This window comes from Centropristis striata, chromosome 22, assembly GCF_030273125.1.
Source record: "Centropristis striata isolate RG_2023a ecotype Rhode Island chromosome 22, C.striata_1.0, whole genome shotgun sequence".
NCBI lineage: Eukaryota > Metazoa > Chordata > Actinopteri > Perciformes > Serranidae > Centropristis > Centropristis striata.
The window spans coordinates 21,169,971-21,242,059 of NC_081538.1; the positions used below are offsets into that span (position 1 = coordinate 21,169,971).

At 39.4% G+C, this 72,089-nt stretch overlaps 4 protein-coding genes and 1 non-coding gene across 7 annotated transcripts in view; 1 reads left to right on the top strand and 4 right to left on the bottom strand.

The window, feature by feature from the left end:
• Window positions 1–16,287: 16,287 nt before the first annotated feature.
• On the bottom strand, window positions 16,288–32,820 carry etnk1 (ethanolamine kinase 1). The gene is made up of 8 exons (XM_059325539.1): window positions 32,532–32,820; window positions 30,477–30,736; window positions 29,440–29,580; window positions 26,618–26,760; window positions 21,340–21,423; window positions 21,097–21,257; window positions 19,191–19,264; window positions 16,288–18,968 (listed from the first exon to the last, which is right to left on the bottom strand). The coding sequence occupies exons 1-8, from the start codon at window positions 32,676–32,678 to the stop codon at window positions 18,896–18,898; spliced, it is 1,083 nt and encodes a 360-aa protein (XP_059181522.1). The 5' UTR covers window positions 32,679–32,820; the 3' UTR covers window positions 16,288–18,895.
• Window positions 32,821–36,232: 3,412 nt separating this feature from the next.
• Window positions 36,233–45,215, bottom strand: pyroxd1 (pyridine nucleotide-disulphide oxidoreductase domain 1). Its single transcript, XM_059325444.1, has 13 exons — window positions 44,894–45,215; window positions 44,686–44,766; window positions 44,312–44,431; window positions 43,702–43,830; window positions 43,316–43,389; window positions 42,457–42,653; window positions 42,272–42,369; window positions 41,168–41,270; window positions 40,960–41,075; window positions 39,985–40,107; window positions 38,519–38,656; window positions 38,228–38,317; window positions 36,233–36,526 (listed from the first exon to the last, which is right to left on the bottom strand). The coding sequence occupies exons 1-13, from the start codon at window positions 44,969–44,971 to the stop codon at window positions 36,368–36,370; spliced, it is 1,506 nt and encodes a 501-aa protein (XP_059181427.1). The 5' UTR covers window positions 44,972–45,215; the 3' UTR covers window positions 36,233–36,367.
• Window positions 45,216–51,495: 6,280 nt separating this feature from the next.
• On the top strand, window positions 51,496–51,567 carry trnad-guc (transfer RNA aspartic acid (anticodon GUC)). Its single transcript has one exon. It is a non-coding gene; the product is annotated as a tRNA-Asp (tRNA).
• A 2,338-nt stretch (window positions 51,568–53,905) lies between these two features.
• Window positions 53,906–55,095, bottom strand: LOC131961039 (calcitonin gene-related peptide 2). Its single transcript, XM_059326315.1, has 3 exons — window positions 55,016–55,095; window positions 54,464–54,604; window positions 53,906–54,360 (listed from the first exon to the last, which is right to left on the bottom strand). The coding sequence occupies exons 1-3, from the start codon at window positions 55,093–55,095 to the stop codon at window positions 54,186–54,188; spliced, it is 396 nt and encodes a 131-aa protein (XP_059182298.1). The 3' UTR covers window positions 53,906–54,185.
• A 7,156-nt stretch (window positions 55,096–62,251) lies between these two features.
• LOC131960825 (solute carrier organic anion transporter family member 1C1-like) overlaps window positions 62,252–72,089 on the bottom strand; it is a 57,191-nt gene continuing 47,353 nt past the window's right edge. For all 3 annotated transcript variants that reach the window (XM_059326089.1, XM_059326090.1, XM_059326091.1), the window contains 6 exons: window positions 65,325–65,520; window positions 65,029–65,194; window positions 64,029–64,213; window positions 63,703–63,767; window positions 63,321–63,438; window positions 62,252–63,180 (listed from right to left, as the gene is read on the bottom strand). In XM_059326089.1, the coding sequence (XP_059182072.1) occupies window positions 62,640–63,180; window positions 63,321–63,438; window positions 63,703–63,767; window positions 64,029–64,213; window positions 65,029–65,194; window positions 65,325–65,520 (1,271 nt within the window). In that variant the 3' untranslated portion in view covers window positions 62,252–62,639. The remainder of the gene's footprint in view (window positions 63,181–63,320; window positions 63,439–63,702; window positions 63,768–64,028; window positions 64,214–65,028; window positions 65,195–65,324; window positions 65,521–72,089) is intronic.

The following is a 72,089-nucleotide window of genomic DNA, read 5'->3' on the forward strand; positions in this document are numbered from 1 at the left end:
GGAAATAATCCTGCAGGGCTTGGTGGAAGTGCATCTGTGGCAGGGGATGTTTTAATATCAGATGCTGCTTATTTGAAATTGTCTTGCTTTGGTGAGATCAGAGCATCCAGATGATAAGGACACGCCCACCTAAACGCCCTCAATCAGATGAACAAACAACTCTGGCTCCAGAGGAAAAAAAACACACACACACAATCTATTTATTTATTTTTTATCATTTATCCTTTAAGTCGTCTGGTTTTTTGTCCGTATAATTCCTTTATTCTTCACACCCAAATCAAGTGCCTCTGTGCGCAGCAGATAAATAGGAATTCCAAACTCCAATGGTTCATTTGTCATGGTGTGAATTCCAAGAGTGGAATCTAGAAATAGCTCGAGTGTTCAAGCGCGGTTGTTGCCTGGGGCTCGGTGGCATGTAGGAGGCTTTGGTGATATTTGCTTTTTGCATATTTTCTACTAGGGGGCTTTTTTGGAAGGGAGATATGCACTTTTCCCATTGCAAACATTGCAAAAAAAAAAAAAAAAAACACACAGAAAAGATTTTTTTGTGTGTGTTCTGAGCTGCACGTTGTAGGAGGCTTTGCCCATTATTTTGGTATGACATTACAGTTTTAATTGAATTGAATGCAATTTATTCTTAAGAAAACTTTTAATTAAGTGCCATATGGACAGATTGTGGAGTAGTGGCCTCCATGATATTCCCTTGGGGACATTTGCTGCATAATTAAGAATATGAACTGTAATGACATAGTGAGATTTAATGGAAACTTGCAGTCTAAATAGGCGACGTTAGAAAGCCATTATTATCCAGCTAGAGAGGGCTTAGCAGGGTTCTCGAGGGACGGCGGGCTCCCCAGAGTGGAACCCTGGGAATAGAAAACCCTAGAGTACAAGAAGGGAAGTAAGGTAAGAATGAAGGAAGCACAGCTCTTTCTCTACAGTGCTCCTGTTGAAGGAACAGTTCTCATTTTTTGACAGTAGTTATCACAGGCAGTGGTATCTAAAAATGGTCATTAGCTCAATGAGGAAGCATGGGCCTTAAAATGCTTTTTGCCAATGAAAAGAAAAGCAAATTTGTGTCTTATTTGTATGAATTTAACTTCTAAATTTGACCATTTGACATTGTTTGCAGAGTTCATATTAATAGACTGCAAACAGCTAATGTGTTCTACCCTACTGATGATTATTGATTGTAGCTAGCCAAGAATGGACACACCAATCGTACTTTGCTTGTTTGATTTCCAATCTCAAACTTTGGTTGTTTTTCTTAAGACCAGTTTTTTTCCTTTTTTTGCAAAGTAGAGTCACTCATACAAATTGCCTTTGGCTGAGTTTGTTCCCACTCAAGCAAATTTGTATCCGTTTGTGTCCATTTGCGACTTTTCTTTGACTTTGTATGCAGCTGCCTGGCATCTAAAATTAGCCTCTTGTTCACTCCAAGCAGCCCGAGAAATTAAGCCAATGCATTAGTAACTTGTATAGAAGCCAATGAGAAAATCACCCAACTTCTAACTTCTTCTTTTTTTAGTAAATTATAGCATATATAAAGCAGGATGTGGATGCACCTATTCAAGCTAGCCAGCTAGTGCTAGCATTAGCTCATAACTTAGCGTCCTCCTCTCCAGCTTCATCCTCCTGCCCAAATATGGTCTCTTCTGAAAACAAAAAACAAGATGGGGACTGCCTAAGAGGCAAACTTGATGCTTGACAAACATATTCAACAAACTAATTGGTTACACTGAGACTATCCAACTCTTTTCGACAGTATGTGGTTCGATTCATGCTTGATGCTGTGGTAGTGGTCGCTACAACAATTTAATTTGTAGATTTTTAGAGTTATTATTTCAGTCTGTGAACTTCAAACAACTTTCACAACTGTGTCAGTAATATAGTAATTAATCTTAATCAATCTCATCTGCACTTGTCTCCATGATCACAACTTTTCCCAGGTGTAGCTATCTAGCTATCTAGTAAGCTATGTAAGAAAATAATTATTCTTTTGGACCATTTCTCAAATTGGGGAAACAGTGGACACAACACTGACTTTTCTGTAATTGGATTTGGGCAACAATTCGTAGGTCTGGAACCAAGCCAATACTATTTGAATCTTACATAATTCTTGGGTCACAATATGTGCGTCAGGACACTTTGCCTCCTACGTTTTGACTCTTAGCAGTGGAATCATGATGATCTAACAGTTATTATGCATCTGCAATCACCGCAACTAGCTCTGAAGAATTGAGTTTAGTGGATCATTTAAACAGTGTGGAGTGTGGAAATGTCAATGTGTTGTTTGGTTTCTCAACATTTTCACATATAAACTTATAGACAATGGAGAAATGTCAAATTAACTGCAATATAAAGCTGATTGATGTACTTTTTTGACTTTATTCTTGTCGCTGCAAGTACACCTTGGGTTCTTTTATCGGCTCAGGAACCCACTTTGTACCTGAATAAGAACATATTACTGCCTATAGGAAGCTAGTTGTTCATAACTCTTGTTGACCATTTTATTCCCACTGGACACACAACTTCCAGAGCTACTTCAGTCTAAAGGGAACTTGAATGTCCACAATAGCTCAAAGCTGAGTTTATCAGCGCTTTGTTGAGATCTTCAATTGTTGCGGAGCACTAGAGGAGTCAGCCTGCAGTTCGAGAAGAATACAGCAGCATGAGGCTGCTGAAGTCAAGGTAAACTATTTGCTGTGAACAACGCACAGCAAAATAGAAATTTTGTCTGTTGTTAGCGCTCAGTGAGCAAACAAATCAAAGAAAGCGAACAATGAGTAAAGCAAAGATGTAAAAAGTACCAAAGAATTTAGAACTGAGAGAAAAGAGAGGGGAAACAAAGATTGAGAAGAGAGAAAGTGAAAGAGAGGGCGTTGAGAGAGACAAGAAGAGGGTAAATATGGAGGCCAGATAACAAGAAAACAAAGGCGAAGAGAGGAAAATCAAAAAAGTGTGTGTGTGTATGTTTGTGTGTGAAAAGGAGAGAGAAATGAAAGGAAGGAAAGACACAGTTAGCCGCCCGCAGAACAGAACAAACTCATTTACAGAGCAGTGCCAGACTTGAAAACAATTATCTGCCATCTCCTTTGCCTCTGTAGAAGAGTAGCCCGTTTTGTGGGGCTCTTTGTTTTTCTCAAGGACATATTCATTATTTCAGATGAGACCCATTTGAGTCTAAATAAAGACTTTCTCTCCTCTCCGTCAGATTCACTGGTGCTGTGATGTTGCATCTGAGGGGATGTGAAAACACGTTTGAAAAGGAGTCTGATGAAAGCACTTCTATGCCACTAATGCATGTTCATTAAGTTCAAATTCTCTTTTATTTCCACCTCCCTTTTCACATTTGAGTCCGGGTGCTAATATTTGTGTTTTTGTGATTTTTCTGTGTTCGCACGGTGCACAAGTTCTCTCGAAAAAATGGAACGTTGGAGCAATCGGTGACATCTTTTTCTTTTTCGCTCGCCGCCCACGACAATGGTCTTCTGTCCAAACGGGGCCCTTTTGAAAGCAGGCCGCATCTTCTCCTGCACATGCATGGAAGAGGAAGAGGCTGGCACTAATCACATCCAGACAAAAGACACCTCTGACAAACAGTAAACAAGGAGCCAGAAGACTTTTATGACTCACTGGGAACACACACACACATTTACACAAAGTGTTATCCCTCTCCGGATGAGAGGATTCTGACATTGCGAGGAATAATTTGTGTTTTTAGCCTCCTTGTTTCGTCGCTCAGGTCACGATGCCAAACGCAGATGAAATCAAACTGACATGGAGGACGCCATGGAGAAATAACCAAGCAGGGTTTTTTTTGGTCCCATCTTACCTGCTCGGGAGGTTGTCTCGTCTTCTCTGAAAGACCTCTGTGTGTGGAAATGAAAGAGGAGGGGTACAGAGACAAACAAACACACACAACACACATGCAAACACACTTCAAATGGCCTTCAAGAGTGCTGCATTCCACATTTAATTGGAAGCGAAAAAATCCAGCATACAGCACCCTCCAAAGTAAACTTCTCACAGTGGCGAGCCAGCCAATCACGAGGGGAGGCCAGGTCTCAGGGGCCCCGCCCTCCAGAAATAGGCACAGATAACCTATTGTTGGAGCTCAAACAGTGGTCACACACACGGATGACCTCACACACAAAAACACATATTCAGAGTCCTGGAACCAGCTGCAAACATGTTTTGGATGTGAGTGAGAAGCAGGTACAGCGAGTGTTTTCAGCTCTTTAATCCCACAAATTGTACACGCAATGAGAAACGAATGGATCGGGGTAAAAAGCAGAGCAGAGAAAGACCTAAAGAAAGGGGGCGCTTGGGCTGGAAGAGGGTAAAAATAAAGGTATAATTGATAACAAGTTTAACAAATGTAACAAGATTCATAAAGATGCATCTTCTCACCTCACAGACACTTTCAGGAGGCAAGGGATATAAAGGGATGATTTTAATTCACACATATCAATGTGACGTTTGCACTATAGCATCAAAATGATGTGGGAAATTTGCCGACTTTGATCTTGTGTGTCGAGATGACGACAGAAAATTAAGAAGAGAGAAAAGTATTTTATTTTCAGCCGGAATTGTATTCAATTTATGTACAGAATTATCCAAATGTTAATAATCAGTTTGACATTTCTTCTGCGCCTAAAACACAAAATCAACTCATGTTGCTGTTTCAGTCATTCTCCCATATTTCCCTTAATTTAGGGCATTTGTTTTTGTTCCGACACTGTTTTTTTTTTTATTTTTTATGCACGATTTAAACTCTCACGCTCTGAAATAAATAAATGTGTCTGAATCCAATCTGGATTAAAACATTATAATTGTGAGCATTTATCCCCGAAAATCCACAGCTGAATTTTTAAGAGGATGTGAGCACTAGTTTTTATTTAACGCAAACACACACAGGGGGGACATCTGTGCTGAACGCTGACCAAATCCGCGGCGACTTTATTCACAATACAATTTTGTTGGAAGTGTTAGAATTTGTTTCAAGTTGATGGCACAGCCTCCATTTTGAGTTGACTTTGATATCATTCTGCAAACAGTGAAATGTCTGGATAAGTGTTGCGTTTAGGCCAGCCATCTGTACCATCTCCAACTCCAGAGCAGTTACATGCAGAGGGGGAGAGACGCGGCGGCATTTTAAATGGTTCACTGCTGGCATCTACTGGAGAAACAGGAAAAAGCCAGGAGCTGGGACAACTCAGCGGACCCTCACTCTCTCCACAGATGAGGCATCACCTCTGATTCCAGCATCGTACATACCATGAATAACAGACATTATGTGGTTTGGCAACCAAAAAGCAAGACAGTATTTAATCATCAGCAATTTTGCCAAAATTGACAGATTTCCCTATGAGGACTGGTTTCAGCTACAAAGTGAAAAAGAAAAAAAAGAAAGAAAGAAAAGTGTAATATGAATTAGTATACATTTTAACTACATATTTCGCCTCCTGCTGAGTCTAATGTTCACTATATTTGGGACATTTTTCTTATTGAATTCCGCACAATCCATATTTTAACACTTCAAATATGTCTTTCTTTACATCTTTATCTATTTGAATCTATATATGATCAAAACAGATTTAAAAAGGTAAAGCAATTAAGCTAAATAGGTTTTGAACTGAACATTGAGTGAAGTAAAAAGTGCTGATTTTTTTTATGGAAAGTGTCATAATATAGTTATAATTAAATGTTAGGATTACATTTTTGGATGTAAGACAAATACTCTGTGCTCTAAAGTTCTGAAATCTTGTATTGGCCACTCATCAATTGTAAGAAGGAAATTAGCATTCTTTAGATATTATGGGATATTTTGCTTATTTTCTGAGCATCTCAATACATCCGTGTTTATTACAATTTGCGAGGGCGCAGATGATGATGGAATTCTAGACAGACATTCAACAAGATGTGAAAAAATGAAAATTGAAAAATAAATTAAAGTTTGGATTGCAAGATAAAAAAAACCCACACATTTGTATCTGCCCATGAAATGGATGGAATGTTTTTACTGGTGCAGAATAGTCCAAATATGTATGTTATGTATGTAATAACTCATAATTCACAAGATTTCTCTTGGGGAAATAATACGAATAACATAAATAACTGCACATATTGTACGTGTCCAGTGTGCTGAATGTATTTGTGTGTCTTCGGTATGGACACACATGGGACTTTATGTTTATTTAGCGCAGCATCAGTGACTGCTATAAATGCTTCCCTTTCTCCAAGTCTATCTTGCGTGACAGCCGGAGTTAAAAGTGCAGTAATAATTGAGTTAAAAAACAAATAGACTGTAAATAATGACATGTTTTAACTGTCATATCAGATCAATAATTATTTACTGTGCAGCTACTGCTGAGGAATTGGTTTATTTAAGTGACACAAAGTTAGGTTAAACAGGATAATTAAAGATAAGTTGGTTGTAATAAAATATGTGTTTCTGTGTATGTATTTAGGCGTGTGTTCATGCTTCATTCCTGACAGTCAAGGCAAAAAGTGATCAGAAGGCTTGTGAGGAGAGCAGCGATGGAAAAAGATCTCCTGTGTGAAGGAATGTGATTACTGTCTTTTTCTTCCTTTTTGCCGAGCACAATTCTCATCTAATTCTTGTAATTGTTGCCTCATAATGTGACGCATTCATATCAGCAAATGCATTCAGCTCCCAGTCTGTTTAGGGCACTGCGGATTGAGTTAGAGAGTTCATCCATTACAATAAAGAACAAAGCGCTCCCCTATCTGTTTCAGACATTTCTCTCTCTTTATGATGCTGAGTATGGCTCTGAGGTTGTCAGAGAATTCAGGCAAACAATGTATCGCTTTGAGATATATCAAGAGCTCCACAATAAGATCCTGTGTTGTTGATAATTTTGAAAGGGAGGGAAAAGGGGGAGGGGGGTAGACTGAGACAGAGACAAACTCCAGACAAAAGGGATTGTCTTGATTATTTGTCCGTCAGCATGTCAGGAGCATATAATGAACAACGATGGCTCGGAGGATAACGGTGATTGAGATTAGGCCCCGCTGAGAAAGAGAAAGGAAAAGAGAAAGAGGGGGCGAAAAGAGAGGAGAGAGAAAGAGCGAGGGAAGGAGAGTGAAGAGTGGAGAATAGGGATGTGACTAGACTAGAAGAGAGCTCTGTGATAACTGCCAGCCAACAGCCTGTTTGATCCAGAGGGATGGCAGAGGGATGTAAGGCGTTTGAAGCTGACAATCCCTTTGTGATGATAACACATGTTTTTCAGTGTGCGCGCTGATCCTCCCTCTCCTATTGTATTATGGGCAGCAGACGGCAGCTACCTTTAGGCCCAGCGTGGTTATGAGCAGCTGTCGGCATTGTGGGAAGTGCTGCTAATCTGCTTCAGTATCTTTAGCCCCTCGTTTAGCTCTTTGATCCTCTCCCATTATGCCTCCCTTCCCATCACAACCAGTGAGTGAGCTTGGCAAAGCTGTGCAGGAATGCTTGGTAGATAGCAGGAAAGACAGCAAGAGAGAGAGAGAGATACACAATGCTCCCATCAGAGGCTCGTCTATGAACAGATGTTTCTTACCGTGCGTCTGTATCCAGTTCTCTTTTACACCTGTCACGGCTAGTCAGACACGAGAGATGGGACAAGATAGAAATCTGCCAAACCCTTCATATGTTCTCTATAACTTTGTTCGGACTGTCACTGCACAGTCAGAGGTTGTGGTTAAATGTATCCCTATGGACGGGTTTGTCTGATCACTTACAAAACAGTCGACCATTCCATTTAATATTGTGAAACAGTCATACGATCGCTGTTTTCAACTCATGAAAGTTGCTGTTTTAAACACGTTGTTAATGCTGTGAAATGGAACTACTTGGTTAGGTTTAGGCATGAAAAGTACTTGTTATAGGTTAGAGGAAAATAACAGGCAACCTTGCCTTTTACTCTCAAACAGGACATGAATGTGGGTCTCTTGAGTCAAAGTCTGGGGTTTGTTCAACACATCCCCCCCAGCCCCCCTTTCTCATAGTAGATCATGGATGTATAAAGAGAACTGGATACAGCATTGTAGGCGGGGCCCTGTTTGCTATGAAGTCAAAAAACTTCTGTGTATAAAATATGCAAATCTTTTATGTCTGTTCTGCACTGTGGGGCCAATAGAGCAGGTGCACTAGAGACTACAGGCCGAGACTGTGGTGATTAAAGAATTTAATCACGTGGCTCTTCTAGATTTCCCAAATGTTATCTGACCAAATGGATCAAATTCTGAAACAAATTATTCCGCGAGTTTTGTTCACTGTTGGCCACTTTTTTGCCTTCATTGATAGTGGCAGAGATACAGAGTAAAAAGGGGAGAGGAAAGGGTTAGAGTTGGATTCGAACCTGGGCCTGCTGCTTTTGCAAGGACTAAGCCTTAGTAGTATGCCATCTACCAGTAAGCCACCGGGACGCTGCTACAAACATCTCTCTCAAAATGCAAGTCTGTGACCAAAGTCTTTTTGGGCCCAATTGCATCTTATGATGGACCCAGAGGTTTTAGTTCCACGGTTTAGCCACTATGTCAAATTGGCTTCAAAGCCCAGCGCTCTTCCTTGGGGCTTGGCGTTCATACTGCGTCTCCTCATTCCTGCTGTCATAATTACTAAAACTACGAGAGGACATCCTCTAATCACAAAGGTCAATATGGGTCATTATAAACTGCCCCTGCTGGCTCACAATCATGTGGGTTATTTACAAATTACAGTGCATTACTTTTTTGCATACGAACAGTGAACAAGAACAGCCTGCACGGTGAGGAGCAGGGTTTAGATTCCCTCAAGGCTCACTGGTTTACCTCACCTCAACTCATGGTTTAAATCCCAGTCAGTGCCTTTCCTGCTTCTTCCCACAGTTCAGAGACATGGCAGGCATGTGGATGACACTGAGCAGCTTATTTGGATGCATCAATTGTGCAAAGCACAGTCATAGTAGGATGCCAAAGGTGTACAAGGCAAGCAACATGATTTCAAGTACTTTTAAAGTCAGAGGGGATTTTCAAGTGATTTTCACTATATGTTGATATATAAAGTCTGGTCTACATGACTTTTCACAACACCTCTTTTCCTTTTCTTTTTTTTTTTACATTTAGCTCTGTATTACAACAGAAATAATCAGTCAAAACCATAGCCTGTATATAAATATGGACAACACATATCCACTTCCTTCCACTGTACAAATAATGAAGGCAAAATACCCAGGAGACAGGCGCTGTCCTCCTGCAATGATGACGTCATTTGGAGCCTGCAGAGTTTGTGCAGTAATGATCAGAAGGGAGGCGTTGTATCGGGGTCCCGCACGTACACCCACCAGACTCAATCAGGAGGCCATCACAGCCGACATAACAAAACCCTTTTATAGCATCAAATAAATCATTAAAACCAAACTTCATAGGGGAGATAGTGGCTTGGAATTGTCCAGCAACTTTCGGGAAAGGGTCCATGGTCCATGATCATGTTCCACAGTATTTCACAAGTACAAAAGTAGTACAGTTCCCTTTCCTACTTTGGATTTTCACAAAAATAGAGCCCTTTTCTCACCATAAATGGAAAAACAATAAACGCACATTAAAGTTTAAAACTAACTTACATAATCAGAGTTGTGGCATTGAAGGAACCTGTAAGTTTCTACATTTTTCTGGGACTTTTAGTTAAAAAGGACCTATTTCCAACTCAAAGATACAGTATATGCTACTGTTTTCTCCAAAATAAAATCAAGCCAAAAAGGCTGTTTTGAAGACGTTTCCAGCATCCTCAAAGACTCCTCTATCCTGCCAGAGCTATGAATATTCAGTCCAGTGCTTTCTTGTTACAAAACTTTTTTTTTTTTTTAAATCTGCATATATCTTATATTTAATTCCCTGATGCCTTTGTGAATAATATAGGTGTTCATATTTTGGGGGTCAAAAACAGTGATGAATGGATAAAGTAAGGCACAAACTGAGGCAAAAAATTGTTAAGCAGAGACACCACAGCACTCCTGCACTGCATGATTATTAAATATTCACATTCTACTGTGCATTGAGAGTCATCAAAATATCTAAAACAAGAAACGAAAGGTAAGAAAAAAAAAAGGTTCCCACCTCCCGCAGTGATGAAATGGTATACAAGGGATCCAAGCTAATAGGCTAATTATGACTAAGAAACGAATCAGGGATGAGACAAACGACAGTCTTTTAACAGCTTTGACTGTTTGAGCAAAACAGTAAGTAGTAGCCTATAATGAGACAAGGTAGGTGTAGCGGAGGTGTGTCTGTGTGTGTGTGTCAGTAGAGGGTACAAACAAGCCGCAGCGAGCGGAGCGGATACAAGCAGCACACAATTAACAGAAACATAAATATCTCACCGTGCTTAAGCAAGCCATTAATCAGATATAAATAGTGCGAAGGAGCCCTTTGTGATTAACGAGGTGAGACTCGCTGCTAATTACTGTTTCCCTCTCCTCTGGTAATTAGGTTGGCGCGTTGAATGGGGATGAATGAGACTACCCTGACCCCCCCACCCCCACCCCCACCCATACACACACACACACACACACACACACACCGCAATTGTTCTGTTTTGCGCTCTACTCCTCTGTTTGATTGTAGTAGGATACATGTGTTGTGTGTATTTTTAATGGGATGGCCAAGGTGACACACAAACATTCTTCTTCTGATCTGCATAAAGTTGGCCAACAAGAAGTAGTACTGGTGGCCATGGGGCACCCCACAGACACGGCTCTGCTTAAATGACTTGAACTTTTTAACAAGTACGTGTAAAATAATTATTTCTGTATCTGCCCTGTGAATCAGATGTGCAAAATTAACAGGGCTCTGCTTGTGCCATGCTAAACCCTTCCACCAAGTTTTGTGAAAATCTTGCTTGTCATTTTTCTATCTAACTGATAGAAAAAAACATTAACATGAGCCCCTTGGCAGAGGTAATAAACACATCTGGACCTTATTGCTCCGGTGTAAATCTGTACAGGTTTGGTTATTCGTGTATAACTTTTCAGCTCAACTGGAAATGAAGTAATAACCAGGAAAATTCAAATCAAATATGCACTGATTAGGAAAACAAAATTCTTAAAAAGCATTTGCATATTTGTAATATTGAAATTAAATTATTGGAGGCAGAGCTGTTTGAATGCCATTTCATTATTAGCTGATGTTTAGTGGATGGAAAAACACAAATTCACATTTTTTAGGCCAGTGTTTATTTCAGAATATAATGGTTAACTACAGTCCATTTATTGAAGCACAGACATTTACATTACACATTTACACAGTTAATACATTATTTTGGCATTTGGCTTAATTTATTTAATTAAAGCTACTATTAGATTTACCAATTAAAGTTTCTCAAATTCTCACACTTGTTATGTTGTAAATGTGATATTTGGATGCATGAATCTGCCTGACTCATAACATTACCGATACAGATTTTTTAAGTCCAATAAGATAGGAGGTGTATGTAGGATTTAGTGCCATATATATATGTATACATATATATATATATATATAAAGGGCCGGGACTCGATTAAAAAAAAAAAAAATCTAATTAATTAGAGGCTTTGTAATTAATTAATCGAAATTAATCGCATTTTAATCGCATATAAATATTTGACCTGAGAACAGTGAGAAGTAATTTTTTTCACATGGATTTTTATACCATTGAATAATGACTGAATATATAAGCTTAAGCAACAAAAAAATTGTTTATTTTTGTTCAACAGACCATTGCCATTAAGTGTAGCAATAGCATATTTAGAAATATAGTACATTTCAGAAATTCAGGTAGCCTATAGGTAGGTAGACCTTCTGTAAACTATAATACTTTGGTTTTTAAGTAAAACACAATACTACCACACTAGCGTCCACGCTAGCTGCTATATGTTTTGCATTGAGGTGATACTTGAGGCTCGATGTGCTGCGGTGATATGCGAATTCCTTGTTGCATAGCTTGCACACAACCATGCTCTTATCGACGCTTCCATCCATTCGCTTTTGTAACAAAATCGTCCACCTGAAACTCATCCAGTGAGAAACGTTCCGCGGTGCAAAAATAAGTGTATTAAAATGCGATTTTGTGTAATTAATTAACGTGTTAAAGTCACGGCCCTAATATATATATATATATATATATATATATATATATATATATATATATATACATAGGACTTCCGCCCTATGTAGATATGAAGGCCTCATTCTAAGCAAACAAAAACAGAACACACAAGTCACCCTTTAGTGTAACTTCAATGTAAACCCATCCCCGGCAATATTCAACACATTCTCATCCAACTCATTACATACCAACATTTTGTCACGGTCCTCTGCTTCTGACACCGACTCACGCATAACCCCTTTGCTTCGGTTTCGGTATTTTCCGCTAGTTACATGCATAGTGGTGATTCAAAATAGGGTTCTGTGTTCACAGGAAGCGGTAAACTTTAAACCCCTTGACTAAGGGCTTCAAAACAACTACTTCCACACTTAATTATCTGATGCAGTTATGTGACTCCAAAGAACAACACTGACTCTTGGTTTTGTACTGGACATGAACACCAGTCTCCTGAGTCAAAGTCTTGGGTTTTGTTTGACCAATCCAACTTGTGCTACTTAAAACGTTGACAAGTTAATTAACGTAAAAGAAACACTTATTTTAACCCAAACCATGATCCTTTTCTAAACTAAGCCAAGTAGTTTTGTTTGAATTCTCAACATTAACCAGGTGTTCCATGTGTTTAGAACTGCAACCATCATAGTCATTTAGTGCGTTGACAGGTGACGGCAATGGGTCCTGATCAAGCGTCCGTATGTGGCAAGTTAGGGATGAGAACAGGTTGAAATCCTACAAAGTGCTCCCTAAAAACATTTTTTTAACAAATGAAACAAAGGAATAGTGCCTTCCCACTGTTTACTGGCTTAGCTGTAATGTTTTTAAACCAAAAGAGAAGTTGGGGAAAGAAATCAGACTTTCTCCATTGAGGTTTAACTCAGCCAAAGAGATTGTTCAGCCTGCAGAGAAATTAGATTGTTCTGCCTGCCTGTAATGTTTGTTGCTCAAATCCCACTCCACAGGGACTTTGCCTTATGAGTTTGGTGAAATGACAGCTGTGATGGATGTACATCACAGCTGTGTCAGCACTTCTCCCAGGCCTCAGCCTCTGACTACCAACAGGCTTACTTCCCCGCTTCCCGTCACACACACACACACACACACACTGAGCTCTGGTGATATACAAGTGTAATCCATTACTACACACTTACACCAATTGTCTTCAGTTGGAAGTGGCTGCTATGACCTTTTTATGGGAAATGAAAATAAGTGGAGGCGCAGAACAGCCGATATTGGATTCTGTTGTTAATTAATGTGTGTATTATCCGGGTGGATGAAGCCGGGGGGAGGAAGTTAATTGAATTACAGTCAGCGAGTTGGATAATGCACTGTTGTAATTGTTGGACTGTATAAGACAGTGCTCACATTAGGGAGACGAAAGGCAGGCCTGATTTGCTTCTAGAGAATGGTAAGAAATTACTTGTTTGGTTTTGGGGGGTGAGGCATGAACGAGTTTCTAATTTAACCCTTGGGATGGCAAACTGTAAACATGTGCACTACTAAAGCCTGTCTATGCACTCCTTATTTACTTACAGCACTTTTGCAACAATTAGAAAAACTAATGTATCACATTTTATAGTAGTTTTCACTGACTAATAGGCCCAACAGATAATGTTGTGACATCAGGCTCAAGCACCCTAGAGCTCACCTAGTCTCTTTTTGAAATCATTCTCCATATTGCATTTATTTAGACTTATTTCTTACATTCAGGCTTATAACCAAATTTGGTCCTCCACAAAGGACAACTGGCCCAGGGCTCAGTGTGGCAAAGAAATCTAAGGCTATTTCAATGTGACGTTTCAATACAGTAAATTCAATATTTTCCTATTTGCTTTAACATAGCAATAGAAGGTGTATTAATGAGCCGCCTTTATTTTAAATATAGAAATCTGTTAATGAGCATTAATATCACAAATAAGAAATGTCGAAAAGGATTATGTCGGTACCCTTTTGGCGAGCTTTCTGCCAGGTTGTACATGTACTAATTTCTTTCTATGGGATGTGCTGCCATCTTGTGGTCAGCTTTGATACAAACTTTTACAAACAAAATTTTACACTTCTCAATCCCAGACCAGCTGATCTTAATGGAAAGATTGTGGACTCTGGTGCCATAAATATTGCAAACTGCCATTCTGTTGTTTGCACAGCACCTATATTAAAACACAGTGAAACAGTGAAAAGATAAGTCTTGATTTGTATTTACTTGAACAAATGTGTATGACATTCATTTGATTTCTTCAATATTTATTTTATCCCTAAACAATGTGTTAACAAATTTTGTTCATTGAAGTTGGTCAGGGTAGTTTTTTGTGTGAATATATCACATAAAGCTTATTTTGGCAGTTAATTGAAATGTCCTTTCAGTCTGTGTGACATGTAGGCCTATTCCTGGATTACACTACAATGTAGCCTACTCTTAGTAAATCACAGAGGCAGTTGTTGTATTTGATACTAGGGCTACTTAATTAATCACTATGAACATATTATTTAAGTAGGCCAAGTTACTGAAACCATGCAAGTGATCTTAAGTTAAAAATCTAAGGACGTCCTAGGTGAGAAAACTAACAAGTTCCTAAGACATACGACAATTCTTAAGAAAAAAAAATGGTGAATAGCATTTAAGAACATTCTTAGGAACATCCTTAAACAGCTAATTATTTAACACCCAAACACCAAACACTTGGGAAGAAAACAGCCAGCAAAGAGAGAGTCACAGACTGACGTAAGGTGTATTTAACTCACGTTTCGCTGTTTATGCCTTTCCTTCTTTCTTTCCTGAAATACACATGTATTATAATATCCCACTGATGGTCATTGTGTTGGTTTGCTGACAGAAGTCCTTGTCTTCTTTCTGAGTTGAGAGTAGCTAACTAACAAACATTAACCTTTTCCAGGGCATTTGCGTTTTTTACTCCTTTCCCGTGTTAGTCAGTAAAGATGGGTCATAAAGGGTGCAATACCATCTTTGACCGCGCCTTTGACGCTTTACTGTCCGTTAACCCAGAGGGGCGCTGTTTCACTCAATTAAGGCTGACTAGGCCAGACAGGACACATGATGCTTCCCTCAGTGTCCCATCTTAATTCTCCAACGTGAAAGACACAATCATTTATTAAAGACAGAAGTGAAGTTATAGGCATGACCTTAAAAATGTTTAGTATAAAATAAGAGCTTTCAGACACAACAGTGTGAACATGAGACATGGACACTCCAGTCTGGTCAGTAATGGTCTCTTCACAGAGCTTTGCAAACTTGTTACAGCAGAGAGCACCTGGGCAAACATGCGACCTACAGACTGCTTTGGGGGTAACAAGAAAATCTTGTCTCTCCACATTTGTCATGTTAAATGTATGTTTTCATTATCCAGAAAGCAAAAAGCAAAAAAAGAAATGCTGCTCTTCTATTGGTCTTCTGGCAAAAATTGTTACTCTACTATTTAAAAATGCTATATTTGCCCAAGAGTCATGTGCTGATGCATCAGCAGACATCCATACAGGCTTAAAAAAGAGATTTGTTTTAGTTTGATAAACATGAAGGTCAAAAGTGAATATCAAGAACAGTTACTGTCAGCAGCCATTATTTTTTTCTCCAATAGATGTTGCTCTTGCTCCTCAGTTCCCACGGACAGCTGACTTTCACAACATTTCTGCAATAAAAAATATGGCTATTTTGTACCGATATGAATACAGGTGTGCTTTGAGATTTTGGCTTGCACTTTTCAAACAAAAAGTTTGAAAACCACTGGTTTAACCACATGCTTGCTACACAGGGCACATTTTCACTCCAGTGAGGTTGAATAAAAAGTGGAGAACACAATCACAACACAAGTGTCTTGATAAAGAAAATTATTAAATATTTTGTATAAAATTAAAGTGTGATAATTTGGTATGTATTAATGAAACTTTTTACAGGTTCTATTATTTTGTTGTAATAAAATTCCACAAAAATAACTATTTTAATTGAAAAGAGAGAATTTCCATTTCAACACCCAGAGACACAAGATGAAAAAGAAACACGCAGATAAGGGTAAATAGACTTTATTTTCAAAGCGTAATTGTTTACAGTATTGAAAATGTCATTTCTTATTTGACCTCTTACCCCAGGTAACTTTTCACTTTAATGAAACTTTTAGAAAACAAAAAAATAAAAGAACTCCCTCTATGTACATTCGTTCACATTTGAGAAAAAGCAAAGATATTATTACATGTGTTCACTGTACATATAAACATGTGCTAAAGTGGCCAGAGAAATTTAAGCGCAGACTTATGTACAATTTAAATAGTAGTAGAGGTTCATATAATTAGTAGTAATAAGATTACCTGTATGATGTAAGGTGAAAATGCACGTTTCAGGTACATGGGGAAATATTTCCCTGGTATAGTTGTTAACATTTTGAAAATCCTGAACAATTTGATTGGACAAACTGCATAAATGTATGCGTATTATGTGTAAATGTGGTCTGACAGGTTACTAACTGGACACCCAACAGAAAACAATCTTTCACAGAACCAACGCAAGTCAAACCAGTAACTTATCTCAACCCTTTACCACCAAGTACCCTTTTATGGAAGATTTTCACATTCAGTATGTAAAAAGCCAACATACATACACTTCAAATTTAAATTCCATCTTATTTCACCAGCTTGAAAGACACACAAGTCTAAATTAAAGACAGACGTGAAGTAAAAGGCCCATCCTTGAAACTTCAGAAACTGCTTGGTACAAAATAAGAGCTTTCACAGGCACAACAGTGTGAACATGAGACATGGACACTCCAGTCTTGTCAGTAATGGTCTCTTCACAGAACTTTGCAAACTTGTTACAGCAGAGAGCACCTGGGCAAACATGCGACCTACAGACTGCTTTGGAGGAAACAACATGTCCCACCACATTTGACATAATTTGTTTAAACTACTCTGAAAGCTATGAACCAGTTGCTGTTCTGACAAATAATGTTTCATTTTATTTAAAAATGCTATCATTTGCCCAGGAGTCATGTGCTGGAGCAAACATCCACATCCTCTCAAAGACCTCAGCCTCAACAAGTATAAAAAGTCTTTAGAATTATTCTCTTTGTGCTACATGGAAAATGATACAGTGTGCATTATGTACAAGCAAAAAACAGATGTCAGCACTTTGGTGTAGGCTTGTTAAAGTAACAAAGAGATAAACCTGTTTTTAAAGGGCTTCCTAAAGCTCATTAAAAAAACCATTAACATGAAGGTCAAAGGTGAATATTAAGAAGTTAGTGACAGCAGCCATTATTTTTTCCTCAAATAGATGGTGCTCTTGCTCCTGGGTCCCACTTACAGCTGACTTTCATAGCATTACTTTTTACTACTTTCAGATGTGTGTAACCAATACACTCCACTTTCGTTTCCACCAAAATCCACTTTTCTTTTAAGCAAACCTTTAACACTGAGCACTTTCAAATGATGGATGCCAACAGTGGCTCCCAATCTCAAGGCTGTATCCGACTTATCTTAATACACACATGAATGAAAACTGGTCTACAAGTGCATTAAATGTCCACACTTCATTAGGACTGAACAGCAGTGTTTTTGAAATATTAGAGATGATTCACAAATGTTCCCTGACATGGAGCAGACAACATAATGGTTTGGTCTCGTTTAGTACAGCATGTCTTACAGTCGATGTCACAGTGAATAAAGTGCCCAACGCTGCTAACTTACCAAGTGAACCACAACCAGATTTCCTAATCTAGCATTATGAACATGGAATGTTCAAATTACAGTGAGATGCAAACTTGTCCCCAGTTAGGATTTAAACAAAAGCCAGGAAAACGAAACATACATTACAGTGAAAACCTCCCTAAAGTCATGTGACTGCTCACTGATTCACAACTATGTAACTTAAGGGAGAGGTTAGATGTAAACACAAGACGCCCTGCTACAACTCACTGTCTCTACCTTCAGTCCAGAGAGTCAAAACATGTGAGCCCTCACCAAACTACACAGCAACAATGACTACACAGCTATTCTGGCGCACCACCCATGCATGGTATGCTGAGGAAAATAAGGGTGAAAACAAGAGAGTCACAAGGCAGGCCACAAGTTTTTTTTTTTTTGTTGTTGAGTGATTTAGCTCATCTCACATGGGGTTGAGGGACAGCACTGGCCTTTCCATGTTGGAATTTCTTCTTTTTTCCATTTTTCTTTGATCTTTAGCATACAAAGCAGGCTTTGTGTTGTTTTCATGTTGTTAATTTGGTCTTTGGCTGTGCTGGCCCTTTTGGGCTTTCCCTATGAATTCATATATGAACGTCTCCAGCCAATCAGATCAGTGTTTGGGCCACCTTTCTGTCACATAGGTGACTGTCAGTAATTCCACTTTTTCCTTTTTTAGAGTGATTTGAGCTACAAAGGCTGCTTACAACTACAAAACGCTGATATCATGTTATTATCGTAATTGATATTAGATTAATTATTAAAATTAAATCTATCTGGACAAATCCATGTGGGCTTCACATTATAGCAGGTCTTACGCTTGTACTTCACACACGCCCACATTACAAATGATTTGGGCTACCGGTTAACAAAGGTGTGACAGCAGAGGATGGACGAGCTTGTGGTCCATTCAATCTATAGAGATAAGGACATGTAGAGGGGACCTGTAGGCACTGAGCAGGACAGACTCAGTCTGGCTCTTCCCTACTTGGCCCCCTTTCAGGGCGCTCTGCAGTCGTCATGTGAGGCTGAGAGCAGATAGGAAGGGAGGAAGAGCGGGATGAAGAGAAGATGAGGGGGCGGGGGCTTTTATTCGGGTAAGTTCAGCGCAGCTACTTCCAGTTTCATCTTGAAGTACTGGTTGAAGCGCAGCACTGCATATCTAAGACACACAGAGAAAAGAGCAGGGTCAGCGATAAGATAAATACTTAAGTGACATTGTTCCATGGCTATCAGTGCAAAAATATCAGAAACACCCCCCACATACACTCATGAAACTCATGATATTTATCTGGATGCTTCACATTGTGTTCTTAAATATCTGATAAATGAAAATAGCTGTTGATAAAGTGTGATTCGGGGTTTATTTCATATGGAAACTTACCCTAAGAAGTCAAAGTCAATAGTGGAGACCTTGGCCTGAATCAGAGCCCAGAGGCCCCAGAAGAAATGAGATGCCTAGACACAGAGGAGAAAGAACAACACAGAGACACAAAAGATTAGCACGTTCTCTCCGTCGAAAAAAGTAAATGTCGTTTCTAATTACCCAACACAGCACACTCAAGCATGTACAAAGCCAGCAGAAGCCCTATGGCAACAACAACAAATAGCTGACACAGAAACACAATTGCTTTGCTTGCCCATCCTCCACACTGCCCTCTTTTCCTCTTGACAGTAAACAAGGCAGAGTGTGGCTCTGGGGAGAGCGCTGAGCCTCGGAGGGGTTACAAGTTGTCATTAAGAGTGCCTCCCATATGCTTGTCACATTAGTAAGCACATGATAAACATCTATCTCTCATTCAAAGCAGGTAGCGCAGGTTATAGCCCGCATCCCGTTGACTCTGTTTAACCCACATCTTACGATAATCCATGTTTGATGGCCCAACACCTGGCGGCAGGTCTGGAAAATCCACCCAGAACAAGGCCCCAGGACACTTATAGTGCTCTACAGGTGTTCAGTTTTTATTATTTGACAATTTCCTCGGCATACAGTCCAGCCTTACATATAACTAAATTATTAACCAACTATTTAACTACTTGTAAATATATAAAATGTTTATCTAATACTTTGAGGTTATATTTTTTGACCAGATCTAGGGCCAACTTTGTTTTACTGTGTTACTGTTTCCACTGCCCTCATGGCACATCAAAGAGTGTTTAAGCAAACAGAAATCATATGGGTGGGTATTAACTAATCGTGCCAAAATGATTTTCGTTATTGTCAGAAACAGGCGCTTCTGTTTGATGGTGAGAAACTGTATTGAGGCGATTATTGTAGTGCACAGCATGCACCACCGGGGGTCAGTCTCCACTAGAGGAACAAGTGGAATATATAATTTATTTGATCTAATTTCTGATTTTCTGAATTTTCTTCTGAGGGGTGCCTTGAAGCAGCGTTCACAGCTGAACTGCAGAATTTAATGTTTACTGACTAGTTGGTTAGCTTATTTTTTACTCATCTGGTGATAGCAACGCCCTGTCCTACACTGTGACAAAAATGTGCAGATCAAGGTAAATTTTAGCAGCTGGATAGTAAGCTAGGTTCTCACCAGGTACTCTGGCTTCCTTCCACAGTCCAAAAACATTCACTAAGGTTTAATTGGTGACTATAAATTGCCCGTAGAAGTGAATGACAGCCTGATTGTCTCTCTCTATGTGTCTGTGATAGTCTGGTGACCTGTCCAGGGTGTTCCCCGCCTCTCACCCAATGTCAGCTGGGATAAGCTCCAGCCCCCCATGACCAGACTGTGGATAAGCGGTTAGGATAATGAATGATTGGATAGTAAGCTAGCTAGCTTGCTAATTCCACCATGCTTTTTATGCTACACTGGTTGAAGTGGAGCTACGGGCTCTGTTCATTTGCATGTATTCTCCACGTTGCACACAGCCGGTTGAACATCTGCAAAGTTTCACGACAAGTATTTAATAAAAGCAAGACTTGTTTATTTAAGCTTACTGCATATTAGACACACATGATTGTGGGATAGCTAGACAATGTCTTACATAATAACTACTGTCAACAGCAGCTCAGCATTTTTTGTTTGTTTTTCGACAAAAACACTGCCATATATTGTATAACCTGGTGAGGGTGAACAATTGATATGGAAATTGCAATATGGTATAGTGCAATAACAATACTGCAGGAGGTACAGTATTTGTAAAAGCCAAACTATTGAGAATAACATAATAAAATGATCATTCTGTCCAATATTGTAAATTATAAAAGGTCTAAATGCCAGTCAGAAACTAGTCGCTCACTTTCATTGTGCATGTGCAACAAAAATGCTTACCAGGGAAAATCGGTTGACTTGGACATAAAGAACCTCCACCTCTCTGTCAGTCACTTCACTGCCCTGGCCCTTGTGCTCCTTATAGGCCTCCAGGTAGGAGCGGAGCCACTCCAGCTGAAAGGCCCGCTGTGGGTAGTGACTATAATCCACTTCATTCAGGCCTGCAACACATAAAACACATAAGTAAAAACACTTTATACACGCATCAGTTTATACACAACAGGCAGTCTAAGTTCTACTCACCAGCAAACTCATTGAAATGGTTCCCAATGTCGTAGGCTTGGTAATTGTACCCAGCATACTCGTAGTCAATGAACTTTACATTGCCTGGAGAGAGAAGCAGCATTGTTTAGACAAGAGACACAGGAAGCAGGCATCAAATGATTATGTGTTTTCCCTTTGATAACTCAGAATGTCAAGGCTTTTCTTCTCATTCTCTAACTTTTTTCCTGTCTGACTGGTTTGGCTGGCTTTTAGCCAATTTTGGGGCAAGAAGTAAGAGCTTGCATTTTGAGGAAAAGTACACTGTAAAGTGAGACTTCAGCACAGAAAATGAAATAAATGGAATTAAGAAAGACTTGTTTAAACTTTAGAGGTGTTCTTCTGAAAAAAGCAATAACAAGCACTTCTACACATGCACTAGAATGCCGTTTCGGGCAGATACATGCTTTAAACATTTAGGGATGTCAGAGTCAACATATATATTCACAATGAAATCTCTTGTTAAGGAAATGTGGGAAATATTAGGACTACAAGGGAAGCAGATAAGAACATATATCTAACTTGTGCATCTTCATGGAGTTTGAGCAGCCAATCTCCAATGATTTCTCAGTAAACAGATTTGATGAACTAGTAATAGCATTTTTTTCCCCCACAAGACAAACAAAATAAGCAGCCGGGATGCATTAGCAGAGATGAAAATGTGCAAAACCTGATGCAACACATGGAACACTTACAAAAACCTAGGGAATACATCTGGCGTTTCAGAGAGTGTTTGTTTTAGATACATGCACAGAATAAAAGGAAAATGGCCAAGTCACAATTATGTTTTAAAGAGATGGAGGAAAAAGGGGGGCGGAGGGACAAAGGGAGGAAGATAGTGAAATACAAAGAGAAAGTGGTGTGTAGAAAAGTACAGTGAGCTGCCAAAGCAAATGTACAGCAACACACTGTTTGATATAAGCCCTCTTAGAACTTTGTTGACTTACAGCAGACAATAAACTTGTCAGTAACTAAGCGCCAGATAGAGTTATAGCTTTTAAATACACACTAAACCTCCTAGACAAGCCAATTTAAACCTTTTTTTTTTAAGTCTTGTGATGTCCCCTACACCTTCAAGCCAAGCTATAGAGTTCTTGAGAAACAGCTTGAATGTTTAAAGTACATTCTTGACATCTACGTCTGAAAAAGTCTCTTTTAAAGTCATAAATCCGTGCACGGAGAGGAAGGGTCAAAGAATGTGTTGATTGCAAAGGCCAGCGAAAATATGTCGTGCCAGCATTAACAATGCACAAAGAGGAAAACACTCAAAATACAAACCCTTACTTTTACAAGCCCAGTTGTTACAGAGATCCAAGAACTCTTAAATGTTTCTGGTTTGTTTTGGTCTTGGTTAATTTAACTTGCTGAACATATGGAACATTAGTTTTTGAGGTGGTGCTGGACTACAGAGAAAGACACTTTGAGGTGGGTTACCAGCCGGCGTGTAGGTCCTAGCGGGACACAACTGAACACCTCCAGGCAGTGGCTATAGCCCCCCCTGTGCAGCAGATGAAAAGGTTGGGGCAAACACATCTTTCACACATGCTCACGCTCACACTGTCATACTTGTCTTTTTATCCTTTTCTTTTTGCTCCCACGCAGTGTCGAAACATCAGACCCTGCTGCCAGACATCCCATTCCTTCTCTTCCCCACCCCGCCCCCCACACATGCAACCTCACTTCCCCTTCTCGCAACACTCCCCTCCAATGCTCCCTTCCCATTGGTCCGCTGCAAACCCAATAGCGTGACACCTCTGTGGCTTCTGCAAGTGACAGAGTCTTTGAGAGGCTTCCTGTTTGGCTGCTGAGTTGCAGATTTTGTGGCCCTCGGGATCCAGTAAAATGTGTTATTTTTCTTTGCAAACAGCTGAGTAAAATGAGAGGGGCAGGGCAACGAAGGCAGCCTGTGTTGTAGGCTGAGAGACACAGTAAAGAGAGACAAAAAGCGGGAAGTTATAAAGCACTTCAAGTAGATTTCAACCTTTGGAAAACTGAGATAAATAATAGAGCTTTCACCACTTCTGTTTATGGTTTTAACGATACAGGAAGTGGTGGCTGCTCGGCTGTCGTGCCTGGCAGACTAAGTTTCAATTCAGCTATCACAGCAGCGAAGTGACAGGAAGCAGCATGGTAGCTGTTTATCTTTTCATGCCTAAACTGTTTTTCATGTCAACAAAAGGCTGTAAATGAGTGTAAGATGAGGACTGAGTCTGCAACGACATTTTAGAAAGCTTGAGCTGGGCGCGGTCAGAAATGTAGAAACCATCGCTTGGAACTGAATTCCCTGGACTCTATTGTGGTGGACATTCCATTGTGGCTGTCATCTGTAGGAGTGGTTTAGCTGTATTTGCAGTGTCAAGACATAATGTGATAAAAATTAAAAGATAATGGGATAAGGGGAAACTCCTTATTCTGGCTTTTAAAAAGACAATGCTTCCAAACAGAAGTGCAGATAATCTCTGTTTTTCTTATTGAAGCCTGAAACATGATTCTGCAAGTCTGCACAGTCTATAATATGTCTCTGCAAGATACTATTCATTAGCTTAGTATTTGCTTGTTGTATTTTTCACAACTAAATGTAGAAGAATCCAAGGAAGTTCCATGCTAGTTGTTCAAACTGGCTTGCTTACCTTGCTAAGCAGGTTGGCATAAATATTTGAAATGCAGAACCACATATTCAAATGAGATTCTGCAGGTGTGCACATCTACTTATCTGTGACCTTTGGTTACCAAGAAACGTTTTTCCTGTGTGTTTAGGCAAAGGTAATTCATTGCATTTTTACAGAAGCATGTTTCGGCTTCAAGGGATAAAGCTGATGATATTCTATATTCTTATTAATGTCAACAAATCCCTCGAAAAGACCAAAATCAGCAATTCATTTGTACATCTTTCAAGACTTTACAACTACCACACTCATCCCTTCTCTAAAAATGAGGTCACACAATGTACATTTTAATTTAAAAAAAAAAAAGGTTTTGTAGTTTCCTGAAACAGCTGGGCACAGCAATTTTTTAGCAAATGTTACTCAAACATGAATAAACAGTGAATTTATTGACTATTTCCACAACATTTGGTGTTTTGATGAGAATGTATAGCAGCAGGGTGATTTGTGTGGCATTAATTCTAAATAAACTTCATTGTGTTCATCATGTGACCCAGAGAAACAGTGTGACTCATTGTGTTCTTAATAGTTGCTGGACAACAATGGAGCTCTATGTCACAGAGGAATGAGCTATATTTAGGGTTTTGGCTGCACAAAGTTCCATCAACATAATGTTGGTTTTGACTTTTTCACGAGATTTGCTGACGATATTAAAAATACAGAACATCACCAGACTTGTTCTTCAACTTGTAGGGTCTGCCCAGTGAGGAGAGAGGAGCAGTGACGGAAAGGAGCTTTACACTTTAGGCAGTTGGCTGGTGCTCAGAGTGGTTTAAAGCAAGTGCAAACCATAAAAAAAACAGTTGTGTATTACTACTGTCAGAGGGACAACTGGTGAGCGAGTAGCATTGGAGGGTAAGAGGTAGGTATGTGGCTCCTACTGCTGCCATGAACTCATCCCGTTTAGCCTGAGCAGTGGGCAGACTACGCGAGGGCCCTCAAAGCCGACTGTGCGTGAGGTTTGTCTCTCTCCATTGCCTCCCCAGGGCAGGGCGGCGCAGGGCAGCCATAGCCTCGGCTGTCATTCCTGGGGGAGAGAGGCTAGACACAAGGAGCTGTGAGAAGGGCCCCGCCCCTCGCCGCGAACCGACGAGGGGGCTGACAGCTCTTAAACACCCCCACCCCAACTCCCACATACATTAAAAAAATCTCTTCTTTCCCCCCCTTTTCTTATTCGTCATACTCGTTTTTCATTCCTCTGTTAAGAAGACAAAGACTAGAACAGTTTCACTGGCTGGTACAGTCTCATTGACCAGTATAATCAAAGTCACTCAGAGCAAACGCAAGCTAAAAAGTTTGCTTGAGGACTGGCTGCTTCACCAAAAAAAAGAAAGAAAAAAAAGACATTGCTAAAGCACCAAAAACATGTGCTGTCAATAAACCTAAGACTTGGTATGTGGTATGATGTAATGGTATCGTTTGTTCAGGCTGATAACAGTGGTTTACATTCTGAGTCTTCAGCACAGAATTAGAACGACACATCAGACAAATTAGAAAAATAATGAAATCCATATTAGAAAGGCTTTACTTGGCAACTCTGAGGGAGGCATTATTACAGGGGCCTTCCATGATATAAATATATGGTATGGAAATCAAAATCCAGATGTAGGGATGCACCAACCTCGTAGTGATATCCTTTACTGGGCTGATACCAACTCTAATAGCTGGATTGGGTATTGGTGACAATGGGCTGATTTACTTAATACAATTTCATTTATGTACTATATACATTATATAATATTTAAAACGACTGGTTGCTGAATAAAAGGGTTTATAGTTGGTTCTCACTCATTTTGGAGATTTTTTACCATGTGGCAGCTGCATGATTCATTATTTAAATATGAAATAACAATTAAGTAAATTTATATATTATTTTCTTTTCTTTTCTTTTCATTGAAATTTTCAGCCAACATTCCCAGGGTTGGGCAAATATATACCACATCATCAAATGAACACAAATGTTGCATCACTTAACATAACAATCACAGCCTTACTTATCTAAAAAAGTTAGAGGAAACAATATCTAGAAACAAAAAAATATAATGCTAAGTCATTTGGGTGTAATTAAAGTCAGAATTGTCTGTAAAAAAAGTTGTGAAAGCAATTTTTAATGCAAGTCTGATGATTTACAAATAAAAGAATGATGAAAGAATGAATTGTTATTGGCCGATACCCAAAGCCCAGGTATTGGTATCAGACCTGAAGAAGTCAGATCAGTGCATCCCTAAAGACTAAATCAAATCTGTGCCAACTGAGTTGCTTTAATACACATTTGTCAAATTTATTGGAGACAGAGGCAGACAACTTTGCCCCACCCTCTAATCCCAATCAGTCAACAAAAGTTTGTGCTCTTTGTCCTATTTCAAATGAGGATTCCATCTCGAGCAGATAGTAAATAAACGGGTTTGTCTTGTCTGACCGTTCTAATTCTACGTCTGCAGCCCTATGCAAACATTGACAATGAGTGAAGCATGTGACTACGGGGAAGTGCAGTTAATGCAATCCTACCTGAGCGCAGAGACCAATGCAGTTCACACTACAACACAATTCAGTCACACAGTAATGTCTATGACTACACTTGTGCAGTAAATACTCACCTGCCTCCTCATTATAGATTATGTTTTTGCAGAGCAGGTCATTGTGGCAGAGGACTACGGGGGAGCCCAACACAGACAAGCTCTGCTGGAGCCACACCAGCTCTTCTCGGAGGCACCGTGGGCTGGGCACCTCCTCTCTCAACCTGGGGGAGGCAGAGAGTCAGAGAGGGTGAGTACTGAATATTGAAAGAGGTAGGAGCAGCAAGAGTATTAATAGAATGACAGATGGAGGGAGAGTCAGTACAGAGAACCTGAAAGTAGACATAGAAATTTAGATGAGGTGAGAAAAAGGAACAGAAAATAAAAAGGGAAGAGAGGGAAATTCATAGCACACAATACATTTCATGTGGTAAAAGTGAAGGAAAAAGGAAAAAAAAGACAACAGATGTGTCTCATAAAAAACTAATTGGAGCAAAAATATTTTTTGAAAATAAGTTTCATTAAAAGAAAAAGGTCAAATGACTCAGAATTTGACTACTGAAGTTATTTTAAAGAGACAGATTAATTATCAGTTGATTCAGTTTCCATAAAGGAAATTCAACCATGTTTAAGCTCAGTTACTGTGGTAATTTATATTGGGGACTATCTTGAAATACATGTCAGACTAGCTAGACCACTAGAAATAAGCCTGGTTTATTTGGTAAACTCGCTTCATGTAACAGGCCTTAGGAGAGGATTGCCTGACAATGAACATTGTGTAACACAAAACTGAAGCCAACTTCAATCCTCGTGGTTGTCAACGCTCCACCTATTTAACATACATGAACCTTCCCTATCTCCTTACAGTGTAAATATTTGGGTGGTTTCAAATAAATAAAGTTATAGTTGGGATCATAGGAGGTTGGAATGGAGGTGGGGAAACTATATGTAATAAACCGCAAATTTAGTTTAGCTTAGATTTGGCTAGGACATAATACACCAATTTACTTATTTTGGGTTCCTCTGGGTTTATGTTTTTTATCCATATTATTCACACCATTTATTTTTGTATTTCATCCCACTCACTGTGTGAATTTAAATATATGTACATCTATAATGGAAATGTAATTACTTTAGAGGGTAGATTTATTATGCAATGGCAACACAATATTTTAGTTACTCGAATTTTCCTCAATTATGACTTCAAAAAGGGGAAAAATGTGTCCAAAAATAAATGAACAACATAAAATATTGAGGTGGGCTCCATGTAGGGCTGGGTAATATAACAATATGTATAGTCAAAATGCTATATATAAATGTAAAATCATATTCTATAGAGGTGCTTTTTTGCAAATATAGTGTATGGAAAATACAAAATGTGAATATTGTGATATATATCATTATGGAGGTATGAAATGACCTGCGATGACCAAGACAGAAGATTTCGACTACACCGCCCAGCTCTACCTCTATGGAAATCAACAGCTTGCAAAGTCAGTGTTTGTTTTGGACTCATTTTAGATGCCAACATACAAGAAGAAGTTGTTATTGCCAAGTAATGCTCAAACACTCAAGGCTTCATGGTGCCAAAATGCCCCAAGTCCAAGCTCAATCATGAAGCGCATTTGTTTTGTTTTGTGTCAAAACCGACACACCCAGAAACTATAAATACATATTTAGATGGAGATATAATTAATTCTCGTTCTACAACACAGGGTTGCACAACAGCATGTGACTTGTGGTCCCGTTATGCTACACAAGAAAGAAAAAAATAAATAAATAAATGTTTTTTTCTGCTGAAGTAAGAGGATGAGTTAAAGAGTCTCACAGCCTGAGGAAAAAAGCTTCTCTGTAGATACTTCTGCATCCCTTGCCAGATGGCAGTAGGGTGAACAGGCTGCTGCTGGGGGGCAATTGTCTCTGAATATCCTTTGGTTAAAGGATAATTAAGTTACTTGATATGATTCAACAATTAAAGGAAAATAAGATCCACTGTGCTAACTAAGGGTAATATTAAGGCTGGGCGATATATCAATATGAAAAATATATCGATATATTTTTAAATGTGATATGGAATTTGACCATATCGCATATATATTGATAGAGTTCAAATTTGCACTGTGATCCTTGCTCCAGGCAAGCTGCTTTATATAGAAATGCTGCCCTTACTTATTTAGTAAGGGCTTACTTATTTAGTTCTTTTGTAATGTTATATATATATATATATATATAGTTAGTCATATGGAGCTACGCTTTTCTATTTCATATGTAAAGACAGTGTCACTTTTCACTCTGCTGGGTGCCAGAGCTGTGAACTGAAGTCACACCTGAGATTATGAAAGGAATTCCAAATACTCCCTCAGACATGTGAGACATTACCTCCACTATTGGGAACTGTTGTGTTGTGCCATCTCACATGAGCTTGTTTGAATCATTTATGACTCACTGATAAGAGATCATGAGTCATCGTTCCACGTGGAGATGTATACAAAAGGCAAATGTATTTATTAAGGGGGGGTTTCTTATAGTACTTTATGTCTACTTAAATTCAGGACAGGGTTGGTCAAAAATATGACAATATTAAACTCTTTCAAATTACTTTTATAGTCCAAATTTATATTTTCAATCACTACTTTTTTTTGCTTAGTTTTATCTATGTAATTGGGCTTTTTAATTAAATTTTAAGTCTAAGTACTATTATGTAATCTTATAGGACCTGCAGATAACCTGTCTGGTGAATCTGTTCAATTTGTTATAGAACAGACTTTGGACTCCCCCAGGCCAGTTGGAACGAAACTGTTTTCAGCTTCAAACTTGATCAGCACACTTTACATTCAACAGGGAAGAGTCAAACTGAAGTGCCTGCCAGATTTCAGAAACCTGAATCTTCCACATGAACTCACCTGGCATTCTTCTGAGGGTCCTTGAAGTACTTGGGGATGAGGGCAAAGTACTTGCCCATCTTCAGCCACAGGTCAGACTGGGGCACCCAGCCATTGTGAGCATGGATGGCATGGTACTTGGCCAGCTGCCTGGCAATGAGACTGCAAGAAAAAAAAAGACAGAAAATGGAGGATTTTAATTACAGCGGCAAGCAGTGATATGCAACTGGGCAATGAATTGTGATGGCAAATATATGTTGAAATTCTTTTAAGACTTAAAATGGAACAAGATTCAGCATGTGGAAACATTTGTTCCTCTACAACATGTCCTCTGTCTGTCAAATACATCTATAAGATGAATAAGAGTTACTTGACTTGGTTAATAACTATTTTGGTGAAACCATAAAACAGTTGTTGTTAATTAGTTTACTACCTATTATTTCACCAGATTGAAGTTTATGAAATATTCACCTTAGCCTTGCCTACTTTTTGGTGAAACCTTTAAAAGCACAATGAATAGGATTTTTCCTTAAAAAACATGTTTTTACAAATATCAAAAAGAATCTCCCCAAATTATCAATCATGACCCACTGGAAGTGTGTGACAGGGTGTGTATCAGGAGAGACCCTGGGCTGCCTTTTACTGTGTTGATGTTTTGGGGCGTGGCCTGGCCGACACCAGAATTTGTGTTATCTGAGTGGAAAGCTCGGGAAACTCTAACGTCTCCTGTCTGGACACGAATACTGTGCATATAATAACTAGCCAGACTGATGATCGTTACACTAGCCAGGAGAGGAGGGGACAACTTTAAACATTGTGTTTACAAACAGCAACAGACAAATCTTACTCATTCTGCCTTTAAGCCAATGGCTATGACTATACAGTTCCATACTGTGGCTGTGCTGATAGTACAAGAATGTGTGTGTTTAAGTGTTTCAAGCCTGCACGACTGGCCTGGTAAGTCAGCCCAAGTCATAGATCAAACCCTTCAGTCAGATAACTTTGTGTGAACACCCCTCAAGACAACTCTTTACATAACAAAGCTTTTTTTTTTTTACCTGAACACAGGTTGGCTGCGGATGTGCTCAGGCTCCAGAGCAGTTCCTTGCAGAAATTCGTAACAAAGGCCGTTGTTGAAGGTGCAGTATAGTTGTGGCGCGCACCGGTTTGCATGTAGTACTCTGAAACTTTTTACTTCATTCTCCCGGTCTACCAACAACTCTGTTTTGTTGCCATAAATACGGACCAGAACCACATCCTGCATTACTGGACCCAAGTAGCAGCCCAGCAACTTATTGGTTATCCCGTCCGTGAAAAACTGCAGAGACAAATAGAGGAAAGAGTGGGGAACAGGTGAGTGAAGGGTGGGGAAAAAAATCATAATTTGTCATGTGCTTCAACAAGCTAGCTTGCCGGTAACAGTGGGGCCATCCTCCACATTATACTATTCAAGTACTGTGCACAACATTTTTTTGAGTATTACATAAGTTCTGAGTGGAGTCAAAATCTGACAAGCTACACAAAAAAGAGAAGAGGAATCAATGTAGCACTGGAAAATTAGGGCTCGTCTGGGTTTATTTACGCTGAACTGTCTATGCTATGAAGCTGGGAACATTTTTTTGAGGGGGTGGAGATGGGAGGTGCCAACATACCAGCCCTAATTGTTCACTCTATAAGGGATTGACTGAGAAAAACATGACGGTCAGGAATTTTATTTTTCATGAGGAAGCTATGGCAGGCATTTGCTGAGTTCCCACTTTGCTCTCATTGATGAATATAGGCAAGGGTGGCGGAGCATGTGACCAGCTCTCATCCTCACTGTGTTTACCAAGCAGAGCCACACCCCCAGCCTGTTACTGGAAAAAGAAAAATAATTCACATTCTGGGGGCCTGCCCAGGCTGTAATGTTGAGCATATGTCCCACCATGCTTCTCTGGGATAATATGATGTCATATTAGGATATAATTCCCCCCTGTTTTGTTTGCTTTAGGTTAATTAGTTTGACTTTGTCAGATCAAAGAAGCCACTTATAGGAATAAAATAAGTACATAAAAGTAGCCCAAAGTTCACAAGAACACCATGAACACTTTAAACAAAAAGTAGCCCCTGGGCCCCCAACCGACCTCATATACTCTGTCACAGCATGATGATAACTATGACCTAAATCAGGGATGGGCAACTTAAATGCTGGAGGGGGCCACAATTTTTCATGGACACTAACACAGGGCCACATATAGGACCGTGCACTTAACCAGATTTTAAGTTTACAGTGCAGTAACTTAACATATTTCATGCTCAGATGCATGTATAACTGTAAAAATAAATACAAAAGGTTTGAAGCAAATAAAAAATAACCACCTACTGTGATTTCTTTTTTATCAGTAGACGAACAGCAGACCAACATTAATTGCAAGAAGTAATTTTGTGCATTTTAACACTGCACTTTTAAGATTTCTTGTTCAAATGCATGTAGCTGTACTGAGGGCCACTTCAAGTGAGGGTGCGGGCCGTATGCGGCCCCCGGGCCTCCAGTTGCCCGTCCCTGACCTAAACTGACAGACACACCTCTCCCCTTTATGTATAACCGCCTCCAGGCAAAACTGCAGCAAAGCGCATTATATAACATGCAAAAGGATGTTTAACTTCAGAGAAACATGTTGTAACTCAAACGAACAGGTGTGGCTGGATTTGCAGGCTGAAGCTGCCGCTGTTTGGTTATAACCTGAAGTGACGCAGGTGCTATTTGCAAAGGCAAAACATTAACTCTAACTGGGGGAAATTGCCGCAGTGTGTTCTGGGGTTTTAATACAGCGAGGAAATTACCTACCATCTGTCTGTGGATGTCAACAGCTATTTTATAGCGACATTAAAATCCATCTTGGCATTTCAGTTTCCTGTGGTGTCACTATAATAGCTGGTTTCGTGTGTCATTTGCTCCTGGAATAAATTAGTGTTAGCTCACTTGAGTTTTTCACACGAGAACACGCTGCTGGCTTACACCAGTTTTCACGACTTGAACTTCAAAGCAGGACTGAACCAGCTACGGGGGGAGGTAGAGACACGACGTAGCAAGCAGACTAGCAGTGAAATGTTTAAAATAAAATAAACTGCACCTTCAGTTTGACCTCAGATGGCTTCCAGTTCGGTCTCAGCTCCTTAATCAGCTTCAGTGCACCGGATCTGTAGTCGCTTTCGTCCACTGTCACGTCTATTTTGGGCACCACGGGAGCCTCGTCGGGTACGTGAATGTAGTTGGCCATTGCTTTATTTCTCTGAATATCTCCAACTCTGACGCTTAGTGTGTTGTATGCAACGGCTAAATGCGCAATGTATGAAAATGTGTGGCTGTCTGCGGGTATATAATCCTTGAGTAGTCGGTGTGCGGCAACGCCTCTCAAAAAATCCCACCCACCAGAGAAAAAAAGTTCCCCTGATGCATGCTGGTAGGCGAGTGACTCACTAGAGAGGCGCTTGGTTAAAGTTTCAGGGTGCACCGTCGGCGGAGCTTAAACATAAAAAAACAAACAAATATCGTCATCCTGTTAAAATAATCGCCTAACTCGTTTTTTCACGTTTTGCAGGACACACAAAAAACTTCACCAAAAGTGTAACATATGACATTTATTGATCATTTCACTCAAAAAGGATGTAACAAAGGATGGCTATTGGCATAGTAATAACACTGTGTAAATTATGTAACTTAAGAGAAATAAATTACTTTGTGACTTAAGCAAGATATTGTTAGAACTTATATGAGGACATATTAAAACATTTAAATCAAACAATCAATTATTAACAATAAAAAAATCCCTCTCTTTATTGAAAATTGGGAACATGCAGAACATGCCCAGAAGGTTCTAGATATTCTTCCTATAATGAATAAATATGATTAAACAAATATATTTTAAAAAACGTACAGTCATGGAAAAAATTATTAGACCCTTGTTTTCTTCAATTTCTTGTTAATTTTAATGCAATTAAAGGTACATTCGTTGGGACAAATATAATGATAACAACAAAAATAGCTCATGCGAGTTTAATTTAAGAGCTGATATCTAGACATTTTCCATGTTTTTTTTTATGATAATTTTGGTTATTATCAAGAAAACCATGGAAAATGGCTAGATACATATTGATTTGATATTGACACAAATATTGATTTCAATCATAAAAATATTATTATAAGAAGGTCTCTGAGGTCTATGTGTGTGAAATTCACCAATTACAATGAAAGGTAAAGGAGCATTTGACATCTATATTGGAAAATAATGTATTACATGCATAGTTTTTTAAGGTTTTAAGGTAATTTTCTTTGATCTTGTCTTTTACACCGGTTCATATGAGCTAATGTGAATTCCCTTAGGTGAAATGGTATTATATGTTTGTTTTTTCATTTTATGTGTTAAGTTGAGCCCACCAACTTCTAAACAAGGCACTTAAACCTTAACATTTGAATAGTTTATTAAGTCGGTCGTCCTCGGTGGATACATACAAGCGCACACATGTAACGCACTATGCTTCCGACGTCATATCCGTAATCTACTTGAATGAATGAGCTTTGTGTGTCACGTCAGAGCAATAAATGTCAGAGCCGTGAAGCCCTGCGGTGGGTCAGACGCAAAAAGGGTAAATCCATTTGAACTCCTAATAATCCGGCTTTCCAGTCTCGTATACACGCACCTGGGCTGTTAGCTGTAAAGGAGCAACCTGAAAGTTAATGTTTCTATGAGCACAATGTATTTCTGCTGGTTGGGCCTTGTAATAACAGGCTGAGTTAAAGCTCTTGTATTATTCCTCATTGCATTGCATGCGTCCCCAGTCCTGTGTATGTAGTCACAACATACTGGAAAAGCCTGTATCACATCTAATATATATATATATATATATATATATATATATATATATATATATATATATCTTATTTGATGTTATGGTAATGAACGTAATGACAAACAGAATACATTATGTACTTGATTGTCAGGAAAATAAATAAATCATGCTGCTTTTCCAAGAAAAACAGAACCACACTAAATAACCAATAATAGATACAAAACAACCCCAAAAAAATGACTACAAGGAGGCATAACACAACCTAAATCAATGCTAAATGACATCAAAGAGACAAAATCACCAAAAATGACACACAAAAATACTACAGAGACACAAACAACCAAAAGGAGACACACAATGACTACAAAGAGAGGCAAAATGATCATGCACAAAATGAACTACAAAATGGCGAAAAGATGCCTAACTACTGAGAGATGCAAAACAATACTCCTGTGTAGATTTGGTGAGGCCTTTTGCATGTCTGGCCCAGAGGCTCTTTGTTTCATAATCCACCCCTGCCACTGTATCTCGCCTCTGCTGTCTATATCTATATTATTTATTGAAAAGAGGCAGATTTACTGCATGTCATGAACCATTCAGACTGATATTCTTTGCAACAATGATTTAGGTCATGTGCAACTTGCAAAAAAACTATGTTTAAAACAGTCCACCTGAGGAACACACTGTACTTAGCCCCAGGCTAAGGGAGCTGTTAGCATGGATAAAAGTTGCCATGGTGAAAAGGGGCTAAGCAAACAATGTTGTTCTCAAATGTTAATATTACTGAGGCGTTTAAACAGACATTTAACCTTGGAAGAGTGCAAGTGCAATGTGACCCTGGTCTTAAGTTAACTGTGGATTAACAATGCATGTGTGTGAAAAGGAGCCATGTAAGCCAATGATGAACTCTTAGCCGAGGGTAAAGCCCTACATAAATCTTAATACACTTTATTTGAATGGTGACACCCCTGGTGTGTTGCCATCTTGACCATGAGCCAGTTTGACCATGTCCTTTCTGTTCCACGCTGGCACTCAGTTCATATCAGGCATGACCTGTTGCTTAGTAACATTCTGTGAAAAAACATTACAAGGGTTCACATTGCACCAATTGTCCGACCCTTATTTCCATCAGGGATTTGAATTTAATCTCGACACATGTGCCACCACGGGCAATGTTGACTCGCCTTATAAACAATGCCCTGCTCTCCACCCACACAGGTGCACTCAATCACTCATTTCCTGCTGGCCACAGAGCTCCAGGGTGTCTTCTCACATTGGGATACATTATATATGCAGCTCTTTATGAAAATAAGTGCCTTTCATTTATGTTTATTGTGCTATTTTTTCTCTCTTTCTCTCTCCTTTGTTGACCTATTTCCAGAGTTGTAAATTAGGGTAAAGAACTGGAACACATCCCCGTTTCCACCTGCTTAAATGCTCAGTGAGTAAAAACACAAGGTTGCCATATCAACCTTTATCAGCCAATGGTAGCAGCTAAATCAATGTGGGCAGGTTCCTGTCAGTGAAGCACTGACCCAAAAAACACACATCTATAAAACACAAAGCCACAGGTAAACCAACAAGTAGAACTGGGTGTTTGACTTCTTTCAGTCATTATAATTCTCGTTGTGGGGATGAGTCTTTTCACTGTCCTTCTCATGTTTCCTGTCCTTTTAAAAATAGAATTTCAGGGGATTTTACTTCACTAAGAGCAACATATCCAAGGAACAATAGACAGCATTATGCGAGCCTGATAATGACCATTGTAATAACGCCTGCTGAGGGACAGGAGGAGTCTTAGTTGCAGTTTAGGTTGAAATTTGATCCTGTCACTAAGCAACAAAAGAATTGTTTGTCTTTTTTACCATCATGTGTTAATAAACAGACCACATTCTTCTGAGTGAAAAGTGTCTCATACCTGCAACTGTTTCGTAATCAAGTTCGTGAATTGATGGATGTGCATTCATGCTAGAACTGTGAGAAGCTGTTTTGAAAATAATTTAATTTAAAGCAAAAATACATCCTTAAATTTAAGTCTTAATAAGAATATTCGCTACTTCATCAGACAGTTTCTTCTCACTGACAACAAAAACTATGATGTTCTTCAGGCTCCACATGTTCAATCAAAGTAGTCCTCTATATCAATGTTGGGGTTGAGCAGCTCCTCTCCGTACCGGGTCAGATCCATCTGGTTGAGGATCAGGTTCTCAAAGGTCTCCTCCAGGTCTGTGTCCCCGATCAGCACCGCTCCAACCATCCTACCTCCACTGAGAACGACCTGCAGCAGAAATACGGATTAAAACTGTGACAAAATGAGGCTAGACATGATGGATGGAGATTAAATTATTCTCATGACATGCTAGAGAAGTTGTCTACAATTTTAACGACCATAATGAATGTATCCTGCTTTCCTTCTGGTTCATTATCAGCATTAGATCATACCCACAGAGAAACAGTGGTTCCTTTCACACAGCTGTAAAAATTCAAATGTCATATTTCCCCAATGGCATTGGCTGGTGTCTGGCAGGATTCCATCAACTTGTGATTTTGATGCTGCTTACGCAAAAGACACTAAATTTGTGTTTAAATAAAAATTAAGTCTTTTTTTTTGTGAAGTGAATTAGGAAATTAGTCAGTAGCGCTCGAGCACTGTTTTTTTAACCCTATAACTTGCGGGCAGGTTTGAAAAGCATGTTGTGAAAAAATAGCCAATTTTTTTTTATCTTATCCAAAAACTATAACAAAACAGTTGTTGAATAAATTATACATATAAAAAACTCTGGCTAACACCAGACTATTCTCAAATGAAGTCTAGTCTGGCAACGAGCAATGGATTTTTCCGTAGAGGAGGTGTGGTTTACGATCCTCCAGAGCCGTTTATTGGGCGCTTAGAATGTCTATCAAAAGCGTCTGTAGGTAGCTCTTAGCCAATCAGATCAGTTATACCAGATGACGTAGTAGAGCAACAGGAATGGATGTTTGTTGTGTGTGTGTCTGTGAGAGAGTGTTGCTTGCTGCTTTGCTTCTCCAGTTCTCGCTTTCTGGAAGATTATTTATTTTCACGCTTTATTCCCCCTCATGTCATTCAGCCACTCACATCCACTGATTTTATGGGCAATAAACAAGCTGCTGCGGGTCTCTCGGCGGCTCCGATGTCCCCCGGCTCGGAGCGAGATCACCGGCGGTGACCGGCGGTCTCGCCGGTACAGCGCTAATCACCGGCGCTACCGGTGATCTCGTTCCGAGCCGGGGGACAGCGGTGCCGCCGAGAGACCTTTCGCCTTTCAACTTTCGCTCTGAACTATTTAAAACGCCATCTACAGCTAAAAAGAGTTTCGCGTCTGCAGCAGCCATGTTGGATCCGGAAAACTACAAGCTTCCAAATGCCGAGTAGTACGCGTCATCATCTTGCCGTCCCTCCCCGCTCTGTGATTGGATCCCTAAAACAGGGCTAAGAATGCTTCCTGGATTCCAGACCCTTTCGCAGTTCGAAATTAAATTCGAGCGCGCAAGGCAGTCTGGGTATACCCAGTACCTAGTAAAATGTAGCCATTTTTGCACAAAGCCATTAAATTCTTCAGTGCAGCTTGGAAGCTTTGAATGAGCTGTGAAGCTGGTCCTCGGCTGGGACCAACAGTCTTGTGACAAAAAAATCACTAAACTTGGAGGCTGTTTACACAGAGCAGAGAGGAGAGGACACGAGAGGTTGTAAAAGTGTAAACAGTTCCATATGTAGAGCGTGTGGAGCCTCCACTCCCTTCCCCACAATATTGTTAATACTTGTGGACACTTGAACACAATTGATTGATTCAGTTTTTACATTTTATATAAAGTAATAAAACTTTTTCTTCTTCTAGCCATGATTTTACTGTTTACACGAGGTGCAAGACTTATATATCACAGTAACAAAATGAGGCCACGGTGAGTAAAATGTGAGAGGAGCAAAACCGCCCTGGAGCTGTTTGAGGTTCAGTATCACCTTGACATACTCCTGGCCTTTAGTACAGCGCACCAGCAGCTCCTGGTCGGGCCCCAGCCCCTGGCCGTTAAACTTCCCCAGCAGGACCACCTGCAGAAGGAGCAGCAGAGAGGAAGTCGTTTAAATGTACAGAGGGAATTTTCCAACAGCTATAGAGAAGAGGACACCATGTGACACACTGTGAATTGACGTTGAAGGTCTTGAAGGTAATGGAGATAACTGACAGTAGATGATTAACAGATAAGTTATTATTTAAACAGCTTTACTCCCCTGCAATATAACATCACATACCTTATAGTTGAAGAATTTTGTAATGTGCGAGAAGAGTTCGAAGCAGAAGTCCAGTTCTATGGGTTCTGACAGGACCTGTGCCGCCATGCAGCGTCCGGCGTACCAGCCCATCTGACGGGCCTGAGTCCATAAGCGCATCTGCACACAGTACATAAATAGGTACATCTCAATAAAATAGAAGCAGAGTCACTCACTGTACAATAATAACCTGGACACTCATCTTCTTCCTTTTCTTGTGCAATAACCGTGCAATATTTTATATAACTGCTAATTTAAGTCTTATTTGGTCATTTATCCACTGTACAAAACACAATACCATACATTCCTCTATATTTATTTATCTATATCCATCCTCCATACAGTTCTCTACATTTATTTATCTGATCTTTTTTCTCTTATTTACTTTAATAGTGTATTGTTTTGTTTACTGTCGATTGTTTATTTTAATTGCATTTATATTTGCATGCTACTGGATTTCCTTATGTCAGTAATTAAATTCATAAAGTGGCAATAACACATTATATAGATCCATTACACACAGAATGAAACATTTCATGTCTTAATTTATTTAATTCATTTAAATTATAATGATTATGGCTTACATTTAACGAAGACCTCAAATATGGTGTCTAAAAAATGTTTAATATTACAAAAGACCAATTTTAAAAAGTATGTTTATATGGAAAGGTTGGCCTCTGAAAAGTATGTCCATCTATATGACTCAATACTTGGTTGGGGCTATTTGACTTGAACTGTTGAAAAATTGACTTTTCCATCATATTCTAATGTATTGAGATTCTAGTGCAGCATGAAAAAAATTGAAGAAGAAAACAAGAAAACAAAAAAGTTAAGAAAAAAAGGGAAGCAAAACAATAAAATGAAAAAAATAAAAAGAGAATAAAATAAAAGCAAAAGAAGAGAAACCAGGGGAACTGAGAGCAGCCTGTTTTCTTGATGACCTAAAATGACTCATCTCAGGACAAGCTGTGAGGTCATTTATAGTGCTGCTGATTGCACACATACCCATTTAAAGTATTGTTTCAATTTACAGCAGGATAGTCTGACTCATTAACTCATATCAATCATATCAAGTTCATCATTCAACTTTAGTAAAACATTTACAGTTCACATGATTGATGACAGAATCAGTTAAGTTGCCGTTAATAATTTACATTTGTAGAAATACATGCTTTTTGGAAGAACTTTATTTAATCAAATCCAGTTGGTTTGAACTGAATTGTTTGCAATGGGTGAGAACTGATGATGAATAGGATCTTAACTCTGTTAAAAGAAATTAAATGTATCAAAAAATAATTCTCACATGGCATCTTTACACCTGTAGCAGGTATTCAGATGTTTAGGATGAGAAAAAGCCAATAATCAGGAACTATTCTGTGTACTGTAGCTATTTAAAGATGTGGAGTCTTGGGAAAAACACAGTTCGATGCAATGATTGGTTAGTTTACCTGCTGCCACAGTGGGCTGTGTTCCCAGCATGCAGTGCACACGTCTCCCGCAGCATACACATCTGGCTCTGATGTCATCATGTGATCATCTACCTGCAGGCCACCATCATCTGCCAGTGCAAACTGAAAACGTAAAACCAAAAACAAGGGACCATCATTAACCCTCTGATGCCACAACCTCCCACCAGGTTAAAAGGCATATTGTTTATTTTAAAAAAAATCTCTGTAATTCATCATAGCCAGAAACTGTAAAAACTAAAATAATGGACAAATAATTTCACATTTGTGACAGTTCAATTAATCTACAAACAAATAGAGGCTTTTATTGGCCTTTTTTTCTTATTAAATTCATCTATGACGTCATAACTACGTAATATGGCACAAATGACTTCTTGGACTTCGCCCTCATTCTAGCCATGATGGCGCTTTTTCCATAGAGGTGAATGACTTTTATATTGCAGTGGAAAAAAAGGACACAGAGAGTAAAATGCGACAGGAGCAAAAACAACCAATACAAAATGAATCCTTCATGAGTATGAAACAAAGTAATAAGCAAACTCGAGAAGGAAGCTTTCCACTGGGAATTAAAGCGTATAATGAGAGTGATAAACACTAATGTGTCGTTTAGTGACACCTAGAGGCCTTATTATTCAATTGCATGACATAACATTAAACTTTGTGTACAAGAAGATGCAGACTGTCAGTGTTAGCATGGTTAAAAGAGCACAAGAGAACTAAATTATCTGTTATATAGGCCTGCACTCACAATTCTACCCAAGATAATGCCATTAATACAATGGTAGACCTGATGTTCATATTACCAGTGTAGTCTTGATTTGCCTTTTGATGTGCTTTACTTACTAGTTGGTCGCTATGTGGCCATGCAATGAATAGGAAACAGCAAGAATTACTAAAATCTAATAAAGAACTAATAGATTCCCAAGCAAATGTAATTTATTTTTCATATTTACTCACACTGTTGCCATGGAGAAAAGGCTCAGTGTTTGGCACGACACCAGTGGCACTGACTACAAAATCACAGCCAAATGTTTTGCCATTGGTGAGCTGGATGTAAACCGGCCAGGTTCCTACTGAGAGGAGAGAAAAGATGGAGGAGTGAGGGAAAAAAGGCAGCAAGGAAAAGATGAGTCAGTCAAATCTGAGCAGGAGGTCTAGTTCTCACCATTCTCAGGTCTGAGTGTTTGTTGAGGGGAATTTAGCAGCTCCTCAGAGGTGAAGATCTGTTTCACCTCACACTGGTATTCCAGTGAAACTCTGTGGGACACCTGAGCACACGCCGGCCGAGAGAAGAGACCCAGGAGATAAGGAGGAGGGTATAACATACCAGTAGGTTAAGACATACAGAGAATTATTTCCCAGACAGATTTCCCAAACTGACCTCCGTGCTTAAGGACACTATGCACAGGGGCTCCACAAGGGACTGTTCTGGCTCCATTCCTGTTCACACTGTACACAACAGACTTCAAATACAACTCTGAGTCCTGCCACATCCAGAAGCACTCGGCCGACACTGCTATTGTGGCGTGTATCAGGAATGGACAGGAATCTGAATATAGGGATCTGATAAAAGCCTTCAGTGACTGGAGTCACAAGAACTATCTCCTACTGAACACCTCAAAGACTAAGGAAATGATCATAGATTTCTGCAGGTTCAAGCCCCCTCTCCAGCCAGTGAATACCTGTGGGGGGGACATGGAGGTGGTGCCAAGTTATAAGTATCTAGGTGTATACCTGGATAATAAGTTGGACTGGTCCCTAAACACAGACGCTCTCTACAAAAAGGGGCAGAGCCGCCTCTTTTTCTTAAGGAAGCTCAGATCTCTGGACATCTGTAGTAAGATGCTGCAGATGTTTTATCACTTTGTGGTGTTAGTGTGTTGTTTTATGCTGCAGTCTGCTGGGGAGGCAGCATCACACACAGAGATGCAAGGATGTTGGACAGACTGGTCTAAAGAGCTGGTTCTGTGGTTGGAGCCAGGTTGGACACACTGGAGGAGGTGGTGGAGAGATGACCTGTCAAGATGTTTGAGGCCATCTTGAAATACCCAGATCATCTGCTACACAAAACCTTTATGGACCAAAAAAAAACAGTAGTGGACGGCTCCTCTCTCTCCGCTGCAGGACGGAGAGATACAAAAGATCCTTCGCTCCTACAGCCATCAGGCTGTCTCATTCTTCCAGAGCTACCAGACTAACTGAATTTACCCTCAGGGATAAATAAAGTAATTTTGATTGATTTGATCGACTTTTTGATTGACTATCTCACCTGCTCTGCTCCTCTTAGAACTATTCCTTCATGCCAATCTGGACCGAGGGCACTGCCAGCCTCTGTAGGACCACAACCATGCCTTCGTGCATTCCTATCTGGGTTTAAAGAAACAACAATACGGTCATCTTGGGAAGGATTCTGCTGTAGCATAACAGAAGAAGAGAAACTGTAATAATGTAGACCTGCTGTGAAGGTCTGGGACGCTCCAGGTGCCGGTTCCTCCGTGGTGTATCGAGTTCTTTTACAGGGTAGAGCTTTTTCTGGTTTGTCCGCCTCCAGTGATGGGATAAGGAACTGTGCCGCCCCGGCATCAAAGAAGGTGTTTCCTATGGCCTTGTCCTTCACAGCCCAGATCACCTCACAGCCCTCCACCTCATACCTAAACAGAACATGAAAAGGAATATTTACTGACTGGACGTGTGAATAATCCCTAAACATGATGTTTATCTTATAGAAATGGGTTTCATACAGTCTCAATGCTCTGAAAAACATACACATTTTAATTTTGATTTTAAAAAATGACAAAAAAATAAGAGCACATACAAACATAAAAAGCAACCTTTTTAACCCTCTGAATCCCAAGCAGTTTCATGGCAGTTTTTGCTCATGTCACATTTTACTCTGCACCTGAATGGAAACTGCACATTCATGGCTAGAAGTAGGAAGAACTCAAAAATACATTTTGTGCAGAATAACACAATGATAATGTTGAATGCACTTATTGTAAGTCGCTTTGGACAAAAGCGTCTGCTAAATGACATGTAATGTAATGTATAATAAAAAAATGTAGGTTGAAATTTTTCATTATTATATTTTTTTACAATTAATTTATTTGGTTACTTTTCCTGACAGTGGCGTTTGTCACATACCATTCTTTCAAGGACTGTTGAAAATGTAAAAATCCAATAATCATTTCTGTTCTTACAGTTTTAAACGATGATTAAAATTTTAAAAATAAAGCATGCCTTTCAAACCTGCCAGTGGGTCATGGGGTTGAGAGGGTTACCTAAAAATTCAGTATTGTGGTTATATTTTACTTACACTAATTCCAGGGCGATCCCTCCATTACCAACAACAACAATTCTCTTAGCCTTGGCTAACCGCTTCTGAAACTCCTAAAAGAAAAAGAAAAAGAGGAAAAAATAGTTAAGCTACAACATGTGTTCTTTTGTTTTACCCTGAATAATGGGGTTATGTTTTCAGTTCAGATGTTTTGGCTGTCTGTAGATTTACGGTAACTCAGCAGGAACATCATATTCACAGCAATAAAAAGAAGGAAATTGGCACACAACACAAACAAAACAGAATTTTTCTTTGGACAAACTGCTTCTGGCTAATGTTAGAGGGTTTTATATGTTCAGTGTCTGGAGGAATTTCAGATCTGGATGCCAATATCAATAAAAACATCCAGAGTGCTGGGGTCGTACCTGGGCGCTGTCTGTGTCCCGTATCCCCAGGACATAAGGGTTGTCCTGGGTTAAGAGCTTGGGTCTGCCCCCGCTGCAGATACACAGCTTCTCATAACCAAATACTCGGCCATCTGTAGTTTCCACAGTCTGAGAATAGAAAGAGGAAAAAAAGATAGTGAGTCATTTTCAAAACAAGTCTTGACTTTTGTTTCTTTGTTCGCACTTCAGAGAAAGTAATGTTCCTTTACACGAACTGGGGTTGGATTTTAGACACAGAACTAAATTATCTTACACTGCACCTCAACTATGTGCTGTAACCACATGTCCACAAGGTGGCGATAGTAGACAGACAACAGTCACAAATAAGCCTTTGTTGAGTTATGTTGCAGCAATAACATAATAATCAATAAACAACTAATTGGGAATAATCGCGTGTGTGGCTTTTATTACTTACGATTGCAAGTTACATACAAATAGTATAAGCAGTCATACCTTCCTATTAAAGAAGAATACCGAAGCAGAAACATACCGTGTAAAGCATTACATAAAATACAAAATTACTGTATTTATATAAACCATTGAGGTCTGTAGGTCTATTTATATTATAATCTGCAAAACAGCTACTTACATGTGATTGCGTGTGAATTGATTTGACAGCAGAGTGGATGATAGTGAGGTTGGGAAACTTCTCCTCCAAAATACTGGACGGTCTCTCCTCCACATCAAACTCTTCCAGTGTCTTGGACACCTTGCCAAAAAAGAAAAACCCGTAAATGGATACAGCTTATTGAGTGCAATTAAGTAGAATGACAGGGAATGCATGCAAAGGAGGATATGTTCAATAAAAAAAAATAAGTAAGTGCATGCATTTGTTGTGTGGGAGACCAGGTTGGAAACAAGCCCTGTCAGTTGTTGGTGCACATGTACAATATTTGTATGTTCAATAATCCTTCCCCTGAACACCAGCATCATCATCATCATCATCATCATCATCACCCTGACCTGTTTATAGTTGGTCACGGCCTTGATGTGGGGGCCTGCTGTAATCAGAGCCACGTCAGCTGACGAGATCTGGGATGATAGCTGTCAAATGAAGATTAAGGTTGATGTTAAGTAATAAATTACATGACATGTTACAGTAGTACAGCGTTTGTACCTATGGATTTATTCTGTGTAGACCGAAACGTGTTACTTATTAATTAATTCTCACCTGCTCAACACATGTCACACCCGCGATGCCACCTCCCACGATCACAAACCGAAATGTTTTCTCTTTTCTATCTGCCATGCCTTTCAGAAACCTGCTAAGCTAACGGTATGTAGCCAACACTACCTCCCTTAGCATTTTCAGTCAAAATGGTTGCTGTATTCCTTCTCTCTCTGCATGGACGCGTTTATAAGCATTTAGAACCAAACTGGTATGTGTAAGGAGTGTTACAATGCTCTTAGAATATTGTTGTAATAGCTAGTTGAACAAAATTGCCCTGAGCACATGAAAAGAAAGCGCTGAAGCAACGCAACTTCCGTGTTTACATTTAACTACGGCAAGCAGCAGGATAAGTTTTTAAGCGCATGAACTCGGAGATGCAGAGGAACAGTAGATTGTTAACCCGTAGTATTTGCCAGTTAGTTGGTTAACACATACATGTCGTCACCCTGTTAAAATAATCGCCTAACTCATTTTTTCAAGTTTTGCAGGAAACAAAAAACTTCACCAAAAGTGTAACATAAGACATTTATTCATCATTTCACTCAAAAAGGATGTAACAAAGGATGGCTAATGGCATAGTAATAACACTGTGTGTAAATTATGTAACTTAAGAGAAATAAACGACTCAAGCAAGATATGGTAACACTTTATTTTAAAGGTGTCTACATAAGAGTCACACAAGCCTGACAGAAACATTATATGAGTATCATGAGAACCTGGTTGAGTGCGTACCGTAGAGGCATTGTCCTCGTGAGCGGGCGGCCCGGGTTCGAATCCGACTCGGAGTCCTTTCCCGCATGTCTTCCCCTCTGTCTCCCCCTTTACTCTGTCCTATCAAAAAATGGCCCAAAAATATCTTTAAAAAACATATAAGAATAATATAGATGTACGTTATTTTTTGTATTATAATCCATCATAATACAATCATTTTGCGACTACTTATCTGCTGGGTAGTTTGACCCCAACCCCCAGGATATATAGGGTTATTATCTTAATCTAAAATATCACATCATAATGAATTTGATGATTTGATTGTGTATGAATAAGCAGAATGGAAAAGTAATTTAAGCCATCAGATAACTGTAGGCTAAGAAGTAAAATTTTTCCTTCTGAAAATCTGAAACGTAGTGGGGTATAAGTAGCAATTGGCGAGAAGTACAGTATTTGAGTAAATGTGAAAATGCTTTTTGATAGGCTGTGAAAAGGGCCTATCAAATAAAGGAAATCTTCATTAAATCATTTGAAAGCTGCTCTAAAGGACACTTGTCTATAAGGGGCATGTTTGTTGCTCTTATAGCCAAAGTCTATTACTCTTAATTTGTAAAGTAACTAGTAACTAAAGCTGTAAGTAAAACATAACTACAGTATTTCCTTCCTTCTGTAAATGTAGTGGCATGAAGAGAAAAAAACTTAAGTAAAGTAGAAGTACCTTAAAATTGTAGGTAAGTAACGTTACAGTACTTTACTTAGTTACATTCCAACTCTGTTAGAGTAACATTTGGGTTTAAAATGAAATGAGCATCAGAGATTATAACCAATATGTGATGATTAACTTGTTGTCTAGTCAACACCTGTAAATCAGGTTGCAGTCCTTTGTTTTGAATGGTATGCAGGGCAACCTTCTTGTTTATATTTAGATAACAATTGTATCTGTAATGTCAGAGATTAATGCGGTCGCTGGGTCATGAATCAAATCTAAAATTCCATCAAAACATCCATCATTACTGCAGTGATAAACAACTCGACCACAGATAACGGTTGAAGTACAGTGCTATTTGTGATTTTACATGAAGTAATCGAGGGATCTTGACACGATCCCCATTCTCTGTCAGGGTGTTTGGCGGATAATGGCTGCATTGTTTTCCGATTCATCAGCAAAAGCCGGCACTTGTTCTATTTTTGAAAAACCTTTTATGCCGGTGTTAACCATGCATGGGAGTATTGATGTCAGTGTCTGAGATGATTGGGTCACTGCTAATCAAACACAGGTTAATGCTGTGCGTCATACCTCCCCTCTTGATTTTCATCACGTTACCCCGAATAACCCCTACAGGAAGTCGACACATGGCTATATGGAAAACAGTAACGTGGTAAACAAATAAAAATTACTGACTGGATTCAATGTATGCACCATAACTTGTATTTTCAATTGATAAAAGGGGCTCGTGGGTGTTGTATGGATCATTTCAATAGACTGTGGGGTCCTTATGATAATAATAAAGTGGCTTTAATTTGATGGAATATTGATTAGATACTTGCAGTACAATTAATGTACAATTAATGATTCAATTGAGATGTGTAAGGGGGAGCCCCGATCTCAAACTCATCCAAATCTAATGTCTCTTATCTCAATCAATCTGATTAACAGAGTTTAGGTTGACAAAAATGTATAATTTCGGAAATATTTTTAGCAATTAAATTTTGGCAATAGTAGACTTTTTGGATGATTGCTTTTTTTGTCCTTTTCTTTCCACCTCTATGCGGAGGCCAGTCGCGTATAGGTGGACTTCAGTGATGATCAGCACCATGAACAGTTTTTTTCCATTTTGACAACGACTATCTAGACGCAGGTTCGAATCCCACTCGGTCCAAAACTTGTAATGCATTATTAAACAGAAATCAATTTCTTTAAAATGAATGGCAGTCGTAATGTTTTTGATTTCTTAAGTAATTTAGGACCTTAAATATAACCTAAAAGGTTGTTAACTTAAAGGCAGTGTAAAGAGACAAAAATACTAAAGCAAATGTCATGACATGTTATATCAAGTGCTTGACTTACTCATGGCTTTTAACCTACTGTATTACAGTGTTGTTACTCGATTACAATTGGATTGCAATTGTAATGACTTAAAACGTGTGTATTTAATTTAACAACTTTTACTGCTCACTACACATTATTGACTTATTAATGAGACATGTAGACATTAGTGAATGGAATGTGTTATTTATTAACAGACAGAGCCCACAGTGCAAGGTCATACATACACAGCACATAAAAACATAAACATAAAAAACTATATACAATGCATATAAAACGTTGCTTTTACGCATGAAATAATGGTCAATATAATTTGGCCTTGTTTAAAAAGAATTTGCAAAAAAAACTCTTTAATATCAAAGTGAAAACAGATTTTTACAAAATAATGTCAATTAATTAAAAATATATGAGGTAAAATAAATGATTGCATCAGTATTCATACCTTTTAAAGTACCTGACCTAATTCAACAAAGTTCCAGCTAGTTGATGCAGCAGTGTCACAGTTAGTAAAATGGAGATCACCTGAGTACAGTTGATGTGTGTCAAGTGATCGTAGTATAAAAACATGTGTGTCTGGGAGGTCCAGTCTCTGGTTCATCACTATTCCTGCTACAATTGTAACATGAAGACTAAAGAACACTCAGAGAAAAGATCATTGAAAAGTAGAAGTCAGGAGATGGCTCCAAAAAATGTCAAGCTCACTGATCTCACTAATATTCAGTATTCAGTCATATAATTGAGCCTGAGCAGGGGAAGCAGCATGGCACACTGCAAACACATGCATTCAAGTGTTAGTCACGACAGCAGTTTTAGCATTTTATATATTATATATATAAGGAAATAAGGAATGATACTTACCCTCATCATTACTGGAATCAATTCATAGTCACTAGGACTCTTAAGTAGAACACCAAAACACAGACACGACCAGAACGTGGTCAACCTGAGACAGAACGATTTAAGACATGCTTCTGTTTGGGATAAGGATTCATGTTCCCACAGTTGTCTATCGACAACAGGACGTTTTTGGTTAAGAACCTCTTTCTGTTCCTGAAGCCTCTTGTGGTCTGGCAGCTGAGGATGTTGCAGGAACGGCTACATAACACAAACAAAACATTATATATATTAAATCATGAATATATATATCTTACATAAAAAGGAATACACAAACTATACCATAAATAACTTTGAATCTTAAGGCAGCAGAAAAACAAAACAAATAAAAGACAACAAATATTTACTCACAGCTCTCCATGTGATGCTTGGAAGGAGAGATACTCAGCATCGCTCTCTCCAGCTCCTTATCTTCATCCATCACTATAATGCAACACACGAGGATTAGAATAAAGGAATATGTCTTCACAATACTTAGGCTAGTATGACCACCACAGACATGATGGGAGTTTATTCCACTTGATGTACTAAAATACCATGAAAGCATATACATCTTTTTGACTAAACAAATGGAAAACACAACCTACCCATAGCTTCAGCAGGAGCTTGTGAGGCATGCTTCATCTGAGAAGAGGCAGAGGTTGAGTGTTGCTTCTTCTGCAGGTATTGTTGTAGCTTGTGCATCTTTGTCCCTGGAACACAGCTTAGTGCATAGTGGAGAGTTAACACCTTAACTGATGCTGAATCTCACAGCTATTGCCAGGACAATTTGACTGAAGTAACAATGAAGTGTGAAGTTTTTGAAGTATTCAGATCTTTTACTTCATTAAAAGTAGCTATACAGCAGTGTAAAACTGACCTGTTACAAGTAAAGTCCTGTATTCTACATCCTGCTTAACCCTTTTTGACCCAAAATAATTTTCATCACACCGTTATTAAAGGTTAACTTTCATAGAATTGACCCTCTGCATCCTTTATAGATAAAATTTATTTCACACACACACTGCTGCACCTGTGTAAGCAGGTGCATTTGTACTGAACAACTAAACAAAAAACAAAAGTTTAGAAGAAGCATTATGGATATACTTGAGTACAAGCTGTACTTAAGTACAGTACTAGTAAATGTACTAGTTACATTTCACAACTGGATGAATGAACAGCCAGAACACTGTCATAGTTTTTTTTACGTTATATCTCACATCTACCGGACAGTATTCAGTGTATATGTATCGTCTACCGGCTAATGGTAAGCGTCATTTCAATAGATTTATACATATTTAATGATCTACGTGGGAAATTTCATTTATGTACATGTAGATTAACATGTCCCATTACAACACGAAAGTAACTCTGATGAGGGAAAGCGGTAAAAACGCTCGGGCTACGATCTTAAAAGTCCATCTGTATTTTTACTGTAGGCCTACTGTATTTTATTGTGAAGGACAGTGTTGTGTTGATAACGATGGTTGATAACGGCCTTATTTATTCGGCTTACCCAGAAACATCCAATTTCCCCCCAAAAACGCAGCAGCCCCCATTGTTTTACAGCGAGGGGAAGAAAGTGACAGATGTGGTAGAACGGCTAATTCACCGGCGTTAGCGTCTATTAGACGACTCTGGTAAACCCGAGGCTAACGTACACGGTTAAAACGATATGCGGTTTAATAGTATAAGAATGACTACATGTTTGGTCAATAATAATTTTTTCATTCATCATTAACCCTTTCATGCATAGAGGTCACTACAGTGTACAGCTGTTAGAAAGTGCTTTTTCTCTATATGCCTGTAATTTTGGGCACTGCTGCATGTAGTCCACACTAGTGGAAGCTAATGCATCATCCCATACAAAAAATCCTATTGGCTGATCATTGCAATGGGAAAAAGTAGTCAGTGAAACCAAGATGTCCGACAGACAGGGAGAAAGACCAAACACCTCGGCTATTTCGGTGTCTAGCTTCTATAAAAAGATACCACTGCAGGTGAAAATATAATTACATCAAGTAACATCTAAGGTGACATATTATGTAAAGATTTTCCAAGTTTTGATTTTATATTTGGAGGAAATACGGATTAATCGTCTGTCCACTCAATTGTACATCATCAAGGAAGCAAAAAATGCCAGCAGATGCCTAGATGCTGCATGCACACAAAGAACCAAGTAGATATGCGTGCAGTGTCTTGCAGCTTTAGTATATATAGTCTCTCAAAAATGAGCAACAAGCATGATTTGACAGGAAATATGATACATGCTATAAGACACTATGAGAGAATATGCTCAGTTCAGAGACTTAACAAGAATACAGTATGACATCCCTAAAGATAAATAAAAACGCCTAGTGAAAAAAAAAAGTTTTATGATTATGTTAACTACTATATTTATCAATAGAGCTCAAATAGAGAGGCCTATAGAGTATTGGAGGAACCACCATTCCAACAGAATACCATATTACAACTGTATAACTAAATTACAACTATACCCTTATAACTACCATGATATTACATTGATGTGGTTTTACAGTACAAAACGCATGAAGTACACTTGAGTGGACAAAAAAATATTTCTTTATAGAATAAAAATATATATTTTTTTTCAAACCTTGTTTTACATCCCTAATGATGTTTAAAAATACTTAGTAAAAAAATCCTGATTGAGTTTATCATAATTCATGCATGAGAGGGTTAATGTAGGTTAATTTACAGTTTGACGTAATTTCCAGGCAACGAAGGTTAAGGTGATATCAACTCTTCCCTCTCTCTTCACTCTCAACAGCGCCCCCACAGCGTATACTCGAGGCCAAAAATATATTACATCGGTAGTGGTTTAGCACTACCATAGGAAATGAATGGGATTCGGTTTAGGGAGTTTTAGCTAAGGAATCCCCGGCGGCCGCACCAAGAATCACAGCTACCACTGCTTTTTATATCGACTCCGTAGTAGGTAAGACTACCTTCCTCGTTAGTATAGTGGACAGTATCTCCGCCTGTCACGCGGAAGACCGGGGTTCGATTCCCCGACGGGGAGTTCTTTTTTTTTTTTTTTCCTAGCTGTTGATTATTCACCAGGAAGGACCAGATTGTGTAACGACAATTTGCCGTCTTTTGCTCAGACAGTATGTTACGTTAACTATAATGCTGGGCTTACACCAAACGATTTCCCCAGTCCCAGACTAAAAACCAAAAGTCTTTAGTAAATCTAGGAGTCTTACTGGAGTCACAGCGCGCTCCCGTCATCCCGATCGTTAAGTGTAAGGTAGTAATCTGCGCTGTTTGATATCAGTCTTTTCCTAGTCTTGGGTTTGCGATCATATCAAACATGTTTGATATGATCGCAAGTCGCAGTGACGGAACACAATCAACAACCAATAGATGAGCAGACCGGCCAGTAAAACCTATGAGTAAAACCACTTCGACAGGAAAAAGTTACATCACAATAATGTTAGTAAACTCAAGCCTAAATACAAATATAGAGATGTAATATACTTACGGCCACAAGCGGGATTTTGGGGGCGCTGTTTCATAGTAGAGAGAACAGTAAGCAGACCCAGTTAAAATGTATAAATAAATGTATACATAAATAAGTAATAAATAATTGATGATTAATGTGTGATCGACTAAATGAAAGTTGATAGAGCTGATAAGTATAATTATTCAATTAAACAAATAATTAAATAGGACATAAATGTATATCATAAATTCTTTTCTACAGTTTCCTTTCCTTTATTCTTCATTATATCTATTTTTACTGTAAAATAGTCAACTTTTCATGTCAGAAAAACAGAAACCCCTTTTCAGCTTTGTGAGGGGCATTTTGTGGCGTCTTCTCCTCTTCTTTTTGTTGTGTTTTTTTTTCAACACAAACCACTGCACACACAAAAATTGCATGGTAGGTAAAAAATGCTAAAGGAAATCTAGTTGTAGTCTTGTAAATAGTGACCCTGCAAGATTCACAGTCTTTGTAGAATCTCAGTCTGAGACTATAGGCTGGGACTAAAAACTCTCAACACTTGTCTTTAGATGTGAGCAGGTGTGAGCTGATAGTCTTGCAGGAGTCTTTCCAAATCTTTTCAAAGTATTCTGGTGTATAGGTAGCATAAGTTCCAGTTCCACAGACTGCATTCAAATTCTGGATGCAGTCACAGTGAAGTCAATCAATTGGTTTTTGTTCTACCATTTTGAAATACCAAGTTTGGCATAAGAAGACTTTCATCTAGCAATTAATGCCATAAACTCATTAGGAAAATATCTACTGAGGTAATAAATCAAGTGAGACGTGGGGTAATTCTCTCATGGAATAAAGTAATTTTGATTTGATTTTGATTTGATTCTTCTTAAGGCACTTCTGCATTGGCTTTAGTTCTCAGATCCAAAGGCTTTGTCATGCCTCCTCCCCCTGCTCCCTAGTCTGGGTGTGCACGCCTGATTGCAGATGGGAGACCTCTGTGCTGGAGCCGGGGCCTCTCAGCTGCTGCTCATCTGAACATCACCCACACTATTTAAGATCCTGGGCCACAATCAGCCAGCGCTGGATTATAGACGCTACTAACAGTTAGTCTCTAGCTCTCTACACATTACCTGCCTGTAACCCTTTTTCCTTTTTGCACCCCAGCAACATCCTCCACTCGAACGCCAGCCTGCACCTCCCGCCTGATCCCATTCTCTGCCTGGCTGCCTACCCACCTGCATCCGCCGACGCCAGACTCCCTGCCTTACCACCATTTACAATAAACACTCTTGTTACCCTACCTCTGCCTCTGCCTCCTTCCCTGCTCCCGAGTCCACCAAACCCGGCCCTGACAGGCTTGCCGTTCGGCTGGTTCCAGCTACATATTTATTGTAGATCACAGATCCAATAGTGATATAAATCTTCCCATGAATCAAACTAGTGAATTTCCTAAATGTTTAATTATTTCTTCAGTTTTTGCTGAAACTGACTTAAGATGACTTAAAAGGCAAAGTTGAATTTGTCTGTCTCTTAGCTCTCCATGTTTCCAGGCAATGACTTAGCCATGCAGTGGTCTATAGGGCAACACAAACACACACATTCTTCTTGTTACCTGTGGTAACTCCCAGCACATATCACCATAGTAGGTTATTAATGTAGCTAATTTAATCTGATTTATTGAATGTCTTCCTTACCTATAGAGAAACATAATGATAAACCTTTTGTTATAAGTTCATCACGGGGTTTGTGTTTGACATTGGTAATGATGTGCTAACAGCTCGTAGCTCATAATATGCAATAATTTGGCTTAAAACGCATAAAGATTTTCAAAAATATTTTCTCACAATTTTATTATCAAAATCAACAGATAACATTTATCTCATATGGCTTTACATCTGTTTTCTTTTATTTATTGTTTTGTCATTTACTTCAAGGTATTATTATATTCACATCATGCCATCGTGAAACAGCATTAACAGAGCCACAACACACACAAAGCCAGGAAAAAAACATATATTGACTTTGATGGTTCAAATTAAAGGCACTGTTTCTTAAGGTTTTTAAAATAAACAACAAAACTCTGTTCATGATCTTCGTCATCACCATTATCTTTAGTAACGGCATAATATTTGTTACATAAGATGTCTGGTTATATCATCAGAGCACTGGGAGTGCAGGTGGAGGTTCCTCAGTCGGTACTAGAGAGGGAGGTAGCTGGGAGGCTGCAGTAGGTCCCTCTTGCCGTAGGTGGCAGATCCCACGTTAGTCGGTGCGTAGACGGTACCGATAGTGTTGCTGGAGCGGACCAGGAAGTCTGCTAGCCTTTGGGTGACGCAGGTGGCTGTGTTGCACTTCCTCTTCTGTATGTGGTGGCTGGGACGACAGGAGAAAGTACAGAAACATCACAATAACAAGATCAAATGTTGTGCCTGTAATGAGGATTGAATACAGCAGCTGGTTTCTGTAAAGCTGTTACCTGTTCATAGCTGTGAGCCCCCTCTGCGGTCGTGTACCTATGAGGCCAAGGAACGGGTTAGAGATGAGCCCAGGGGCTAACCAGCCGTCACTGTCTGGGAGAGCACTTTCCTGCTCGCTGGATGAGCCGGGACTGAAGTACCTGAATCACAGAGGGAAAAGGGCCAAACCGTTTCACACTGATAGCTGATTATACCCTCTTCAAAATATCCACAAGTCCCGAGAGGGAGAAGAAAAAGTGGGCACTTAGCTCCCCCTGAGTTGCACAATGAAGCACTTTCCCACACACAAGCACAATTGGCTTCCACCTCCAGAGTCGTCAATGCCCTGCTCCTCCTCACACAGAACATTACAGCTGTACTTATCACACAATTTCCATGATATTCAGCTGCTTGTCTGCTGACCTCAGATGTGATATGATCAACATTTCAGCAAAGTGAAACTGAAAGAGCTAATCGCTTGCCACCGTTTAAACTCTGCCCCTAATCTTGGACCATGATTTTGGCACAGAGACTTTAAAGAGCTCATCTTTGGGCTTGTAGTGTAGACTTACCTGTAGCTTGGGGCGGCGGTGACGCAGCGCAGCAACACAAGCAGTATGAGGAGAAGCACAGGCACCCTCAGGTGATACATAGTGCAGAGTGATAACCTGGATTAACACAGATATAACAAAACTTCATTCATTGTTACATAGTGCTAGGGCAAACCACAATGTATTATTATTTCTTTAACAAAAAAAAAAAGACACAGCCAAAAGACAGCATCACTTTGCAATTCATGTATAGTACACAATATCATAATTAAACATACATATAGAAATGTCATTCTAACAAAGTTCTTATTTCAGATTTGGGAAGTCCCTATTATTAGAAAAAACTAATAATATTATTTTCTCTAATTATGTACATTTTATAATTCAGGGTAATTTAAAGCTGTGCTCAAAACAATAGTAACACCAACAGCTACTTTTGTTCCTGTTGCTGAGCTTCAGAATTACAAATAGGGTTGCAACAAATTGTTTTCATTCTTGAATATTTTGTAAATTATTTTCTTAATTATTCAATTCATATAGTCCATAAAAAGACAGAAAATAAAAAAACAATTTCAGAAGCAAAGGTAATGTCTTTAAGATGCTTTTTTTGTCTGTCCGACAGTCTGAAACACGCAGATCATTTCAATATGTTATCACATAATAAAAAAGAAAAGTAATAAATCCTTATAATTGAGAAGCTGAAACCAGATAATATTTGGCATTTTTGTTTGAGAAATAACACAATGTTACCAAAATATTTTTTTTCTGTTGATTGATTGTTTCAACTTTGGATACATAAAAAATGTTTTTAGATCATATATAAAATATACAAGTTAGTGTTTTAAACTTCTGCACATCATAATTTTGAGTAAATCATATTTATATTTGTACATATTTTTGCTTCCTTACATTACATAAAAATCCCAAATTCCTGTGATGCAACAAGACACATTTGGTCTCTTTGTAAATCATTGGATTTAAAATATGAAATAGCTATTTTGTTTTAATGTCAAACAGATTTAAATCAATTTAAATAATCTGACAAGTATTAGAGATTCAGTAAAATATCCTATTCAAGCCCATAGAAAACTATTGCAGGTACAAACAAAAAATCTCTTAATTTATTGTAGCACCATATTTGTATATTTACATAAAAAGATAAAGATCCTGTATAAAAGACAAAGTGAGCTCTTAGGTAAGACGGAGTACTTACTTTGTGTTGTGTTGGTAGCCAGCAGATCCCAGTCTGTCACTGGAGCAGTCCAGGGTTTGTCAGACAGCCACACAAACCGACTCCAACAGTTATAGGCTCATCGCTCAAACCACTTGTGACATCAGCTCTGTCCAAATATAGCCTCTCATTCTCATTTACACAGAATGGGGAGGACGAGGGGGGAGGAGGGGTGTATGGGGGTGTCGGGAAGTCCATGAGGGTCTTACATATGCCCAACACATACTCAGCTGTACCTTAATGTACACAATTAATCCTGTGCACACGCAGGGAAATGCTAATTTTTACAGTACACACACACATAAACACACACACACACACACATACATCTCTGTACGTCACCATCCTCATCATCACCTTCGTCATCAGCGCCATCAGCCTCTGTGATGGAACTGACCCGTCACAAACCCCCACCAGGGAGAGGAAAGTTGTCTTCATATTTACCTTGAGACACGTAATGAAGTTTTAGGTCACCAAACTCTGGCCCTCCTCTGCCTCCCTCTGGGCTTCAGTGACGATGAATAATAAATGTGAAGATGAATTATCATAAATTATGAATGGTGTCTCATTATTTTGACGGGACACGTCACAAACAACTGAGAAAGTACTAATTAATGAAGTGATGGTAAAACCTGTGAGTAACACTTGACGCACGTGACCTGGAGATCTCACTAGTAAGCAATTAGCATCACATCTCTTTCTGATAGTTTCCTGCAAACTTGGGTTTGGATTATAAAGTCTTTTAATCAACTTTAGATCTGCTAATTAATATAGGTGCGTTTCCACTATCGTTGAATACCTGGAAGGAAAAAAGCCTGGTTGCTGATTGGATATAATGCTAAGCAGGATGTGATGTGCTAAGCAGGATGTGACGTAGTACTCGACACCACAACAACACGCACCATTTCTAAAAGCCGGCGAAGTAGTAAGTAGTCACAAGCGACAATAAACAAGCCCCTTTCATTGTGTGGCCCCGCAAATGTCCCGCTTCATTGCTGGGCGTTCATAGTGATCCCGTGAAGGCATGATATTCTGCCCTCTCATAGTGCAGTTGCGGAACAAGGTGCACAGTAGCACAGTGCTAATAGGCTAACAGTTAGCTCTGTAGCAGTACAGTGTGTATGTGCTGCAGCAGTATGTGTTCACTTAGCGATCTCTGTTTGTTTACAACAAGCACCGGACACTCTGTGCATAGTGAGCGATGCTGGTTAACTCACGATCAGTGGCAGACACTTTATGTACAGTTAGCATGCCCGTTTGTTTACAATAAGCGGCGGACGCTGTGCACAGTTAACAACGGCGGCCACTTTTGTTCGTTTGCTCTGCTCCTTTCATATATGTCTGTGGTCTCCAGTGTTAAATCTGTCGCGTATAAGACGTCACGGTCGATACTGTCGCTAAGTGATCACGCGACGATCAAATACCATACATCACCAGTGTCGTAAATCCCTCTGGAGCCTTTTTTTGTAATGGAGACACGCCGAATGAGCTGCCTTTTGAGAGGGCGTTGCCTGAGACTCCCAGCAGCCACTCTCTATGTGAGGGATAAGCAGGTCATTATTGTGATAACAGCCCTGACAATAGCATAAAGGAGGCGTCTTGCATCACCTGGAAGCAGCCTCTTACTTGGTCACTCTTGTTTACTTCCTACCTTCCTCCATCAGTGTCCTCTTTTTGTTAGTTTAAGTCTCTCATTAATTTGTCATGTGGCTCATCCACAGGGCTGTGGGATGAGCAGTAAGCACAATGGTTCGTTCATGACCAGTGATTCATTCTGATCAGTCCTTCGTTCTTTCGTCACGTGACAGCTACCTCGTCACTGTAGCGGAGCTTAATGATCCGTTCACGGTGAATAACAGTTCTGCGCTGGTCAGCATCCCAGTGCGTCTTTGCACCTCCTTGGTTTTCACATGGTTTGAATTGGTTGTGGCATTTGTATTATACTTATACTATACATCGCTCAAGGGTTATATCGATGCGCTGGTTGAACGAAATGACAAAATGAAGGATTTGTTCAATTTACCGTGAGAGTCAGTGATCTGAGTCAGTTACTTCCCAACACTACTGCTAGGAATGATGCATTGAGCATAGATGTCACTGTGACATCATTGCTTGTAGCTCACAATCTGCAGAGGCCCTGGCCACAAGTTCTTGCACGAGTACAACAAGTACTAACTGCTGCTCTCATGTGGTCAAAAAGTTGAATGTAAAATATTTATGATTATTACAAGCAACTTCACAACTGTCATCAGATTTTGATTCAAATGTTACTCAACTCTGATGGGTGCATGAATATATGACTACTTTTTCCAAATGATTAAAATTATTTGTGGAAATAATAGTAGAAATAGTGTGTTCTTAATATAGGGCCCCTCTATTGACAAAATTGGTCTGCAAGGCCTTTAATTCCTACTTTTTTGGTAGCTGCAAAAATCTTCTGCATGTGTTTTCTGCTGAAAGGGTTTTTTTTTATTCTGTAGAAGCAATCATAAAAATGCAATTATCAATGAATACAAGAAAAGAACAATAAAACCTTGACCATGTTTCTGCATTCATCCCACAGTGTCAGTGGGGCGATGCCACCACAGGCTGCTGCTAAGTGCTGGTGGTTTTCACCACAGCTTTGAGCGAACAGAGACATATAGTGCAGTCAAACCCACCAAGGTCCAGTGAACACCTCCTTGTGTTTCCTGTAAGCTTCCTGCAGTGACTGCAGATGAAGACATCGTGACAAGATGTTTTTCACATTTCTCTACTTTTTACGTGGATCTTATAGTTTGTGCAGAATAGGCTATTTCTGGAGTCAAAGTTATGACTTAATTTACTCCACCCTTCACTGACTCTCATATTTGTAATTTCCAGGCTGATTACTGCAGCACATAGTGCAAACAATACAACTACTTCCAGATGGTTGTCTGGCCATGTACTGTACAACAGATTTCTATCAATGCAATTATATCCTGCTTTATTGGCAAATGTTGGGTGATAAAATAATAATCATAATTTGATTTAATATATAATTAACCTATTAAATATTTAACTACTCCAGTGAATATGTTTAGAAAGGTTAATGTGCACAATCCTGAAAGAAAGGACAAAGTGGAAGGACATACAGAAGACAGAAAAAGCAGCAGAGAAAGGAAGATAAAGAATAAAGTAGGTGGTATGTGTAGGATTTCCAGTCTATTTTCATGAGCAATAGTCTGGGGAAGCATGTCTCTTGTATTGTTCTGTTTTCATGTCCCTTGGATTACTTTGGGGTTGTGAGGATCCAGATGTTACATGGGTGACAACTCAATTTTCTTTTCCTTTCACAGAATGAAAGTTGATGATACCCCTAAAGAAACGACCCCATGGGTTCTTTTTGCAAGCAGCCTCTCACGACCCATATTTATGTTTAACCTCTAGTGGTTGCAGTAATTATGATGTAAGAAAACAACAAAATCAGGCGATGAAGTACAAAGAGTGACAAAGTCCGTGTGGAGGGGAGGTCAGGATGGATTGATCAAACAAACATATATCTTTGACCCAGGAGACTGCTGTTTGTGTCATCTGTTAAACAAAAAGTCAACACTATTATTTAACCCTATGTTTTAACTAACGTATGTAATAGGAGTTACAGAACAAACATTGTTATTTTAACCCAAACCATGATCTTTTACTGGACCCAGTGTCATACATAAAGACACTAAAGCCGGTGGTGGAAAAAGTATTCAGATCCATTACCATTAGTATAGATCCGTGTGAAATTACCTGCATTCAAAACTTTACTTAATTAAAATGACAAAAGTATCAATATCAAAACGTACTAAAAGTATCAAAAGTAAAAACATTTGTTACGCAGAATGGACCCACTCTGATTGTTTTATATATTTCAAGATATATTATTAGATTATTTGTATTGATGCATTTATGTAAGCAGCATTTTAATTGCTTGAGGTATAATTTTAAATAAAAAATGTCTAATCACTTTCAATTGGTCACGTTTTTATGTTAAATTTGAAATGGCACATAGAGAAGAAAGAAAATATTAACATGAAATAGTAAATTAATTTTAATCTGAATAACCACATGTTTAAAACGTCAACTGTTACATTTAGGGATGAGGGTGTGTTGATCTTTTGGCGCCTGTAGGGGGCGCTAATTTGAGAACCGCTTCAGTGGCTCATGTGGGAGGACAGGATGAAATACAAGGTTGTGTAGGTTGGAGGACTTTTCAGATGCAACAACAAACCCTCAGTTTACAGAAAACTGAGTGGACCGCCACAATCTTTAAGTTGTCAGAAATAGTTTTTAGTCCATTCTTATGGAGCAGCTTAGTTTATATTTTTACATTCAGTGCAGACCCCGAAGGCTTGGAGGCTCCAAATACACAGCTCAGGAAGGCTTTATTAGTATTCCTCTGGCGACAGACATAAGAGGGATCAAAAGTCACCAGGGAATGATTAGTAGATAAGTAGCCAGTGCCAGTAAAGCTAATGGTGCTGTGGCCTCTGATAATAACTGTTCATGTTCATTATTGTTCACAGGGGATGTGCCCACGATCGCATGAAGAACTACTTAAACAACAGACACCTACCTAAGCACGAGTGGAGGAATGTAACTCCAATTCACGGTAACAGAGATCTTGGTGAAATGATGAGGCAACTGTTAAATTAAGTCAGGAGCCCTCACACACGTGACCAAAACATGTGTTTGTGGTCTCTTTCTGGCCCATTATGCATGTACAGACACAAATATACAGTTAACGTCATCAACACCTACTTGTACTGAGAAAAACAAATGACACCTGTTTGTTAATGAATGACTCCGTGATCAGCAATGCTAGTTGTTTGTTGTTTTGTCTGACTAATAATGCTCAAATTTTTTCATCCACCCTCATTATTGCACTGATATCTCCTTTACATTAATGTACTGATAACATGTTTTTGAACATTAGGCATACAGTTAGCTAAGCCTTTGGTGAATTTCCACTTTCATGATTGTTTAATTGTTCTGTGAGTTCACCAGCATTGCAAGACTGTTGCAAGAAAGTATTTAAGAGGGACAAACCAAAATGGTCTTCAATACCTTCTACTGAAACTAATGTAAGACATGAGGAATGACCAGAAATAAGTAACTTTTATCCGAACTTAAAGATGCTATGATCAACATTGTCATATCAATTAGTGGTGGACTGTGCTGTAGTATTTAAGTCTGGACATCTTGTCTTGATCTTGGGCCTTGTTAGATTCAGAATTGTCTCAGGCTTGGTTATTGGTCAGGCTGTTCCAAACTGTTGATTCGGGATCAGTTGTACCAAACTTTGCCTGATTGGCTTTTTCCATTTGCTACCAGCATGATGTTTCAGATAATTTTGATATTAGAAGAAAGATCAATAGATAATTTCCAACAAGATCTCCAACCTAAACGTCAGAGTAGACCATTTGTCAATACCACCCATAACGACTCATATGATCGTTTGTCAAAAGCGGCTCAAGGTACAAAACGGAGAGTTCTAAAAATAGCACACACGTCATTATACATACACACACGTGCAGTTTGTTGTTGTAAGAAAGTCTACAGTTTTGGTGAATTTATGCTACAAAACCACTGACCTAGGTTTAGGTAAAAAAACTCCTGGTAAGACGTTATAAAAGCCAATTTGTGGAAGTGAAGTAGTTACTTGGGTGACGTGACTACCTTAAGTAACATAAAAAAATGTAATTCACAAAACGTGAGCAAAGGAAGTTGCGTAAATAACTTAAGTTACGTTAAAAATACTTTTGTTTTTACACGGGACACAAACACTGTTCTCTGAAAGTCACTGAAAGTCAACCATTTCCCCCTGCTAATTAAAAATAACCCACATTGGAAGATCAATTTGCACTTCACACATAAGCTATTTGAGAGGAAGGAATCTAACAGAAGCATGATTTTCACATTATTTCTGTCCTCAAATGAGGTGTTGTGTATGTTGTTAACACTGTGCATAGACTTTCCCAGCAGACTGTGCATAAACTACAAAATGACAATAATATCACACATTCAATTAATTAATTTATTGACATGAAAGAAATAGTAATTTCAAGTTTGCTCTGTAATGTTTTCAGTCTGGGCCTTGCAGGGCTGCTGTGGAATCATGAGTCTATATTTTGAATTGTTGCAATTCCATTTTTATACCAAGTCCGATACTATCTTTCTACAACTGTTAAAAAATGGGATCACTGTAGGTTCATTAATCTTTAGAACTAATTGTAATATAACAGCTATACACTGTGAAAATAGTGGAAAAGAGGGAAAAGAAGTATTGTTTGCATGGAGCATGCTCTTCCCTCTTCATATTCCATGGACATGTGGCTTTTGGCCGAGCTAACACGAACATTTCTAGAATGGTCCCAGTTGGCCTTGTTTGAAAGCACATTGATGAACACTTTAGTTTTGTGGGCCATCAATTTCTTCGCAGGGTGTTGTTTCTTTCTCTAACTTCTTGTCATCTGTAAGATGGTCCTCCTTTTCTACCTGTGCATTTGTCTCTTTGTCTTTCTCCTCTTTCACCTCCTCCTCAGACTTCAGCCCAACTATCTCTATCTTTGCCTCCTCACTTGGAAGAGGAGTAAACTCAACAGTGGTCACTGTCAGGGATTTGAGCTGTTGCGTCTTCTGGTTGTTGTTTTTGGAGCTGCCATCTTGGTGGAGCTGCTCAGTTCTGTAAACCTGCCCTTCCTTCAGGTCTTTTGCGGTCCGAACCCAAACTTTGGGAGCCTGGCGTGGCTTGGTAGTTTTGGCAGCGCCAGGTTGGTTCCCAGTGGGATTCGATGGGGCTTGAAGTTCAATTTCCTTTGAACCTTTTTTATTACGCGTCTCGGTTTCTCGCTCTGGTTTACGAAACTGTCGTCTGAGGAGGACGATGACGGCAATCATGAAGAAATACGAGGAACCACTGAGGCAAGTGATCAGACCCAGGAAGATGATCCTGGAGATTGAGATAAAAGATGGACAGCAGGCAAAAAAAGGGCAGAAACCTTTACTGCTATGCTGTCTACAGTGCTGAAGAAAAACACAAAACTCATGTAAGCAATCGTCCTATTACCATATCTGTAGTGTATTGCGTACCTGTACATATCAGAGTCATACATTCGACATGCCCCTCTGCCCCCACACTTTTTGATTGACCACTTCAGGCAAGTTGAATCAATGAAGGCTCCGAAATACACTGGTGCAGGAAGTCCACCTGCAGACAAGGCAAATTACAATATAACAAGTGAAAGAAATATCGTGTCCCTCAATCACATCTCTCATATTATCTTATTTTGATGGCCTTGTGTCAAATTAATCCAAAAAATGTGCACTCAAACCAAACTAAATGTGACATTTTTACCAAAGTATGGAGCTTTAGGTTTGGGATGGACCATAAACTGGGCTGACATTACAAAGGAAACCAAGTGATAGAGGAGAAAAAACTACTTTATATGCTATTGAAAGTAATAAAGCTCACCAAGAGTCCTGGTTACCAAGGTCTGGATACCAAGTGCAAGGGATTTAAGCTCTGGTGAGATGCATCTGTAATTATAAAACAACACCAGGTCACATAAATAATTTTGTAAAAGAATCTTTAAAAGAATAATTTGGGTAGTAGGCTTATTTCATTTTATATGTACATGTCTGTACACTAAATATGAACTTAGCAACCACATCAGAACTATGATGTGTGTGATGTCACTCACGGCTCACTTAGACTCAAATCATAATAAGAAATTTAAAAAAACCCACTAACATTCCCAGATGTCATTATTTACTTATTACAAGAATGAAAGCACAGACCGTATGATGACCATGTAGCCAGGTGTGGCTCCCAGAGAGTTGATGAAGGAGCTGAGAACAGATACAGCCATGTAGGAGGTGAAGCTGCGGGTGCAGTCCTTGGCATGAGGACACTGGCCCAGCCTCACGGACGTACTGCTGCCCGCTGGGTAGGAGGCAGACACACAGCTGCAGTTGTGGAAGACCTGATGAAGAGAGAAAAACTGCAATGTAGCGGCAGGACTCAATGGGAATCAAGTTAAGCTAAGTGACAATAGTTACATTTCTGAGCTTATTTTGAAGATTCACATGAGAAAAGCTTAATGGCAACACCAAAACCACCAAAACTTTCAAAAATTAGCATAAAAGTGTTTACGCTCGATCGAGGCGGTTTTTGTCTTTTTCGAAAAATAGTTAACGATTTTTCAGAATAAGTTTTGATGTAGCGACCATTTAACTCGTGACTAATCAGCTGTTTCCACTCTGCCGGTCAAGACGAGTTGACATGAAATAACAATTATAAGTTGCCCAATTGAATCCAATTCCTGAAGACTTTTCTCCATTTTCTCTTGGGTGGCCAAAGTTGTCCGAATAGCAAACTATTTTTGTTGTTTTTTTTTCTCTTGTGCAATCTCACTTTCTTTTACAGTTAACTGACAGATTAGCCATCTTCTGATGAAATTATATTTACGCAGTTTTGGTTTGTGCTCTAAACCAGTTGATGGATTCGTCCCTAATTTGCATTTTCTTGAATGCAACATTTCTAAATTTAGCTTCAAAATTTGTTCCGTCTTTAATGGAAAAAAAAAGCAGATTTAGCACAATTTTGTGGGATAGCTATAAATTTCAGTGCAATATTATTCATATGAACAACTAAAAACAGTTCAAACTAAAACAATTCGACGCTCAATAGCTTTAGTGTCGTGATTTGAACATTTCTTGAAAAGAGAATTTCCTAATCATGAAGAGTTTGTATTTTTGTGAACACTGTTTGTTTATGAATCCACGTGTGCAGCCCTACTGTGTTCTTGCCGGATCCACTGGAGCTGAGGCAGCCAGCCATACATGGAGAGACGTAGGTGATGCCGCTGTCTGAGCACACGGGGTCCCACTCCTCTGTTGAACATGAGCAGTCTCTGTTACACTCTGAGAAGAGCACATCCCTCTCAGATGATATAATAGGAGTTCTGCAGGGCAAATAGGGTTTATATTTGATATTAGCTGCAGGTTATCTTATTGAGGCTGTAAAAAAGACTTTGGGTACATTTTTTTGGCATGTTGAAACTATGATCATCCTCATAGACCCTCAGCACTGACCCGTTGTATGAGATGGTGAGCCCAGCCATGGGAACATTTTCACACTTGGTGCCAAACTGCAGCAGCAGGAGGAGGTATGCCAAGAAGGACGTGGCAAAAGAGAGCTGAGCTCCTGACACCAAACTCAGTTTGTACCTCTTCATGACCAGCCCTCCCAGGAAGATCCCAATTGCCACCGCTGGCAAGTTCAACACACCTAGAAGAAAAAATACAGCAGGGGGTCTTGACACTGGGAGGCCCCACTTACAGCAGGAAGTCTCTCACCATCAGACACCCTAAGATATTTATATATTCTGTTTGCGTCTTTATGCTTTTAGCAGAAGTGCTCAGTGTACCATGAAACACCAGGCACTTAAGTTCTGGCTTTTTAGCCTTTGAACTATATCTGAGGGATGCATACAGCCAATTATATATATATAATATATATATTTTATATATTATACAATTATATAACACTCTCACTATTCTGTAACTCTCTAAAATAATGTGTGCACATTTCCATATCTATTTAAATGTAATCAAACATTTAGCCTCCGTTAATTCATAATGTTTTGGCTTCCAAGTAAGTGTTTCTTTATATGCCTATAACCCAATTTGTATGTGTTGTATGTTGACAACATGACCAACTATACATGTAACTATATTATTAAACTAGAAAATTTCTAAAGAAATTTTGATTGTGTGCTTGCCTCTGGACCGTGACTCTCGTGGCTTATCAAAAGGGGCAGGGATTAAACAGGGACTTTCTGCTGAGTGCACTGACACCTCATACAAGTCTCTAGGACAAACGGTTCACTAGTTAGTAAAAGGGGGCGTGGCTAGTAAAAAGGGGCGGGGTTATGAATCACCAGTTAAACAGGGACTCTATGCCGAGTAATCTGACACCTTATACAAGTTTCTAGGACAAACGGTTCATTAGTTAGTAAAAGGGGGCGTGGCTAATCAAAAAGGGCGGGAATTTATGAATAATTTTTATGTAGAACTGATAAGTGATGAACCATTATCATGCATGACAAGTTTGAGGCAGATTGGACAATGTATGGTCAAGTTATAAAGTCTCATGTTTTATGGAAGAAACACCATGTCTGTTCACTTAGAGTAAACTGACAGTTATCAGTTAGAATGTCTGTGTTGGAGGAGGGGGGGGGGCTTTGGTAGCTAAGCAACCAGGTGGCCAGGTGGAGTCGACCAATCAGAGCAGAGCAATCAACTGAAATTAACTGATAGTTCTGCCACACTGAGCAGCCAGGGGTCGACAAACTGAAAATTCTGGCCTCGAACAGAAAGCATTTTTGGCAAAACCATAATACCTATCATTGATCCGACTTCACTTTGAGCGTCCTGAGTTCTTCCTGAACATCTACATATGTTTTTTTTTAAGAAAGATGAAAAAATAGCTTTGTTAGAGCGATTTTAAAAAATGGTAAAATTTTTTTTGGGGAGAAATCTTCCTGCATTTTTAAAATGGGAGCCGATGCGGCAGTTGGTGCATTTTGTTTGAGCATCTGTGCGTCCTGCGCCAAAACTATAACTCTGACAGCTTTACCAGAGGATTGTGAGTGAGAGGACAAATTTTCCTACGTTTCTATGTATAAATTATTTCTGTAGAGTGAAATTTGCGGCCTGGAGCGCAGTTTTCAAATTTATTTTTTGACAATTCGTTCTCTCCCTCTCCACTCTGTTTGATTACATCACCACTCTAGACTCTCCATAGGGTTACATTGGGGGGATTTTTTGACGTGTTTTTGCCCAATAATTTGAAAACCGTTTGTCGAAACCCTTATAAAAGTCATAGCACACTTGTCATGGGCGAGCCGGTCGATTTGATACCTTTTTTGTATATGTGTGACCAAAACTCTGGGAGGAGTAGTCGACCGAAAAAACACCACGGAAGAAACGGAAGAATAACTAGAAAATTTCTAAAGAAATTTTGATTGTGTGCTTGCCTCTGGACCATCATTCTCGTGGCTCAAATCAACAGTCAAACAGGGACTCTGTCCTGAGTTCACAGACACCTCATACAAGTCTGTAGGACAAACGGTTCACAAGTTAGTAAAAGGGGGCGTGGTCACTCAAAGGGGGCGTGGCTTGAATCAGCAGTTAAACAGGGACTCTGTCCTGAGTTCACAGACACCTCATACAAGTATCTAGGAGAAACGGTTCATTATTTATGAAAGGGGGCGTGGCTTATCAAAAAGGGCGGGAATTTATTAAACATTGTTATGTATAAGTGGTCAGTGATGAACCATCATCATGCTTGGCAAGTTTGAGGAAGATTGGACAATGTATGGTCAAGTTATTAGGTCTCATGTTTTATGAAGTCTGTTTACTTAGAGTAAACTGACAGTTATCAGTTAGAATGTCTGTGTTGGAGGAGGGAGGGGGGAGGGGGGGGGGGCTTTGGTAGCTAAGCAACCACGTGGCCAGGTGGAGTCGACCAATAAGAGCAGAGCAATCAACTGAAATTAACTGCTGTTGGAGACAGCTCCACAGACAGAGGTGGACAAACTGAAAATTCTGGCCTCGAACAGAAAGCATTTTTGGCAAAACCATAATAGCTATCATTGATCCGACTTCACTTTGAGCGTCCTGAGTTCTTCCTCAACGTCTACATATTTTTTTTTTTGAGAAAAATGAAAAAATAGCTTTGTTAGAGCGATTTAAAAAAACACTTACATCTACTTTTTTATGAAATCTTCCTGCGTTTTTAATATGGGAGCCAATGAGGCAGTTGGTGCGTTTTGTTTGTGCATCTGTGCGTCCTGCGCCAAAACTATAACTCTGACAGCTTTACCAGAGGATTGTGAGTGAGGGGACAAATTTTCCTACGTTTCTATGTATAAATTATTTCTGTAGAGTGAAATTTGCGGCCTGGAGCGCAGTTTTCAAATTTATTTTTTGACAATTCGTTCTCTCCCTCTACACTCTGTTTGATTTCATCACCACTCTAGACTCTCCATAGGGTTACATTGGGGGGATTTTTTGACGTGTTTTTGCCCAATAATTTGAAAACCGTTTGTCGAAACCCTTAGAAAAGTCATAGCACACTTGTCATGGGCGAGCCGGTCGATTTCATACCTTTTTTGTGTATGTGTGGCCAAAACTCTGGGAGGAGTAGTCGACCGAAAAAAACACCACGGAAGAAACGGAAGAATAAGAATAAGACATAAGCCCACAGAATAACAATTAGTGTGCTTTTGCAAGCAAGCACACAAAATAATAAAAATAGTTACGGTGAATAGTAGTTAGTGTGCTTTTGCAAGCAAGCACACAAAACTAGAAAATTTCTAAAGAAATTTTGATTGTGTGCTTGCCTCTGGACCGTCATTCTCGTGGCTCAAATCAACAGTCAAACTGGGACTCTGTCCTGAGTTCACAGACACCTCATACAAGTCTGTAGGACAAACGGTTCACAAGTTAGTAAAAGGGGGCGTGGTCACTCAAAGGGGGCGTGGCTTGAATCCGCAGTTAAACAGGGACTCTGTCCTGAGTTCACAGACACCTCATACAAGTATCTAGGAGAAACGGTTCATTAGTTATGAAAGGGGGCGTGGCTAATCAAAAAGGGCGGGAATTTATGAAACATTGTTATGTATAAGTGGTCAGTGATGAACCATCATTATGCTTGGCAAGATTGAGGAAGATTGGACAATGTATGGTCAAGTTATAAGGTCTCATGTTTTATGAAGTCTGTTTACTTAGAGTAAACTGACAGTTATCAGTTAGAATGTCTGTGTTGGAGGAGGGAGGGGGGGGGGAGGGGGGAGGCTTTGGTAGCTAAGCAACCACGTGGCCAGGTGGAGTCGACCAATAAGAGCAGAGCAATCAACTGAAATTAACTGCTGTTGGAGAAAGTTCCGCAGACAGAGGTGGACAAACTGAAAATTCTGGCCTTGAACAGAAAGCATTTTTGGCAAAACCATAATACCTATCATTGATCCGACTTCACTTTGAGCGTCCTGAGTTCTTCCTCAACGTCTACATATATTTTTTTTAAAGAAAAATGAAAAAATAGCTTTGTTAGAGCGAATTCAAAAAACTCTTACATCTCCTTTTTTGAGATATCATCCTGCGTTTTTAATATGGGAGCCAATGAGGCTGTTTTTGGGTTTTGGTGGTGCATCTCTGCATCTCACGCCTAAACTATAACTCTGACAGCTTTACCAGAGGATTGTGAGTGAGAGGACAAATTTTCCTACGTTTCTATGTATAAATTATTTCTGTAGAGTGAAATTTGCGGCCTGGAGCGCAGTTTTCAAATTTATTTTTGGACAATTCGTTCTCTCCCTCTACACTCTGTTTGGTGACATCACCACTCTGGACTCTCCATAGGGTTACATTGGGGGGATTTTTTGACGTGTTTTTGCCCAATAATTTGAAAACCGTTTGTCGAAACCCTTATAAAAGTCATAGCACCCTTGTCATGGGTGAGCCGGTCGATTTGATACCTTTTTTGTGTATGTGTGGCCAAAACTCTGGGAGGAGTAGTCGACCGAAAAATGACACGGAAGAAACGGAAGAAGAACTAGAAAATTCCTAAAGAAATTTTGATTGTGTGCTTGCCTCTGGACCGTGACTCTCGTGGCTTATCAAAAGGGGCGGGGATTAAACAGGGACTTTCTGCTGAGTGCACTCACACCTCATACAAGTCTCTAGGACAAACGGTTCACTAGTTAGTAAAATGGGCGTGGCTTATCAAAAGGGGCGGGGTTATCAATCACCAGTTAAACAGGGACTCTATGCTGAGTAATCTGACATCTTATACAAGTTTCTAGGACAAACGGTTCATTAGTTAGTAAAAGGGGGCGTGGCTAATAAAAAGGGCGGGAATTTATGAATTATTGTTATGTAGAACTGAAAAGTGATGAACCATCATCATGCATGACAAGTTTGAGGCAGATTGGACAATGTATGGTCAAGTTATAAGGTCTCGTGTTTTATGAAGAAAGCCATGTCTGTTTACTTAGAGTAAACTGACAGTTATCAGTTAGAATGTCTGTGTTGGAGGAGGGGGGGGGGGCTTTGGTAGCTAAGCAACCAGGTGGCCAGGTGGAGTCGACCAATCAGAGCAGAGCAATCAACTGAAATTAACTGACGATGGAGACAGTTCCATCAAAGTGAGCAGACAGAGGTCGACAAACTTGAAATTCTGGCCTCGAACAGAAAGCATTTTCGGCAAAACCATAATACCTATCATTGATCCGACTTCACTTTGAGCGTCCTGAGTTCTTCCTGAACATCTCCATATGTTTTTTTTTTAAGAAAAATGAAAAAATAGCTTTGTTAGAGCGATTTTAAAAAACTGTTAAATTTTTTTTTGGAGAAATCTTCCTTCATTTTTAATATGGGAGCCGATGCGGCAGTTGGTGCATTTTGTTTGAGCATCTGTGCGTCCTGCGCCCAAACTATAACTCTGACAGCTTTACCAGAGGATTGTGAGTGAGAGGACAAATTTTCCTACGTTTCTATGTATAAATTATTTCTGTAGAGTTAAATTTGCGGCCTGGAGCGCAGTTTTCAAATTTATTTTTTGACAATTCTTTCTCTCCCTCTACACTCTGTTTGATGACTTCCCCACTCTAGACTCTCCATAGGGTTACATTGGGGGGATTTTTTGACGTGTTTTTGCCCAATAATTTGAAAACCGTATGTCGAAACCCTTAGAAAAGTCATAGCACACTTGTCATGGGCGAGCCGGTCGATTTGATACCTTTTTTGTGTATGTGCGACCAAAACTCTGGGAGGAGTAGTCGGCCGAAAAACAACACGGAAGAAACGGAAGAATAAAAATAACTAGAAACAAAATTCCAGGGAAATTTTGGAGTGCCACGGGACTACTGCCGGATGATTCTCGTGGTTTAAATCAGCAGTTAAACAGGGACTCTGTCCTGAGTTCACAGACACCTCATACAAGTCTGTAGGACAAACGGTTCACTAGTTAGTAAAAAGGGGCGTGGCTACTCAAAGGGGGGCGTGGCTTCAATTACCAGTCAAACAGGGACTCTGTCCTGAGTCCACAGACACCTCATACAAGTCTGTAGCACAAACGGTTCACTAGTTAGTAAAAAGGGGCGTGGCTACTCAAAGGGGGGCGTGGCTTCAATTACCAGTCAAACAGGGACTCTGTCCTGAGTTCACAGACACCTCATACAAGTCTGTAGCACAAACGGTTCGCTAGTTAGTAAAAGGGGCGTGGCTAATCAAAAGGGGCGGGGTTATCAATCAACAGTTAGACAGGGACGCCATGCTGAGTAATCTGACACCTCATACAAGTTTCTAGGACAAACGGTTCATTAGTTAAGAAAGGGGGCGTGGCTAATCAAAAAGGGCGGGAATTTATGAAATATTGTTATGTACAACTGGTCAGTGATGAGCCATCATCATGCATGACAAGTTTGAAGCAGATTGGACAATGTATGGTCAAGTTATAAGGTCTCGTGTTTAATGAAAGAACGCCATATCTGTTCAGTGAGAATGTCTGTGTTGGAGGAGGCGGGGGGGGAGTAGGAGGTTGGGGGAGGCTTTGGTAGCTAAGCAACCACGTGGCCAGGTGGAGTCGACCAATCAGAGCAGAGCAATCAACAGAAACTAACTGTCACTGACAATGCTTTGCTAATATGAGCAGCCAGAGTTGGACAAACTGAAAATTCTGGCCTCGAACAGAAAGCATTTTCGGCAAAACCATAATACCTATCACTTATCCGACTTCACTTTGAGCGTCCTGAGTTCTTCCTGAACGTCTACATATATTTTTTTTTAAGAAAA

Excerpts from the sequence above, each read along its gene's own strand:
- etnk1 (XM_059325539.1), bottom strand. The coding sequence starts at position 32,678 with ATGGCCAACTACATTCACGTACCCGACGAGGCTCCCGTGGTGCCCAAA. Across the intron at positions 26,761-29,439 it reads GACCCTCAGAAGAATGCCAG|GTTGAGAGAGGAGGTGCCCA; the intron begins GTGAGTTCATGT and ends TGCCTCCCCCAG. Across the intron at positions 21,258-21,339 it reads CCATTTCAATGAGTTTGCTG|GCCTGAATGAAGTGGATTAT; the intron begins GTGAGTAGAACT and ends TATGTGTTGCAG.
- pyroxd1 (XM_059325444.1), bottom strand. The coding sequence starts at position 44,971 with ATGGCAGATAGAAAAGAGAAAACATTTCGGTTTGTGATCGTGGGAGGT. Across the intron at positions 44,767-44,893 it reads GTGTGACATGTGTTGAGCAG|CTATCATCCCAGATCTCGTC; the intron begins GTGAGAATTAAT and ends TTCATTTGACAG. Across the intron at positions 42,654-43,315 it reads GGGATCGCCCTGGAATTAGT|GTATGAGGTGGAGGGCTGTG; the intron begins GTAAGTAAAATA and ends TGTTCTGTTTAG.
- LOC131961039 (XM_059326315.1), bottom strand. The coding sequence starts at position 55,095 with ATGTATCACCTGAGGGTGCCTGTGCTTCTCCTCATACTGCTTGTGTTG. Across the intron at positions 54,605-55,015 it reads ACCGCCGCCCCAAGCTACAG|GTACTTCAGTCCCGGCTCAT; the intron begins GTAAGTCTACAC and ends TCTGTGATTCAG. Across the intron at positions 54,361-54,463 it reads GGGCTCACAGCTATGAACAG|CCACCACATACAGAAGAGGA; the intron begins GTAACAGCTTTA and ends CTGTCGTCCCAG.